Source organism: Miscanthus floridulus, chromosome 13 (genome assembly GCF_019320115.1).
Source record: "Miscanthus floridulus cultivar M001 chromosome 13, ASM1932011v1, whole genome shotgun sequence".
NCBI lineage: Eukaryota > Viridiplantae > Streptophyta > Magnoliopsida > Poales > Poaceae > Miscanthus > Miscanthus floridulus.
In genome coordinates, this window is record NC_089592.1 from 89,477,344 (window position 1) to 89,549,432 (window position 72,089).

General features: G+C 47.1%; 3 protein-coding genes and 3 pseudogenes across 3 annotated transcripts; 3 read left to right on the top strand and 3 right to left on the bottom strand.

Annotated features, from left to right (window-relative positions):
- Nucleotides 1-24,947: 24,947 nt before the first annotated feature.
- On the bottom strand, nucleotides 24,948-26,889 carry LOC136500279 (protein RAFTIN 1B-like; annotated as a pseudogene).
- LOC136502245 (uncharacterized) lies at nucleotides 26,864-27,942 on the top strand. Its single transcript, XM_066497704.1, has one exon. It carries the CDS (start codon nucleotides 27,046-27,048, stop codon nucleotides 27,757-27,759), a length of 714 nt encoding a protein of 237 aa, XP_066353801.1. The 5' UTR covers nucleotides 26,864-27,045; the 3' UTR covers nucleotides 27,760-27,942.
- A 424-nt stretch (nucleotides 27,943-28,366) lies between these two features.
- LOC136500280 (uncharacterized) lies at nucleotides 28,367-30,598 on the top strand (annotated as a pseudogene).
- Nucleotides 30,599-34,994: 4,396 nt separating this feature from the next.
- On the top strand, nucleotides 34,995-35,716 carry LOC136500281 (uncharacterized; annotated as a pseudogene).
- On the bottom strand, nucleotides 35,639-36,298 carry LOC136500282 (uncharacterized). The gene has a single exon (XM_066495632.1). It carries the CDS (start codon nucleotides 36,296-36,298, stop codon nucleotides 35,639-35,641), a length of 660 nt encoding a protein of 219 aa, XP_066351729.1.
- Nucleotides 36,299-63,091: 26,793 nt separating this feature from the next.
- On the bottom strand, nucleotides 63,092-64,240 carry LOC136498887 (uncharacterized). The gene is made up of 2 exons (XM_066494599.1): nucleotides 64,128-64,240; nucleotides 63,092-63,980 (listed from the first exon to the last, which is right to left on the bottom strand). The coding sequence occupies exon 2, from the start codon at nucleotides 63,970-63,972 to the stop codon at nucleotides 63,481-63,483; it is 492 nt and encodes a 163-aa protein (XP_066350696.1). The 5' UTR covers nucleotides 63,973-63,980; nucleotides 64,128-64,240; the 3' UTR covers nucleotides 63,092-63,480.
- Nucleotides 64,241-72,089: the final 7,849 nt, after the last annotated feature.

A 72,089-nucleotide genomic window follows, 5' to 3' on the forward strand; every position in this document is an offset into this window, starting at 1 on the left:
GCTCGGAGGTCGCGTCCGCGCTCTCCCAGCCGCTCGCTCGCCCGCCCGCGCTTTCCTGGCCGCCCGCTCGCCTGCCAGCACGCCGGAGCAGGCCTGTCGGCCGGCCGCGCCTCCCCTTCTTCCCATCGCTCGGTAGCGCGCAGGCGGCGGGCTGGATCTCGGCCGCGTGCTCGCCCCGGACGGCTGCGCGCCGGAGCTGGGGGCGGAGCACGCCCGCTCGGCCGTGCCCGTAGCCTGGAGCATCACCTCGCCCCCGCGTTTGGAGCGTCGCCCCGCTCTTGCACCCGCCCGCCAGGCCTGGCCACTGCGCCCGCCTGCCGGAGACTACTCTTCTTCCTTCCCTCGCGCGCACAGGAAGCGGCCGTGCCACCTTGGCTGCACCCTGTCCCCTCTATTTGCTGGGATGGGAGTCATGCGGATATACGTGGAATATTCGACGTCCGTGTCTCTCCATGACTCCAAACTAAACAGGCAAAAAATGGGCACATCCCATCCCATCCCTGCATCCAAACACTACCTATGAGAATGTGAACACTGTTCATTTACTAAAATTTGGCTTATGTTGATGTTTATGATGAAATATTGTGAGAAAAAAATAATGTTCACTTGCTGAAAAGTAGTGCTGAAATAGTGCAGTAGAACAGGACGAAGAGTTCCCGGCAACAAAATTTATATGCACAAAAAAGTATCCACTCCGTGACGTGCTGGCACCTGTACTTAGTAAGCGCCATTGTGAACTCCTGCGTTTAACTTCAACATATATCTTCCTATTACAGTAGTTTCTTGCATTTTCTTATGCTCTGTGTGCAGCACTGCTCCTATTCTTTTCAACCGGGTGTCACGTAGCAATTGTTTTTATTCCTCTGCCTTTTCTATCCTACTCTTATTCTAAACATGCCCTAAAAGTAACCTTTTGCAATTTACGAGTTTCACACACAGCAAACTGACTTGTGCATGTAACGACTACTAGTCCACACTGTGAGCGAACGTTGACCTAGCAAGGCGGCCCCTGGCCAGCAGATGAGCAGAGCGCCATGCAAGAGGCAAAGATCGGTCTAAGAGCGAAATGACTGTGATTGATTAGACATTTTGAATAGGTTGGGTGGAGTGGTGGACCTGTATATAAAACCTGGTCCAAGTGCCCATCGGTCAGCCGGTCAGGCGGCGGACCAAATGAACGCTGGTTACCCCACGACGCAACGCATGCACGATGACTAAACACGCGTGAGACAGCAGCAGCAGCTTGCATTGGGAGGTTCCTTTCGTTCGTGGCTGTGGTTTGTCAGTTTGGCCGTGGCTGGACTGTATTTTTTCTATTTTTCTCTCACACAAATTAACCAATAGTATTTCTTCATGAACCAGCAACGATCCAAACCAGTCAACCGAACAAGCTGTGTGTGAACCGGAAACACGGAGTCGTAGGCTTGTGCCCGTGCGTGGCAACTATGTGGCATACATACGCACAAATCTGGCGCAGGAGATGGGGGCAACACAACAGAAGAGATTGACACGGACGGATGTGTCCACGGGCGGGCGCGTCCACCGCGCCGTTTCGTTCTCGCGCGCGTTGCTTCCGCTTGTCTTCTCCGCTCACGACGGGGCACGGGTGGTGGGGTTGCTTGCTCCTCTCTGCCTGCAGTTGCACGGACGGATCGTCGCACGAGCCTCGCCGGTGGCCGTCTCGCAGCGTCAGCGTCAGTGGTAGGTCCATTGGCAATGGCATCGCCATTGCGCGTTGGTTCCGGTGTGCGCTTTGGTCAGGGTGCTCCATGGATCGACGGACCGATCGATGCGTCTGCTCATTCTCTTTCCTGCACGCACACACACATAATAGAGAGCTCTCGTGTCCACAGTGAGCACACAGCACGTACGGGACCCACCCCTGTACCCATCTCTCTCTCTCTCTCCTTTCTTTCGATGCAAGGCAGCAGCGTCGCGTTCCGGTCACCTACACCGACGCACGCCACAGTCTCGTACAACACCATGCTCACGTACTCTCCGCATGCAGAGAGGGAGGCAGCCGCGCGCAGCGCAGGGGCAAGCGGCAAGCGGCAAGGGGAACCGGACGACGATGTCCGTGCTGTGCCCAACAGGGCAACTCCTCCGTCGTCCATCCCATCCCATGCCGCTTGGCTGGGGGTCGCTCACCGCTCGAGCATCGGGAATGCAACGCGAGACGGCGCGGCTCTCGATGCCCCTTTTGCCGCCAGCTCCGCTGCCAAAAAGGGCGCGCGCGCGCCGGGGACCCGCCTCCCCGGAGGAGTCCCCGCGCGTGCCGGCTGCCGCTGCCAAACCAGGTGTAAATTCGATGAGCCGGGGGCCGGGGCGAAGTCCTAGATATACGGATCTCGGAGGACCAGCGCGCGCGGCAACGACAACTGTGGCGTACTGTATGTATTGGCGCCGAGTGCCACGTTCCTCTCCACCAAGGGATGCCAGAATTTTTGGTAAAATGACACTGTAGTATTTTCGTTGTTATTTAATAATTAGTGTTCAATCATAGTCTAATTAGGCTTAAAAGATTCGTCTCGTGGATTTTGTCTAAACTGTGTAATTAGTTTTATTTATATTTAATACTTTATACATGCGTCCAAAGATTTGATGTGATAAGAAATCTTGAAAAATTTGACATTTTGGGAGGGAAGTAAACTGGACCCAACTTTTCAGTTTGCATCAGACGAGACGAGCAAGCAAAAACCGTTGGTGGCTGGTGGTACGCCCAGACGGGACGGGACGCGACGCAAGGCTCAACCGCTCAAGGCTGCACCACCGCCTGTTCCGTCTACTTGGGTTATATGTCAGGAAAAGTAGTTCATCACCAAATTTCTAGCAAATACTATTCATATTTACGGCTCTAAAATAATTTATTATAAAATACATTTCATAATTAATCTAATAATATTTATTTAATATTATAAGTATTGATTTTTTTAATTTATAATTGATTCAACTTAATATAAAAACTATGACACTGTGCTATAATTGCACTGCATGCTGGGCAGGGGGCTCGATCGTAGGAGCCTCGGATGCCCCGTCGGTCGGCGCGGCGCTCCAATCCTGGCCCTGTTTCATTCTCCGAGCCGAGCCTAAGTGCCTGACGACGAGGCCAGCAAAGAGCAGCTCATCGAGGCCGACGGGGGTGCAAGCAAGTGGCCGTGGCGGTAGCTGCATCTGCATGCGGGGCTCGCGATGCGACAGCACGCCGCGCGGCCTGGGTGTGGGTGATGGATGGCCTCATGTTCATGGGCACAGCCGCACAGGGCGATCGAGCGGCTGGCCGGCCAGCAAAAGCAGCGGAAGGGCCGAGGGCGGGACCGATTTTTTTTCTTAGCCTTTTTTTTTTTAGTTTTTCATAAATATACCTTAGTTTTCCGTCATTGTTGGTGGCGCTGGGCTTACACGTCTCGGGCCTTGTTTAGATACACTCAAAATTCCAAGTTTTTTCACTCTCTCTCCATCACATCAATTTTTAGCTGTTTGCATGGAGCATTAAATGTAGGTAAAAAAAATAACTAATTGCACAGTTTAGTTGGAAATCACGAGATGAATCTTTTGAGCTTAGTTGGTCCACAATTGGACAATATTTATCAAATAAGACGAAAGTGCTACTATTCATCGGGTTGAAATCTTTTCACGATCTAAACGAGGCCTCGGCGTCATAGATTTTGATGCATAGGTCTTGAGCTCGATATAAACGTGACGGTGACTTAGTAGGCACCTTGGCGCCGTACATTTTGGCGCTAAGACCTGTCTTACGTATGGGCCCTCTCTTTCTTTCTCTCTTCCTCTCTCTCTCTCTATTGCTCTCGAGTGTCGATGTTTGACCACCGATAGCCTACCAGGGGGTCCCCGGGGCAATATGTTCGGGCTTCAGCGTATACGGAACTCGACGGTTAACGCAAGAGACAGTCGATTTATCCTGGTTCGGACCCTCAATCTTTGATCGAGTAATAACCCTACGTCCAGTTCAGCGTTAGTCTTTGCGTTGGATTGATCCTAAAGTGTTGTGTTGTACAATTGTCCTCTGAACCCCCGATCCAAGGAGCCCTGCTCTCATTTATATAGTCAGGAGGTCAGAGTCCTAGTTGGTTTACAATGAGAGTTCCTAGTAGGATTACAGAGTAATACTACTACTAAGATTACAGGAGAAGAATCCTAGTTAGACTAGTTCTCCCTTCGGTGCAGGGTATCTCGTGGATCCCGCACCGACAAGCCCCCGAGTACTTCATGGTTGAGTTCTGGAAGCCTCGTCTTGTTCCTTCAGGTCTTGTCGAGCAGGAACAAGCGTCGTCCGAGTGCTTTTTTGAGCGAAACCGTGTAGCGCTTCGTGAGATCTTCGCGTGGTGTGTACCTTTTTGAAGAAAAAAATACTCCCATTTGGATGCAGCCCCCGAGCCTCATGCTGTTTGGCACAAGGAGGTTGAAGGTCTTTTCTTGAAATCGCCTTGATTCTTCGTCGAAGGGCTCCCGAGCGTGTATCCGGGTTCTTTGTCGAGAAGAGCTCGGATATAGCTATTTTTGGGTTTTTTTCGTCGTGTGGCCTTGAAGTCGTCTGTCTTGAAGAAGTCTTCTGAGTGATGTGTGCTTTTTTTGAATAAAAAGTGCACTCACTGAGTGTAGCCCCTGAGCCTCTTGCTATTTAGAATAAAAAGTTGGAGGGTCTTGAATCTTTATGCTGTTTGAAAATTCCTGTTTGAGTGTAGCCCAAAAGTTGGAGGATCTTGAATTTGAGTTGTTCAACGAATTAAAAACTTTCCTTGTTGCAGCCCCCGAGCATTGTTCAAAAAGAGCTCAGATACATAATCTTGGCATATTCTCTGGTAGTCTGTTGTTGTCAGGTGTAGTTGTATGGTGGTGGTTGAGTGTAAATGCCTTTTGTTGATGGGTTGTACTGTGTTGGTATATTCTTCCGAATATGCTTGTGTTTGAGTACTGTTCCTTCACGCCTGAGTTCCCTTTCATTATTGAGTTGTGTCTTTTCACTATGTCCTTTGTTAGGCTTGTTTCGTTGGTGCTCCTGGTCCATGTGCACCGCTCCTTCGGTCTATAAATACCCTCTTAGAGTGTTGTTTTGATTCATTGAGCGTTTTATTGCTTGTTCTGAAGTCTCTGTAGTCATGAATATGTTAGTTTGTGAAGTAGAGCAGCCCCCGGGTGTATTTTGCAGTTGTTGTGAGTCTTGCTGTATCTGGATGGAGTCTTGTGATAGGGATTAGAGATAGGCTAATCCCGCAACAGCATTGTACTTGGAAGTACGTGGCGGTAGTTGGAGGGAGTCTTGTGATGTGGGATGCGATCCTTCATCTGGCAGTTCTAGGTTGGTCCTCGTCGCCTGCCCTGAGACTGTCCGATGCAGATCAACACTATATCCAGCATCACATCAGACTTAGGTAGACAGATGCCTGCCGGCCTTCTCTGCTCCATGTTGTCCTGCCGTGCTGTTGATTTCCACCTTGGATGCGCTGCGCCCGTCCTTTGAAGAAAACAGTGTAGTCGAGGGTGGTTTGTCCTGCCGAGTAGCAATTTAGAACACGTAGTCGTTCCAGAGCATAGTTGTTTCTAGGTTCCTTTTTGCTACTTGCCTATCGTAGTTCCGAGTTTGTTGGGTTTTGTAAGATGTGTAATCTTGTATCTTTTGAAGTCATTTGTAATAGAGAGAATCTTGTCTTCTGAGTTATCATTCTTTATTCTGCTGATGTCCTAGTTGTCTATAAGATTTCTGAGTTCTTTATGTTAGAACCGGGTTGTTATATTCCTTGTGAGGTAACCTCCCGTTGCTTCATGGCTGATGAGTTCTTTTTGCTGCCATATGGTAACTCTGCTGTTATGCTGGATGGATAAGTCTAAAATCTGCCCGTTGAACTATACCATTGTGTGGATTTGTGCCTTCTGTCATTTTAGCTGTGTCAGTAAATGGACCGTTGCGTTCTCACACCGTGTTTTAACAGGCCTGGTGGGCTGTATTTTTACCGGTGTAAAATCTATTTAAAGGCCTTTCTCCTCCTTTTCTTTGGTACCTTGCCTTTGCCTTGAAAAACCCTAACCTTCGCGACTTCGCCGTCGCCATTGCTGCCACCATCTAAGCGCCGCCATCCATGCCTTCTCTTTCCCTAGTGCCTTTTTGCCTCCGTTAGTACATGGGTAGGAAGAAAGTTGTGAGCAAGTCCCAGACAACCTTCATGGACGAGGAGTCATCCCTCTCCGTGATCAAGAACCAAGAGTTCATGGCCATGAGGGCTGCCCAGAAGTTTTGGTCGGCTCCAACAATGACTGAAGACCAGCTTCACGAGCTTGTCAGCGATGGCTTGATCCAGAGCAAGGACATTGCTGAATGGAGAGCTCTAGGTGAGCTTCAGGTCCCTACTCTAGGTCCTGGTGAGATCATTCTTTTCGTCTCCTTTATCCATGCTGGACTTTGCCTTCCTACTTCCGCCTTTCTTTGTCGATTTCTCAATTATTTTGGGGTTAGCTTGAATCATCTTGCTCCCAATGCCGTCCTCCATCTTTCTATTTTTGTACATTTCTGTGAAGCTTTCCTTGGAATTCCTCCTTCTCTTTCTCTCTTCCGTCACTTCTTTCGTCTGAAGCCTCAACCCCACCGTGAAGACACCAATGTTCTTGGTGGCTGTGGGATTTAGTTTCACCAGGGTCTTAAAATCAAGTTCTTTGACTATGACCTGGTTGATTCTATGAGGGATTGGTATGCTGACTGGTTCTATGTCGTCAATTTGATTCCTTCTCTCGCCGTTCATTCTGGATCTGGTCCCTCGGTTAATGACCGGTGGGAAAAGAACTCCCTAATGTCGGACGAGCTCCAGGCGATCCAGCCGTTCCTTGAGCGGATAAGCACTCTGAAGCAGCAGGGCTTGACTGGTTTCAGAATCGTCTCGAGTTTTCTTCGCCGTCGTGTTCAGCCTCTGAAGGAGCGAGAGAACTACTTTGGCTTCGAGTACTCTGGGGCTGAGGATCCTTCACGCATGGTCCCTGCCCTTGAGTTGACCGATGAGGAGGTACTCGAGCGCCTTCAGAAGATGCTAAAAGGAGCAAGCGTTGTCCCGCTTACCATCTTCGAGTACTGTGCAAAGAACCTGCCTCCATCTGTAAGTTGTTTTTCTCTTTGTGTGGGTACTTTTTGTATTTCTTTTTGCTGTATCTATTTTCGCTTAAACTTCCTTGTCTTATTCTTTTCATAGGAATTGGGGCATAACTTCGTTGACCCGATTCCCCTTCACGACCTCCCTACCATTGTGGGGGCTGGGGGTAGTCTTGCTGGGGCTTCTTTAACCAATAAGTCACAAACTGCCGTAATGCTTCCTGGTGTTTCTTCCGTGAACCCTGATGTATATGTAGAGTACATTCCTCGTTTAGTTCCCTGAGCTACTCGTAGCATCGGCAAGAGGGGGCGAGTGGCTGGTTCTTCTTCTGGTGCGCCCGTTGCCAAGAAAGCTCGCTAGTCGAGTACTTCTCCAAGTACTCAAGTTATAGCTAGCATGCTCTTAGGTGAGCACATTAATACGCTCTGTCCTTCTGTTGATTGTTTTTGTCTTTAACCGAGTACTTTTGTCCTTTTTAGCTAGTGCTATGGTGGCCTTAGTCGAGACTAAGGAAGAAGAGGATGATGATGCACCCCTTATCATGCGGCAGTGAGTTGTTTTCTTATTTTTCTATAGTTGAAACCTTCTTTTTGTTTTGACATTGGTCTCGATCTCTTTGTAGTAGGCGGTCGTCGGGTATCAGTTCTTCTGAGGCTCCTGCACCGGGTTCTTCCGTAGCTCCGGTACCGAGTTCTTCCGTAGCTCTGGTACTGAGTTCTTCCGGGGCTCCGGTACTAGCTATGCCGCTCCTACCACCGAGTGACGGGGACATTTTTGCTGCCGTGGTTCCCCTAACGAGGTCTTCTTTTGGTTTAATGAGGAAGAAGATAGCTGAGTGAGTGAATTCTGGTTTTATTTCTCTGCTTCTATTCTTCCTTTTTCTTATTCTTTTTTGATGGGTTTCCTTGTAATCTTTCAGGCCTTCATCTTCCCCGAGCCTCCAGTCGACTTCTTGTCAAACCTCTAGTGCGCCCTTGCGTACTGAGTCTCAGGACTCGGAATGCACGGGCACCGAGGTGGCTATGAGGGGGATAGAATCTGCAACTACTGATTTGCCAGCTCCCGAAGTGACCGTGGCCATGGTGGTGGGTCCATCTGAGGGATTGGCCTTGGCTTCCCAGGAGATAGCTCTGGTCATGCCTTCTTCGCCTTGGTCGGCTTCTCCTTCTCCTTCTCTCGCCTCCAGTGGTCCGCCCTTTGCTGATGACGTGGTGTAGCATTTTGATGCCACTCATCGACTGTCGGAGTTGACTGCCGCCTGGGGAAGCTTATCGACCCTTGCGACTTCTATTAGGGAAAAGCTCTACGTAAGTTTTTCTGCCGTTCCTTCTTTGGATGTTTATTTTTCCTCTGCCCTTATGTCTTGTTTTTCTTTGTCTCTTTTTGCTCAGTCCTTCTCATGATCATACTGGCTTCTTTTTCTCATCTGAAAATGAGAAAAAGTTGTCTTCTGAGGTGAGCGCCCTGAAGGCCGATCTTGACCTCCTCCAGGCCGAGTTGGAGACTGAGCGCCAAACGCACCAAAAGGAGGAGAAGGCTCTTCATGCCCGGGTGGTGGAGGCGGAGAAGCAAAAGGATGTTGCGGTGGAATCCATGAAGAACGAGTGCAAAGGTATCATGGGTTCCGCTTGTTTCCTTTTGTATTCTGACTTCCTTTTTTGCTAACTTGTTTTTGTTGCTTCTCCTAGCTCTCCGAGTTGAAAAGCTGAAGCTCTCAGAGGGTATTGAAGAGATAAAGACACTCGTCTGCACTAACCACAACAAAGCTGAGGAGGTAATTACTCGAGCTGAAGAAGAACTCGCGCTTGCTAAGTTGATTAGGCATGGAGCTGATAGGGATCTTATGCAGGCCCAAAAGATTATTCAAGACTTGACTGGTACATTGGCAACGGCTACTGATAACTGGAATGCTTTGTGGAAGTCTTTTCGGTCAGTAGCCGACCTTCTCTGGACTCCAGTGGATGACGGTCAATCTTAGGCTCAATTTATTCCCCAAGTGCTGACTCATTTCTAGGGGTTCATGAAGAGGTGTGCCCATCTGTGTACCAGGAACGTCCTTGCCCAGGTCTGGGTTCTTTCTCCTGACTTTCCTTTGTCCAAGGTTGTCGATGAAGCCGAGAGCCAAGAGTACTTAGATGCTGTTGAGAGGTTGGAGCCTAAAGTCAATGACTTGGCCAGGAAGATTGTAGATAATCTTGACATTGATGTTTCTTCTCCTAATGCCTGATGTAATCGACTCTTGTATTCTAGCTTCTGTAACAAAACACTATACTTGAAAACTAAAATGAGATTTTTTGTTCTTTGTTGATGTCTTCTTTGTTTGTATTTCTTTGTCTCATAAACAACCCGGGTTGGGTAGATCATTGTCTTGACCAGCCCTATTGATCTATCGTGTTCTTCCCTGGCTTTAGTTTGCACCTTGTAAATAACTCGGTATATGTAGGTTGATGTTTTGGTAGGCTTCCTTGATCTGTTGAGTGCTTGTCTGTGATTTGTAAACAACTCGGTGTAGACCGTTGTCTCGATAAACTTCGTGTTCTTGTTAGTACTGAAAAGACTTAGGATATCTCTGGCTTCTTCTTCTTGGCTTAGCTCGTAGTGTGGTTAGCATTTGGTCCTATCTCTCGTTGCAAAAATATCCTAGTACCGGCAAGCCCCTGAGCGCTTCATGGTAGAGCTCTAGAAGCCTCATCTTGTTTTCTCCAAGTCTTGTTGAGCAGGAATCAAGCGTCGTCTGAGTGCTTTCTTGAGCAAAACCGTGTAGCGCTTCTTGGGATCTTCTGAGTGTAGCCCCCGAGCCTCTTGCTATTTGGAATAAGGAAATGGAGGGTCTTGTTTTTGAAATTGCTCTGATTTATGTTCAGGCTTATTTTTAGTCGTTTTGCTTTTTTGTTCAGGTGTTAGCTTATTAGCTACCCTTATCGGTGGGCTCAAGCATGTTTTCAGCTCTTTTGCTCTCGGTTGGTATGCTCAGGCGTCTTTTCAGCCATTTTGCTTTTTAATTCGGGTGTTAGCTTATTAGCTACCCTCATCGGTGGGCTCAAGCGTCTTTTCAGCTTTTTTGCTCTCGGCCGGTATGCTCAGACGTCTTTTCAGCCATTTTGCTTTTTAATTCAGGTGTTAGCTTATTAGCTACCCTCATCGGCGGGCTCAAGCGTCTTTTTAGCTATTTTGCTCTCGGTCGGTATGCTCAGGCGTCTTTTCAGCCATTTTGCTTTTTAATTCGGGTGTTAGCTTATTAGCTATCCTCATCGGCGGGCTCAAGCGTCTTTTTAGCTATTTTGCTCTCGGCCGGTATGCTCAGGCTTCTTTTCAGCCATTTTGCTTTTGGTTCGGGTGTTAGCTTGTTAGCTTCCCTCATCGGCGGGCTCAAGCATCTTTTTAGCTATTTTACTCTCGGCCGATATGCTCAGGCATGTTTCAGCCATTTTGCTTAGTGAAGACAACTTCGGAGAAAGTCATAACAAGACATATGTTTTGTGGAAAGACCATCTTTATTGATCATGAATTGTTGATAAGCCATAATAATACATATGTTGTTGATGAGCGCTATCTTTGTTGGTCATGATCGTTGATCTCTTGTGTCTTGTATACATATTTTCCCTTGAGTTTTTTTTATGCGTAGAATCTTCGTAGCTGACTGATGTGCCATGTATTATTGACTTCTTTTCTGTCTTTAGTTATCAGCTTGTATGTGCCTAGTCCGATGACTTTTGTGACAATAAAAGGACCTTCCCATGGACTAAGTAGTTTATGGCGTCCATCGGTTTTTTGTATTCTTCTTAGTACTAGGTCTCTGACTTGTAATGATCGAGACCGGGTATTCTTGTTGTAGTGGCATCTTAGTCCTTGAAGGTATCTTGCTGATTGAAGGGTAGCGTTCACTCTGACTTCTTCTGTACTATCGAGTTCTAATCTTCAGGTGTGTTTTGCTTCTCCTTCGTCGTATTGTTCTATCCTTGGTGACATTCAGATCAAGTCTGCGGGTAGTACTGCTTTTGATTCGCACACTAGGAAGAAATGTGAGTATCCGGTAGCTCTGCTTATTTGAGTCCGTAGCCCCCATACAACCTTGGGTAATTCTTCAATCTATTTTGATCCATAGTCTATTAGTTCTTTATACAATCTTGGTTTTAATCCAGCTAGTATGAGTTCGTTTGCCCTTTCGACCTGTCCGTTGGCCTCTGGATGTGCGACTGATGCGTAATCTATTATGAAGCCACAGTCTTGTGCCCAACTTTAGAATTCTATGGCTATGAAGGGAGAACCCAAATCCATGATGATTCGATTGGGCATGCCGAAGCGGTGCATAATGTCTTGGATGAACTCGACTGCTTTGGTTGCGCTGTATTTTGCGAGTGGCTTGAATTCAATCCACTTGGTGAACTTGTCAATTGCTACGAAGATGTACTCGAAGCCGCCTTTTGCTTTCTTGAGGGGTCCTACTTGATCTAGCCCCCAGCAAGAGAAAGGCCAAGCAGGTGGGATGCAGATGAGGTTGTGAGCTGGCATATGAGCCTCTCTTGCGAACATTTGACAATCTTTGCATCTTCTGACGAGTTCTTCTACATCTTTCAAAGCGGTTGGCCAGTAGTAACCGGTGCGAAATGCTTTTCCAACTAGTGTTCTTGAAGCGACGTGATTTCCATATCAACCTGAGTGTATTTTGTCTAGGATCTCTTTGCCCTCTTCAAATGAGATGCATTTTAGGAGTACTCCTGATGATGCGGCTCTTCTGTAGAACTTGTCTCCTACTAGGACGTAGTTCTTGCTTCTGCGAACAACTCGGGTAGCTTCTTCTTTTTCCACTAGCAACTTATTTTCTTTGATGTAATCGATAAAAACCTAGGTCCATGAAGTGGTGATTACCAAGATCTAGGTGTTTTTGGCTGAGATTTCAGGGGTTATCTCACCGGGTTGTTTGATAGAAGGAGCTGATAACTCCTCTATGAATACACCGGGTGAGACCTTCGCCCTATCTGATCTAAGCTTGGCGAGGATGTCTGCCGCAATATTAGAATCATGTAGGACATGTAGAATTTCTAATCCTTAGAAATGTTTTTTGAGTTTCGTATTTCAGCACAGTAAGCGCCCATGTTTTCCTTGGTGCAGTCCCAATCTTTGTTGACTTGATTGATTACTACTGCTGAATCTCCGTAAACGAGTAAATGTTTGATTCCGAGGGTAATTGCCACTCGTAGCCTGTGGATGAGGGCTTCATATTCTGCCTCAATGTTTGTAGCTTGCCATAATATTTGAAGGACGTACTTGAGTTGCTTTTCATCTAGAGAAATTAGGAGGACACCTGCACCGGCTCCGCCTAGCTTGAGTGATCCATCAAAGTACATCTTCCAATGATGAAGGATGGTACTTGACATAGGTTGTTGAATTTCTATCCATTCGGCAACAAAATCAGCCAGGGCTTGAGATTTAATTGCCTCCCGTGGTGTGAAATTGATATTGAGAGCGCCAAGTTCAACTACCCACTTAGATATGCGCCCTGTTGCATCTCTATTGTGTAGGATGTCTCCGAGTGGGAAATCTATCACCACGGTAATCCTATGGCTTTCAAAATAGTGGCAAAGCTTGCGTGAAGTGATCAGGAGAGCGTAGAGTAGTTTTTGCACATGCGAGTACCGAATTTTTGATTCTGACAGTACTTCGCTGACATAGTATACAGGACGTTGTACTTTATATACACGCCCTTCTTCTTCTCTTTCTACGACAATCGTAGTGCTGATCACCGTAGAAGTTGCTGCAATATATAGCATCATGTCTTCGTATTTCTTTGGAGGTGTGAGAACTGGTGAGGAGGTGAGGTATGCCTTGAGCTTCTTGAAAGCTTCGTTGGCTTCTTCTGTCCACTCAAACTTGTCTGTCTCCTTCAGCAATTTAAAGAAAGGTAACCCTTTTCTGCCCAGTCTTGATATGAAACGATTGAGGGCTGCCATGCAGCCTGTTAGTTTCTACACATCTTTGACACTTCGGGGAGGACCCATCTATGTTATGGCTCAAATCTGCTTGACGCTTGCTTCGATTCCACGATGACTGATTAGGAATCCGAGTAGTTATCCTGAAGGAACTTCGAATACATATTTGTTTGGATTCAATTTCTACCTCCATCTTTTCAGGTTTTCGAAGGTTTGCTTTAGGTCTTTAATTAGTGCATCCGGGTTCTTTGTCTTTACCACTACATCTTCCACATATGCTTCTACATTTTTGCCGATCTAATCACCAAGGCATGTTTGAATAGCTCTTTGGTAGGTGGCTCCAGCATTCTTGAGTCCAAACGACATGGTCTTGTAGAAGTAGGCATCGAATGGAGTGATGAAAAATATCTTGCTCTAGTCTTGTTCTTTTAATGCAATCTGGTGATATCCTAAATAGCAATCAAGAAAGGATAATAGGGCGGATCCTGCCTTTGAGTCAACTATCTGATCAATGTGTGGTAGCCTAAATGGGTCATTCGGGCAGTGTTTGTTGAGATCTGTGTAGTCGACGCACATGCGCCACTCGTCTGTATTCTTTTTCTATACTAGAACTGGGTTTGCTAGCCAATCTGGATGATGGATCTCTCTGATGAACCCGGCTGCCAATAGCTTCGTGATTTCTTTTTTAATTGCCGCTTTTTTGTCAGGTGAGAATCGTCGTAGCCGTTGCTTTACGGGCTTGGAGCCTTCATTGATATCAATTCTGTGCTCAGCCAACTCTCTTAGGACACCTGGCATGTCAGCTGGCTTCTAAGCAAAGATATCTTTGTTGTCCCGAAGAAAGTTGGTGAGCGTGAGTTCCTATTTCACCGAGAGGTGGGCGCTGATGGTTGCTATTTTGGAGGGATCGCTAGCGCCCAGGTCGATTTGCTTGATGTCAGCTTCTTTTGGTGGTGCGAGTTTGCTGGGCTTTTTAGCCGGTATCTCTAATTCTTCTTGGCTTATTTCTGCAGCAATAGTGGCTATTTCTTTTCTACCATTGTTGGCTTGTGCTTTTGCTGCAATTTGGATTGCCTAAACGTCATAGTCAAATGCGCGCTTCAAATCACTCCGAAGAGAAAGAACACCGTTAGGCCCTAGCATTATAAGCAATAGGTATGGATAATGCGGTATTGCCATGAATTTTGCTAGTGCTGGGCGCCCGAGGATTACGTGATATGATGAATTAAAGTCCGCGACTTCAAACTTGATGAACTCTATACGGTAGTTCGAGGGAGTCCCAAAATTAACCGGTAGAGTGATTTGTCCAAGTGGCATTGCTGCCTTGCCAGGTACTATGCCATAAAAAGGCGTGCTTGTTGGTGTGATCATCCTAACGAGTTGTAGTCCCATCTTCTTTAGAGTTTCTGAAAAAATGATGTTGAGTTCGGCTCCTCCGTCGATTAGTACTTTCGTAACAGTCATACCGGCAATGGTTGGATCTAGAATCAGTGGGTAATGGCCTGTGTTTCCTACGCTGGTCCATTGGTCTTCTCTTGAAAATTGGATTAGATACTCTGACCAATTGAGATATCTTGGTGATGGTTCGTAACGCTAGCTTTTCTTGATGTTTGCTTCTGGAATCTAGAACCTCGGCAAAGATTACTACCACTGTCCCTCTGGATTTTTGGAATCCCTTGTCTTCATGGTTGTCTCCTTTTTTTGATTGTCTTCTTTATTATTCCCCTTACTATCTTTTATAGTGTATCTTTCATTGAAGGTGTAGCAATTTCCGATGGTGTGCTTTCCATTAGGGTGCAAGGGGAAATGTATGTTCTCAATGTCGTCATATCTTCTGGGCTTGGTAAATTTCTTTGATTTGTCAGCCATTGCTACTATGTTGTCTGGTCCACGTTTTCTTTCCTGTTGTCTATTGTTTCGATGATTTTGTCTGTCCGAGTTGTCTCTGTTGTTTCTATCCGAGAATCTTTCTTGTGTCTTTTCCTCTGTGGTAATCATCTTTTCCACTGTTTGTCTGAATTCTTTATTGTTTCTTGGGTTTTCTTTGTAGAAATCTTAAAATTGCCACCTAGCCATGATTCCGTGAGAGAAAGCTTCGATTACTTCTCGTTGTGTGATGTCATGTACTTGAGCTCGTAGTGTGCCAAATCATCGATAGTAATTTCTAAGACTTTCACCTCCTTTCTTTTTGAGTCCTTTTAACTCTGTGTGGGTGATTGGGTGTGTAATGATACCCGCAAAATTTTCACAGAAAGCTCTTTGCAAGCCCTCCTAATTTTTGATTGATCCTAGATTCAATTTGTCAAACCATTGCAGTGGCATGGTTTATAAGGCCATGGGAAAGAACAAGGTCTTGATGTCATCGTCTCCTCTGGCCAATTCAATCGATTACGAGTAAATCCTGAGCCATTGCTTTGGTTCTGTCTTGCCGTCATACTTGGAGTGGTTGGATGGCTTGAACTTATGGGGCAGTCGTATTAAAGCAAGTCTGTTTGTAAAACAGGGGAATCTATCGTGCGTTCCGGCTTCTGTGTATTCTGATTTGGCGCCCCCTTCTTGCCAACTGTTGTCTTGGTGAGAGTAGTTTTGCGTGGCTGTCCGAGTAGGTGCTTTGCTTATGGCCTTTCTTGGTTGTTCAACTCGGTCATTTTGACTATGATTTCTTTAACTTTCTCTGTTGCGACTTCCACTTGGTCCAAGTCTTTCGAAAGCGGACTTCCTTTGATTTTGATCTTCCTGTTTATAAGATGTTGCCCTTCTGTCGTGTGTCCTAAGGACTATTGATCGGAGGAAGTCCTAGAGCTGTTTTTTTTCATTAGGATATGAAGTCACCCTGAGTTCTTCTAGTGCTTCTCGGATCTTATCGTAGGGTGTATTCACTGCTCGTCCTTCTTCGATCTCTCGCTCTGATTTTCTTCTATTGTACTCAGCTAGGTCTGACTCACATTTGATCCAAGTGTCCTTTCGCTACTTAGCACGGTGTTGACGTCCTTGTTTCAATTTATTCTTTCTCTCTCTAGCTTGCCTCTGACTCTCTGTCTCACCATCGTGCCCTTGGATAAATGGTGATATGTTGGATTCGGATTCATCTAAAGACCTGACATCGAGTGCGTCTAGGGGGACCAATGGTGATTGAGGACAGCGAATCATGAATACTTCTCTAGCGTGAGTTGTTCTGTCATCGTCTATGGTTTCTGTTCTGCCAGAGTTGTTCATAACTTTAGTAGAGGCTTCAAGGTTACAGATCGAGTCTCCTTCTTGGTAGGGTAGAGCTATTGTTGTCACGTTGTCGACTAGTTGGGTGTCGCTATCCTTAGGAACGGAACCCGGCTAGTGGATGATGTAGTCCTGAGATGTTATAGTTAAAATGAGACCTTCCTAGGCTCCTTTCAGTGGCATTCTAAGCATTGGATTGGTGGATCCTTTGGTCCGTGTCTAATAAGATGTTGTCATGTTGTGGAGTCTGAACGGAAGAGGACCCGACTTCTTTAAAGTACTCCGAGTGTACTCTATCTTAGAAGTAGAACCTAAGTTTGAATTAGATGCGTGAAGTCACGGAATCTGAGTCGGATTATACATCACGAGCTGCTCGAATCTTCCGGCAAGCTAATCTGTCGTTATCGCCGAAATGAAAAAGTCCTGATGATGATCTGAATCTTCGAGGAGACGGTTTTGGAGCTTGCCATCGTCGCCTGTCTCACAGATCCACGAACCAAAGATGAAGGTTGATCCCTTTGAGAAGATCATGTTGTCGAGATCCATCAAGCTCTCGGATGCGAATTCGCCAAAAGCCCCTACCTGGCGCGCCAGCTGTCGATGTTTGACCACCGATAGCCTACCACGGGGATCCCCGAGGCAGTATGTTTAGGCTTCAGCATATGCAGAACTCGACGATTAACGCAAGAGACAGTCGATTTATCATGGTTCGGACCCTCGATCTTTGATCGAGTAATAGCCCTACGTCTAGTTCGGCGTTAGCCTTTGCGTTGGATTGATCGTAAAGTGTTGTGTTGTACAATTGTCCTCTGAACCCCCAATCCAAGGAGCCCTGCCCTCCTTTATATAGTCAGGAGGCTAGAGTCCTAGTCAGTTTACAATGAGAGTTCCTAATAGGATTATAGAGTAATACTACTACTAAGATTATAGGGGAAGAATCCTAGTTAGACTAGTTCTCCCTTCTGTGTGAGGTATCCCGTCGATCCCGCACTGACACCGAGCTAGGGCACCGCCAGCGCTGGAGCACCGCCATGCCCACCGCTACGCATAGCCCCAGCCATCCATGGCCCTCGCTCGGGCCCGCACCAGCCCGCATCGTGTTGGCCACCCACGGCCCCAGCCTAGCCCACGCTGCCTCATCTGTGCCGGCTCGCCGCGTCCACCGCACGCATAGGCGCTCCCTCCGGTGACCCTGACCGCGACATGGTCCTTGCTCCCAACACGCCATGACCTCACCGTCGATCTCGTCCTCCGTGTCCCCGACCTTCTTCGGTCCCAATGTCTGCGTCCGCGTCGCATCGTTGTATTGACTTGGACAGGTAAAATTTTTGAATATGCAATGCAGGTACTTAGTTACCTTGAATTATAGTGCTACTTTGATTATTTGGTAGTTTATAGTAAATTTGATGATGTAGGTAGTTGTGGGGGTATTAACCCCTATACCCTTATGGCTGGACTTGGGCCAGCCCAGACCAGGGGGTCTGGCCCACTAGAAGATGACGTGCGGCCCGGCCAATCTGTTCGGAGTCCCGCGCAAGGAATCAAGACGGATTTGGAGATCAAGCAAGATCCTAGTCGGTTAGAATAGGAATCCTTATCCGGCCACCTATGGCAATTATAACTGGTTAGGATTAGTTTCCAGATCTGTAACCCTGCCCCCCGGACTATATAAGCCAGGCAGGGGATCCCTCTAGAAAACATCTCTCATTGACATACAGCAATACAATCAGACACAGGACGTAGGTATTACGCCTTCACGGGGGCCGAACCTGGATAAAACTTTGTGTCTGTCTTGCGTCACCATCTTGTTTATAGCTTATGCATCTGTCTGCCAATAATCTACTACCTTGGACATACCCCTAGGTAGACTACCGACCATATTTCATCGACAGTGGCACGCTAGGTAGGGGGTGTGCGTACTGCTCTCCAGGCGAACAAGATGGTCATCATCCCTGGTTCCATGGCTACGCCGAATGGCCTCACGTTCACCATCGGCCAGATCACCTGGATCATGGGTTCCGACGACTTCATCGCCATGACCCCGGAGGAGGCGCGGATTCTATCTACGTCGACCACTGCTTCACCTGCATTAGCTATGGCTCCGACCATGGTGGATCTGGCTCTGGCCACGCCAGCATCATCTTCAGCCATGCCGACAACCCATCGTCCACTTCCTCGCTACAAAGAGAGGCAGATCAACAACACTGACCTGCTCGACTCTATCGATCGGGTTGGCACCAAACTTGCTGAAACCCTAGCTCTAGTAAGTTTGATTCAAAGTCAACCTAATGAGCAGGTAACCACTACCACAACAGATCTACCCGACTAGCTCAGGCCAGTCATCCTGCACGACTCGGTATGGATCTCGTGGTCACATCTACTCCTAAAGGGTGCTCCATTCGTCGCCGACCAGCCCCCACGATGGGTCTCTAGCTCTCCGAGTATGAAGCCTCGATGGAGAACCACCAGGCCCAGCCCTATGGCCTATGCAACTTCATCAACATGGTCCGAATTGAGGATTATCAAGAAGGATCGGTCCACACAGTTCAAGAGGGTGGCTCAAGCTCCTCATCCGGCATCGCATCTAATGCCTCTGTCCACACCGAGCTCCAGCATCATGACAATGAAGGCGTTGAATACGATCTGGATATCCCAGACCATGCCCCAGGATTCCCAAGATTCCCATCCTTCCCACCAAGGCGAGGAGACTTGATTAATGTTGTTAGTAATGACAAACCACCGGCAGTTGGTGAAATAGAACAAGAAAGGCTAGCACGCGAAGTACGCAATATTGACCGGTTTAATCGCCAACAAATCGAAGCCAAGGCAGAAGAGGAGGCCCGATGCATAAGGGTCTAGCGATGCAACCTTAATAATGCCTTTGACAGGGTGGGGGACAAGCAGGTCTTCAGGACTCCAAGCGCCAACATAACTGTTGCTATGGCGATAATGCAACGACTACCCAATACCCTAGAAACTCAGGCAGTTCGTGATGATATATAAGCTTACCTGACGGCTGCTATGGCCCAGACCATAGAGATTGTAAATCAAGCCCGAGCTCCATCCGTCTCAGTTGAATCAAGCCACAGCCGTCAGTACTCAAGTCGCTCACAGCCACCCAACCAACGTGGCTCACGCAACAACAACCCATTAGACAACCGTCAAGGCAAAAATGGTGGCCATGATGGTGGTCAGGACGACAACCGCCATCAGGATGACAACCGCCATGACTACCGGGACGACCACTGCTGAGACAACCGTGATAATTGTCGTGATAACCGCAGTCGCAGGGTTAACTAGGGTGGCAACTGGGATCGCCGTGATGGCAATAACGATCTCTGCCATTACCTCGGAGAACGCAATCTGCGTGATGGCATTAACCAAAGAGCCAACGATCGTGCATCCCACGAAAGCTATCATCGTATGGAATATGATATTGCCCACGGCCCTTTGGGTTTGAAGCAGTTTACTCCACACCTTTGCCAAGTCATATGGCCCAAGAACTTCAAGCTCGAAAAACTTCAGAAGTATGACGGCAAGGAGAACCCTGAATTATGGGTCATGCTCTACGAAACCGCATGTAGATCGGCCATGGCTGACGAGCACGTCATGTCTAACTACTTCCTAGTCATCGTCGGCCATGCAAGCCACCAATGGCTGGTCAGCTTGTCGGCGAACTACTTTGATTCTTGGCAAGAGCTCAAGCAAGCATTCATTGACAACTTCATTGCTACTTGCAAGCAACCTGACAACAAATATGATCTGCAGTAGATCCGAGATCGCAAAGATGAGCCACTGCGCGAGTACGTCCGACGCTTCTCAGAGATGCGCATCAAGGTCCTATCAATCTCTAACAATGAGGCAATCGAGGCTTTCATCACTGGTCTCTGCTTCCACGATGCCCTAAGGGACAAGCTCCTCCACAAGAGACCTAAATCAGTCACAGCACTCCTAGCTACTGCTAAAAAATATGCGGATGCCGATGATGCTAAAAAGATAATCATCGAAGAAGCAGCAAGGGTTCCACGCTCCGAACACCCCCACACCACGACGACTACCGTGGCAACCGTGGTCAGAACAACAATTTTGATCGCCGCAACCAGCGCAACGATTCCCGCAACCACCGTGACCAGCGTAATCAGCGGCGTAATTGCCGTGATGATTACAGGGGCAAGCGTGCTCGGGAAGACGACGGCGAGGTCAACACCGTTAGAAAAGGTGGCGGACGTCGCAACTATGAAGAAGACTACACCAAAGCATTGAAAGGACCCTGCCAGCTCCATCCCAAGTCCAACCACACCATGGAGAATTGCCATGTTCTCAAATCTATCTACACGCACCAACAGGCTCTAGATACATCCGATAAGCCTAACGACGTAGGGGAGCAACGTAACGAGGACAATGACGATGAAGACATAGATCCCCGTCACAAGTACGTCAAGCCAACCGATCACGTCCACACCATCATTGGAGGCAAAGTGTCCATCGAGACCAAACGAGAACGCAAGCTGCTCGCCCGTGCTTGCTTGAACGTGGCCAACGCCGACAACCTCATCGCTGATCCACGGCTCCCTCCTTGGTCTCACCGTGAGATCTCCTTCAGCAGAAAGGACCAATAGGCTACGATACCTGAGCCAGGATGTTTTCCTCTGGTTCTTGATCCTCGTATCAACAAGGTTCAGTTCGGTAGAGTGCTGATTGACGGTGGCAGTTCCATCGATATACTGTTCAAGAACAGTTTGCTAGCCCTGAAGATAACCTAGGCTGATCTCAAGCCATACGAGGCACAGTTCTGGGGTGTTCTCCCCGGACAGAGCTCCATACTTCTCGGGCAGATCACGCTACCTGTGCAATTTGGTACTCCGGACCACTTCCGCACCGACTACATCAACTTTGTGGTCGCTGACTTCGACGGCACCTACCATGCTATCCTTAGTCGACCAACGCTCACCAAGTTCATGGCCATACCTCACTACAGGTATTTGGTGCTCAAGATGCCTACTGAGAAAGGGGTTCTAACTATCAGGGGCAATGTATACGCAGCTTATACCTGCAAAGACGATAGTTTCAAAATAGCAGAGGCTCACGACCTCTCTATTCGCATGGTCGAGACCACGCTCGATGCTAAGAAGACCCCAGCCGACCACCTGGAGATTCTAGAGCTCGAGGCCCCACGCAAGAACATCAAGTCCAAAGAGCACAAAGCGATCCAGCTGGTCGACGGTGATCCTAGCAAAATGGTCCTTATCAGGGCCAACCTGGATCCTAAATAGGAAGACACGCTCGTCAGGTTCTTGAGGAGCAACGTGAGTGTGTTCACATGGAAACCTACTAACATGCCTGGTGTACCTCGAAACTTGATCGAGCACTCCTTAAATGTTGACGACAAGGCCAAACCTATCAAGCATAAGCTACGATGGTTCGCTCATGACAAAAAGGAGGCTATTAGGGTAGAAGTTACATGGCTTTTGATAGCCAGATTTATCAAAAAAGTGTATCATCCGGAGTGGTTAGCCAACCCGGTTCTTATACGCAAAAATAATAATGAATGGAGAATATGCGTTGATTACACTGATCTCAACAAACACTGCCCTAAAGACCCCTTTGGCTTACCTCGCATAGACGAGGTCGTAGATTCAACTGCCGGTTGTGAGCTGCTTTCCTTTCTCGATTGCTACTCTGGTTATCACCAGATCGCTCTAAAAAAGGACGACCAGATCAAGACATCCTTCATCATGCCTTTCAGCACCTACTACTACACAACCATGTCGTTCGGGCTCAAGAACGTTGGGGCTACCTACCAACGCGCCATACAGGCCTGTCTCAAAGACGAGATAAAAGACGACCTTGTTAAGGCTTATGTTGATGATGTAGTTGTCCAAACCAAGGAAGCACATACCCTTGTTGACAACCTGGAACGCACCTTTGCAGCCCTTAATACATTCCAATAGAAATTAAACCCAAAGAAGTGCATCTTTGGTGTTCCTTCTGGTATACTGTTTGGCAACGTCGTCAGTCACAATAGCATACGCCCTAACCCAGAGAAAGTCAAAGCTATCTTGGACATGAAGCTGCCCAAAAAGATGAAGGATGTTTAGAAGCTTACCGGATGCATGGCTGCCCTCAGTCGTTTCATATCAAGATTAGGCAAAAAAGGACTACCATTTTAAGCTGCTCAAAGCATCCGAGAAGTTTGAGTGGTCGAAGGAAGCAGACGCTGCCTTCACACAGCTAAAACAATTCCTTACATCACCTCCGGTCCTCACTGCTCCCAGAGAAGACGAAACCCTCCTGCTTTACATTGTGGCAACTAATCGAGTGGTCTCCACTGCCATGGTGGTCGAGCGCGACGAGCCCGACCACGTCTACAAGGTACAACGACCAATCTATTTCATCAGTGAGGTACTCAACGAATCCAAGACCAGGTACCCATAGATTCAGAAACTGATCTACGCTATACTGATAACATCCCGAAAGTAGAAACATTACTTCAACGAATATCGTGTGGTGGTCATGACCGAGTACTCTCTAGGAGACATCATTTGCAACAAGGATGCGAATGGGCGCATCGTCAAATGGGCAATGGAGCTATGCCCCTTTTCCTTGGAATTTGCAAGCCGTACTACAATCAAGTCTCAGGCACTTGTCGATTTCTTCGTCGAGTGGACAGACTTAAGCACACCTACGTCTCAGGGGCTCGACGAGTATTGGAAGATGTACTTCAATGGCTCTCTCAACATCGATAGCGCAGGAGCAGGAGTCCTCTTCATGTCACCATCCAAGGAGCAGCTCCGATATATCCTCATGATTTATTTCCCGGTGTTTAATAACGCTGCCGAGTACGAAGCATGCCTACATGGTCTGTGCATTGCGGTCGAGCTCGGTGTCAAACGTCTCTATGTCTACGAAGACTCAGCTTTGTCATTAACCAACTCAACAAGGACTGGGATACGACCAGCGAAAAGATGGATGCATACTGCAAATCGATCAGAAAGCTGGAAGGCAAGTTCTATGGCATCGAGTACACATATGTGGTCTGGGACAAAAATCAAACAGCAGATGCGCTGTCAAAGTTAGGATCATCCTGAGCCAAAGTCCCACATGGCGTATTTGTTCAAGACCTGCTCACGCTTTCCATCGAAGAGGAAGATCCCACGGTCGATAAGCCTCCAGACCAGCTATTGGTGGCTACGGTTCCAGCGTTAAACACCATCGAACCACCTCCGACCACTAAGGAGCCTGACTGGAGAGTACCTTTCATCAAGTACCTGACAGATAGTAGCGGTTACACCGATCAGACAGAAAACGAACGCCTGATGCGTCGCAGCAAGCAGTATCTGCTTATCGATGGTAAATTATGGCGCAAGAACGCAAATGAGGAAATCTTGATGAAGTGTATAACCCAGGAGGATGGCGAACATCTTCTGGACCAAATCCACTCTGGTTCCTGCGGCAACCACGCGGCCTCGAGAACGCTGGTTGGCAAGGCTTTCCGAGCAGGGTTCTATTGGCCGTCAGCCGTAGCCAATGCAGAGAAGCTAGTCCGCTATTGTGAAGGTTGTCAGTTCTTCGCCAAGAGAATCCATGTGCCAGCACACGAGATTCAGACAATACTGGCCTCTTGGCCCTTCGCATGCTGGGGACTGGATGTGATCGGGCCTTTCAAACCGGCCCCTGGGAAATTTACATGCGTCTTTGTGCTGATCGACAAATTTTCTAAGTGGATAGAGTATATGCCCCTGGTCCAGGCATCTTCAGAAAAGGCTGTCACATTCATCGACCAGGTCATCCACCGCTTTGGCATACCCAATAGCATCATCACTGATCTGGGTACTCAGTTCACTGGGAACGCTTTTTGGGACTTATGCGATGAAAGGAGCATAGTAGTAAAATACGTCTCGGTGGCACACCCTAGAGCTAATGGACAGGTTGAGCGAGCAAATGGTATGATCTTGGACGCACTTAAAAAGAGGATGTACAGAGAAAATGACAAGGCTCCTAGAAGATGGCTCAAAGAGTTATCAGCCGTGGTCTGTGGTCTCAGAACCCAGCCCAGTCGCAATACCGGCGTATCACCATACTTTATGGTTTATGGCGCTGAGACAGTGCTCCCAGCAGATATAGCTTTCAGATCAGCATGAGTAGAAAACTTCGACGAAGAGAAGGCCAATGAAGTATGGGAGCTAGAAGTGAATAGTGCAGAAGAGAAGCGGCTCGATTTTTGTGTATGTACAGCCAAATACCTTGCTGTTTTGCGCAGGTACTACAACAAGAACATCAAGGAGCGGTTCTTCGTGGTTGGGGACCTGGTCCTGAAGTGAAAGACGAATCAGGCTATTATGTACTCCTCTTCGTTGCTTAACTACTAAGATATGTACTCCTCTTGTATTTTCGATTTAATTCAATAAAGCTATTATGATTTCTCCGACCACTCTAATGTGTCACTTCGAAGTCCATTGTTAATCTAACTCAACTAGTTAAAACTGACCACCATCCTTTCTCGGATTTTTGAAGCAAACCCTGTCTCCGGTTCCTCCCAGCGCGTGCATGGGATCTGCTCTCTACGCTACGGGTGATCGGCAGGTGCTCTCTGGTTGACTTGTGTGTGTCTATGTGTGCACAGGCTGCGCACCTCACACTTCGACTACAAGACAAATCAGGGCCATACAAACCTTTCAGGATGACGTGTCGATTAAACTGGTACAACTAAACAGAACGCTAACATGTTCTCACTTAGTTACACCAACACGATATTCAAGCTTAAATATACAAAACAAACAAGCTTATGCTGATATACAGTTATGTTATTACAAGCTTGCCTGAAAGGGTCCAAGTTTACAATAACACAACTGCATCTTCTTCCACAGCTATAGCCTATACTATTGGCTGGTCGGGGCACGCGGCACCTGCTGCTCGCTGGGTCTGACATCGTGGAAGGGTCTCGGGGACTCTGGTATTGTTCGAGCTAAAGAAGATGGCCCCGCCGATGCCTGGCTGGTCGAGACCGCAGGCTTCGTCGGTTGGCTTAAAAATGACGACGCTTCCAGATGATGTGGCCCACATGATGTGGCCGTACGGCATCAGGTGGCAGACGGGCGCGCCGCCGGGCTTGGTGCCGAGGAGCTTGGACGAGACGTGCTCCGGGTTCCACCGGGACGTGTCGGTGTGGCAGATAAAGGCCACGGTGACGGCGCCGCCGTCGCGGGCGCCCTCCATCTCTACCAGGTACGCCCTGGCGGGGCCCGTGCCGTGGCAAAAGTACACGGTGTACGGGTACGCCTCGTCGTGGCACGCCACGAAGCTGGCGCCGCCGCCGACGACGCGCCGCACGGCGCGGGGCAGCGCGGAGGTGACCGCCCGGACGTCGCGCGTGCCCAGCGCCGCCACGGCGCGCTCCACCACGGCCTCCAGCGACGTGGCACAGAACCTGGCCTCGGTCTCCCCGGCGGGACGCCCAAGAGCGCGAGGACGGCCGGAAGCGCCGCCGTCGTGAACGGGATGGAGTCGGCGACGCCGCGCGGTAGGAGACCCAGCGCGGCTGGCGCCGCGGCCCGGAAGTGGAGCGGCAGGCGCTCGCCCACGCGCACCGCCTTCTCGTGGAAGAACACCGCCGCCGTCGGGGCCGTCGGCGTCGGCGTGGCCGCCCCACCGCCTCGCGTCGTCGCGCTGGGCGCGTCGTAGCTGAACTCGTAGCCTTTGAACGAATGGTCGTCGTCGTCGTCGTCTCTCACGCCGCCGCTGGCCGGTACCCCTTGGCTAGCTGAACGTTCCATTCACGCGTGCAAGTGCATTGGTCGCTGTTCAAATCGTACATTCTCCAAGATAGAACGAGCAAAGGGAGAGGAGAACCGACCTGGGCGTAGGAGCTGGAGGACGGCGTCCGGCACGGCGGAGCCCGTCAGGAGTGCGCGCCAGAACACCTCCTCGGCCGTCGTCGATGGCCCCGCATGCGTCAGCCGTCCAGCCTGCACAAGTGAAGCCCAGGGGGAGGGGACGGAGGCAAACAGAAATTCGTGAATGCGTCTTCCTCTACCTTACGTGCACTGACCAGCGGGTTGTTCGATCGATCAAGCTGACCAGGAAGTCGGATACTTATAGATGCGACATGCTGTCGAGCGCCATGGAAATGGAGTGCTCGCAGAAGCCAGCAGCGGTGTCAACCGGCCGGGGGTGACGGCGAAAGGTAACGGAAGAGATACGACACGCCCGGTGTGATGAGCCATGCGGTCGAACGCCCGGGGAATATAATCTTCGGCGTGACATCCGCGGTGCTCGCCGTATCGCGTCGTCGGCTCAGCTCGTCGCCGGCGTTGTCCGCACACGCCTACCGCATCGGATAGTGGTGACGCTGCTCTCAATCTCCCGCGCGTCACACTTTCTCGTGGGTACGAGTTTCAGTTGGGCCTCCGGTCTATGACTTTGGGCCCAATTTCTCCCACAACATAACAGCCATCAAGGTCTATGGGTCTCATGTGGCCCACGGAAACACTACAAGGCCCACCCAAGATGTGACCGTTGCGTGCCTCCCCCAGATCGCTCGGCCACCCGACCGTTGGACGCAGCGCCATCCCCTCGGCCTTAAGCCGCGCCGCGCCCAACCCACGGCGGCCGGCAGATCGATCACCGTGCTTCCACTCTCGCCTTTCCATCTGCGCGTCCCCTACCGGACTTCCATCTCACATCAACTCGGATCTTTCCCTGAGAGATCGCCGCTTTCCCTGTTTCCTCCCCCAGTCCGGTCCCGACAAAGATCCGTTCTTCCTAGATAGACAAGGAAAGAAAGAAACCAAGAACCAACCTTTGCCATGGCGGAGCCGGCCAAGAACGAGTCCCACGTCGTGGAGATCCCGGTGGCCGTCGACGGCGGCGAAGCCTCCGGAGGCGAGGAGGCCTTTCTTGACAAGTCGACGGCGGCGGCGGCGGGCGAGGGCCACCCGCTCGGGGAGATCGCGGCGAGCGCGGGGCACCTGCTGCTGCTCAAGCTGTGGCAGCGGGAGGAGGACCGCCTGGGCCGCCGCGCGTGCGCGCTCGAGGCGCGCATGGACGCGGCGCGCCGGGACGCCTTCTACCTCTGCGCAGCCTTCCTCGCCTTCCACGGCCTCTCCCTCGCGCTCCTCTTCGCCGCGTCCGTGGCCGCCTCCGCCCCTTCCCCTTCCCCTTCCGCCGCGTGCAGGAGGTGGTGGGCGCCGTCGTCCCTGTCCCTGGCGGCGTCGCTCGCGCTCGCCGCGGCCGTGCAGCTACGGGTGTGCGCCTACTGGCGCGCCGCGGCGCGGCTGCGCCGGGACCGCGGCGACGCGCGCGCGCTCGCGCGGGCCGTGCAGGAGCTCCGTTTGAAGGGCGCCGCGTTCGACCTGTCCAAGGAGCCGCAGTACGGGGTGACGAGGGCCAAGTGCGCCAGCGTGGAGGGCGCGGGCGCGTGGGCACCGCTCCGGTGGTGTCGGCAGAACGTCGTCACACTCTGCCTCCTCGCCGTGGCCGCCGCCGCCTTGCCCTCCGGCAAGTTCATCCTCTGCACCTAGGATGGATGGAGGTTATATAGCGTTGTGTGAGTTCTGAATCTTGAAGGGCGCCGCTTTAGGCTTCTTGTTTGAGCCTCCGTAGCTTGAGAAATTTATGCAATTTCAGAAAGACAAGTTTTGTTTAGCTCTTCAGCAACTTGTATACATAGTCGAAGTGATATTCTGTGCGCAATTTCTCTCTTATTCAGGTTTCTAACAATTTGGACAATAAACCAAAATCAACTCAAAATCATTATGTTAAACGACCGTGTGCAGGTGTCATCTTTCTGTGAGCCCTGAGCTGATGACGAGCATGCCCTAATGACTTGAACTTCATGTGGTTATGATCTTTTCTTAGATGCAGAATGGCATCAGCACATTTTTGTCATCCTTCAGATTCCAGTGTATTCATGTATACGAATGTTGACTGCAAACTAGCATTCCAGCAGCATCTTAATTCATACAGCAAACGGTGGGGCAGCAACACCCGATTCATCGTTCAGGCTTGGAAGCGGCCCACGGTTGCATGCGACCCATTGGCACGGCTTGACCTGATGCTCAGGAACTGGTGCGCCAACTGCAGAGCTGGTCGCAGACCAGAATTGGCCAGATTAAAACACAGCTCCTAATGGCCAGGGAGCTGGTGCTTCGGCTAGACTGCGCGCAGGAGTGGCGACATCTATCAGAGGCAGAGAACGCCTTCAGGAAACACCTAAAGATGAGGTGCTTGGGTCGATTGCGGTCAGCGTTCAACGGCGATCGGCGAAACGGCATGGACTCCCTCTTCGCCCTCGTCTCCTGGCAACTATGGAAGGAACGGAACGCAAGATGTTTCCGGGAGTCGACGTCGACCGTCGGCGACCTACTGCACATCGTCAAGGCTGAAGCCAACCACTGGAGGCCGGAGCAGGCGGGCTACATGCGCTGGCGCAGGGCTGGGACGTCGTCGATAGCCATGGATCATGGATCAGGAACGTTTTATTTCATAATGTAGCGTGCACAAAAACTAACGGCCATAACCGGAACTCTTGTATTGTATTATAAACTCTTTCTTCTAATACAATGATATGCACACTCGTGCGTATTCAAGAGAAATTTTTTTTTACCTGTTCTTTAGTTTTGATTCCGATCTTCTGGTAATTGTTCAGAGTTCCCGGCAGCTCAAAGTACAGTCAATTAGATTTCAGATCTGAAAGTGAGAGGTGCCATGTTAACTGTCCAATGCAAGTGCTAATCATGATTAATCCGTAAAGCAGCAACTAAGAGCATTATGTATGGTTGCAGCCTTTACTCAGCTTAAGATGCTCACACACACACACAAAAAGGAGAAGACGCTCACACTTTAAACCAGCTTGAGGAAATTTTTAAAAAAATGACAAAAGATGCCTCCCATTAAAGCACATCAAGTCTGGTATAGCAATATATACTTACAGTAATATGTCAGGACAGAGTAAATCATGGATACTTAGACTTTGGAGTATAATCTGAAAAAAAATGTCTTGAGAAGAAGCGGCTACTGGGCACACAAGAAACCGTTAACCAAATGCCAATAATCATTTGTTCAGACAGGCCATCGTTAACCAAATGTACATCAGAGGCCACTAGTCATTCGTTCAGAGAGGTCACTATTTCATCCAAATGCCCTCCAAAAAATATGGAGCTACCAACTTGAAGAAAATAAACATGAACATCAATGGCCATAGAGCAGCAGAAAATGTATGGAAGTTTGCATAGCAAACGCCAGATCTTTGCATAACTGCCATTGCAAGGAGGAATTTTTTAAATAATATTTTTTAATGATTAATTGCAAATATGAAAGCTGTTATAAAAAATAGCAGAGACCTTGTCGGCAACCCAGAGGCCGACAGGAATCGTGTCGGTATCTCAGAGGCCGATAGGACTACGTGGCGAGCGCGGGGCACCTGCTGCTGCTCAAGCTGTGGCAGCGGGAGGAGGACCGCCTGGGCCGCCGCGCGTGCGCGCTGGGACGCCTTCTACCTCTGCGCAGCCTTCCACGGCCTCTCCCTCGCGATCCCCTTCGCCACGTCCGTGGCCGCCTCCGCCGCTTCCCCTTCCCCTTCCGCCGCGTGCAGGAGGTGGTGGGCGCCGTCGTCCCTGTCCCTGGCGGCGTCGCTCGCGCTCGCCGCGGCCGTGCAGCTACGGGTGTGCGTCTACTGGCGCGCCGCGGCGCGGCTGCGCCGGGACCGCGGCGACGCGCGCGCGCTCGCGCGGGCCGTGCAGGAACTCCGCTTGAAGGGCGCCGCGTTCGACCTGTCCAAGGAGCCGCAGTACGGGCTGACGAGGGCCAAGTGCGCCAGCGTGGAGGGCGCGGGCGCATGGGCACCGCTCCGGTGGTGTCGGCAGAACGTCGTCACACTCTGCCTCCTCGCCGTCGCCGCCGCCGCCGCCGCCTTGCCCTCCGGCAAGTTCATCCTCTGCACCTAGGATGGATGGAGGTTATATAGCGTTGTGTGAGTTCTGAATCAACTCAATTTCTCGTTGTTTTTCCGCCTTGCTCTTGGCTTATTTCGGGTCATGTTTTCATCGAACTCTAACGAAATTCCACGATGTTTTCCCACCTTGCTGTGGTTTCTTGCAATTGGTAGTACAACACATTTGGAATTCAAACGTTGTTGTTGTCGCAGGTTTATTCCTGCTTGCTTGCAGGGCGCCAGCTTCTTTAGCTGATCTGCAGAACCAAAAATGGGGGACTGTTCGCCGCGCAGGGGACAGAGACACTACTTGTGCTCCCTTGGCAAGACCCTCTGAAATGGCAGAAATGCGCATTCTTTCTTGTAATTTTTACGGTAGCTGGAGCTTCAGTTGATATTCTGTAATGGAAACGCTTTAGGCTTCTTGTTTGAGCCTCTGTAGCATGCGAAATTTATGGAATTTCAGAAAGACAAGTTTTGTTTAGCTCTTCAGCAACTTGTATACATAGTCGAAGTGATATTCCGTGCGCAATTTCTCTCTTATTCGGGTTTCTAACAATTTGGACAATAAACTAAAATCAACTCAAAATCATTATGTTAAACGACCGTGTCAGGTGTCATCTTTCTGTGAGGCCTGAGCTGATGACGAGCATGCCCTAATGACTTGAACTTCATGTGGTTATGATCTTTTCTTAGATGCAGAATGGCATCAGCACATTTTTGTCATCCTTCAGATTCCAGTGTATTCATGTATACGAATGTTTGCTGCAAACCAGCATTCCAGCAGCATCTTAATTCATACAGCAAACGGTGGGGCAGCAACACCCGATTCATCGTTCAGGCTTGGAAGCGGCCCACGGTTGCATGCGACCCATTGGCACGGCTTGACCTGATGCTCAGGAACCTGGTGCGCCAACTGCAGAGCTGGCCGGAGACCAGAATTGGCCAGATCAAAACACAGCTCCTAATGGCCAGGGAGCTGGTGCTTCGGGTAGACTGCGCGCTTGAGCGGCGACATCTATCAGAGGCAGAGAACGCCCTCAGGAAACACCTAAAGATGAGGTGCTTGGGCCGATTGCGGTCAGCGTTCAACGATGATCGGCGAAACGGCATGGACTCCCTCTTCGCCCTCGTCTCCTGGCAACTATGGAAGGAACGGAACGCAAGATGTTTTCGGGAGTCGACAGGACCGTCGGCGGCCTACTGCACATCATCAAGGCCGAAGCCGACCACTAGATTCAGGCCGGAGCAGGCGGGCTACGTGCGCTGGCGCAGGGCTGGGACGTCGTCAAGATAGCCATGGATCATGGACCAGGAACGTTTTATTTCATAATGTAGCGTGCACAAAAACTAACGGCCAGGACCGGAACTCTTGTATTGTATTATAAACTCTTTCTTCTAATACAATGATATGCACACTCGTGCGTATTCGAGAAAAAAAAAGTTTACCTGTACTTTAGTTTTGATTCCGATCTTCTGGTAATTGTTCAGAGTTCCCGGCAGCACTAGTACAGTCAATTAGATTTCAGATCTGAAAGCGAGAGGTGCCATGTTAACTGTCCAATGCAAGTGCTAATCATGATTACTCCATAAAGCAGCAACTAAGAGAATTGCGTATGTTTGCAGCCGTTACTCAACTTAAGATGCTCACACACACACACAAAAAAAAAAAGAGAAGACGCTCACACTTTAAACCAGCTTGAGGAAGTTTTAAAAAATAATGACAAAAGATGCCTCCCATTAAAGCACATCAAGTCCGGTATAGCAATATATACTTACAGTAATATGTCAGGACAGAGTAAATCATGGATACTAAGACTTCGGAGTATAATCTGGAAAAAAAATGTCTTGAGAAGAAGCGGCTACTGGGCACACAAGAAACCGTTAACCAAATGCCAATAATCATTTGTTCAGACATGCCATCGTTAACCAAATGTACATCAGAGACCACTAGTCATTTGTTCACAGAGGACACTAATTCATCCAAATGCCCTCCAAGAAACATGAAGCTACCAACTTGAAGAAAATAAACATGAACATCAATGACCACAAAGCAGCAGAAAATGTATGAAAGTTGGCATAGCAAACGCAAATTCCGGATCTTTGCATAACTGCCATTGCAAGGAGGAATTTTTTAAATAATATTTTTAATGATTAATTGCAAATATAGAAGCTGTAATAAAAAAATTGCAAATATAGCACCTTGTCGGCAACCCAGAGACCGACAGGATGCATATCGCCGATAGTACTACGTGGCGAGCGCGGGGCACCTGCTGCAGCTCAAGCTGTGGCAGCGGGAGGAGGACCGCCTGGGCCGCCGCGCGTGCGCGCTCGAGGCGCGCTGGGACGCCTTCTACCTCTACGCAGCCTTCCTCGCCTTCCACGGCCTCTCCCTCGTGATCCTCTTCGCCGCGTCCGTGGCCGCCTCCGCCGCTTCCCCTTCCCCTTCCGCCGCGTGCAGGAGGTGGTCGGCGCCGTCGCTCGCGCTCGCGCGGGCCGTGCAGGAGCTCCGCTTGAAGGGCGCCACGTTCGATCTGTCCAAGGAGCCACAGTACGGGGTGACGAGGGCCAAGTGCGCCAGCGTGGAGGGCGCGGGCGCGTGGGCACCGCTCCGGTGGTGTCGGCAGAACGTCGTCACACTCTGCCTCCTCGCCGTCGCCGCCGCCGCCGCCGCCGCCTCGCCCTCCGGCAAGTTCATCCTCTGCACCTAGGATGGATGGAGGTTATATAGCGTTGTGTGAGTTCTGAATCAACTCAATTTCTCGTTGTTTTTCCACCTTGCTCTTGGCTTATTTCGGGTCATGTTTTCATCGAACTCTAACGAAATTCCACGATGTTTTCCCACCTTGCTGTGGTTTCTTGCAATTGGTAGTACAACACATTTGGAATTCAAACGTTGTTGTTGTCGCAGGTTTATTCCTGCTTGCTTGCAGGGCGCCAGCTTCTTTAGCTGATCTGCAGAACCAAAAATGGGGGACTGTTCGCCGCGCAGGGGACAGAGAAACTACTTGTGCTCCCTTGGCAAGACCCTCTGAAATGGCAGAAATGCGCATTCTTTCTTGTAATTTTTACGGTAGCTGGAGCTTCAGTTGATATTCTGTAATGGAAACACTTTAGGCTTCTTGTTTGAGCCTCTATAGCATGAGAAATTTATGCAATTTCAGAAAGACAAGTTTTGTTTAGCTCTTCAGCAACTTGTATACATAGTCGAAGTGATATTCCGTGCGCAATTTCTCTCTTATTCGGGTTTCTAACAATTTGGACAATAAACTAAAATCAACTCAAAATCATTATGTTAAACGACCGTGTCAGGTGTCATCTTTCTGTGAGGCCTGAGCTGATGACGAGCATGCCCTAATGACTTGAACTTCATGTGGTTATGATCTTTTCTTAGATGCAGAATGGCATCAGCACATTTTTGTCATCCTTCAGATTCCAGTGTATTCATGTATACGAATGTTTGCTGCAAACCAGCATTCCAGCAGCATCTTAATTCATACAGCAAACGGTGGGGCAGCAACACCCGATTCATCGTTCAGGCTTGGAAGCGGCCCACGGTCGCATGCGACCCATTGGCACGGCTTGACCTGATGCTCAGGAACCTGGTGCGCCAACTGCAGAGCTGGCCGGAGACTAGAATTGGCCAGATCAAAACACAGCTCCTAATGGCCAGGGTGCTGGTGCTTCGGGTAGACTACGCGCATGAGCGGCGACATCTATCAGAGGCAGAGAACGCCCTCAGGAAACACCTAAAGATGAGGTGCTTGGGCTGATTGTGGTCAGCGGTTCAACGACGATCGGCGAAACGGCATGGACTCCTTCTTTGCCCTCGTCTCCTAGCAACTATGGAAGGAACGGAACGCAAGATGTTTTCGGGAGTCCACAGGACCGTCGGCGACCTACTGCACATCATCAAGGCCGAAGCCGACCACTAGATTCAGGCCGGAGCAGGCGGGCTACGTGCGCTGGCGCAGGGCTAGGACGTCATCAAGATAGCCATGGATCTTGGACCAGGAACGTTTTATTTCATAATGTAGCGTGCACGAAAACTAACAGCCGGGACCGGAACTCTTGTATTGTATTATAAACTCTTTCTTCTAATACAATGATATGCACACTCGTGCGTATTCGAGAAAAATGTTTACCTGTACTTTAGTTTTGATTCCGATCTTCTGGTAATTGTTCAGAGTTCCCGGCAGCTCTAAGTACAGTCAATTAGGTGCCATGTTAACTGTCCAATGCAAGTGCTAATCATGATTACTCCGTAAAGCAGCAACTAAGAGAATTGCTTATGTTTGCAGCCGTTACTCAGCTTAAGATGCTCACACAGACACACACAAAAAAAAGAGAAGACGCTCACTCGTTAAACTAGCTTGAGGAAGTTTTAAAAAATAATGACAAAAGATGCCCCCATTAAAGCACATCAAGTCTGGTATAGCAATATATACTTACAGTAATATGTCAGGACAGAGTAAATCATGGATACTTAGAATTTGGAGTATAATCTGAAAAAAATATCTTGAGAAGAAGCGGCTACTGGGCACACAAGAAATCGTTAACCAAATGCCAATAATCATTTGTTCAGACAGGCCATCGTTAACCAAATGTACATCAGAATCCACTAGTCATTTGTTCAGAGAGGCCACTATTTCATCCAAATGCCCTCTAAGAAACATGGAGCTACCAACTTGAAGAAAATAAATATGAACATCAATGGCCACAAAGCAGCAGAAAATGTATGGTAGTTTGCATAGCAAACGCAAATTCCGGATCTTTGCATAACTGCCATTGCAAGGAGGAATTTTTTAATGATTAATTGCAAATATGGAAACTGTTATTAATAAAATAGCAGATATAGTACCTTGTCGGCAACCCGAAGGCCGACAGAGTTATGTCGGCATATCAGAGGCCGATAGGCACCTGCTGCTGCTCAAGCTGTGGCAGCGGGAGGAGGACCGCCAGGGCCGCCGCGCGTGCGCGCTCGAGGCGAGCCGGGACGCCTTCTACCTCTGCGCAGCCTTCCTCGCCTTCCACGGCCTCTCCCTCGCGATCCTCTTCGCCGCGTCCGTGGCCGCGTCCGCCGCTTCCCCTTCCCCTTCCGCCGCGTGCAGGAGGTGGTGGGCGCCGTCGTCCCTGCCCTGGCGGCGTCGCTCGCGCTCGCCGCGGCCGTGCAGCTACGGGTGTGCGTCTACTGGCGCGCCGCGGCGCGGCCGCGCCGGGACCGCGGCGACTCGCGCGCGCTCGCGCGGGCCGTGCAGGAGCTCCGCTTGAAGGGCGCCGCGTTCGACCTGTCCAAGGAGCCGCAGTACGGGGTGACGAGGGCCAAGTGCGCCAGCGTGGAGGGCGTGGGCGCGTGGGCACCGCTCCGGTGGTGTCGGCAGAACGTCGTCACACTCTGCCTCCTCGCCGTCGCCGCCGCCGCCTTGCCCTCCGGCAAGTTCATCCTCTGCACCTAGGATGGATGGAGGTTATATAGCGTTGACGTCGCGCCACCCCGCCGCGTCCCCCAGCGTGAACACCTGCAGCACGTTGAAGCCGCCGGTCCGGTCGAGGTAGCACGGCACGTGCACGACCATGTAACGATCCGTCGCCAAGTCGTACGCGAAGCTGTACGCCTCGTGCCAGCCGCCGATCTCCGTCAGCAGCCACTGCGCGGAGCCCGGGAGCGGCGGGACGGCCACCGTCTCGCGGCTCACGGTGCTCACCAGGGTGATGGCGCCGCCGGGCTTGGCGTCGTCGCACAGGCACAGGAGCCCGTTGCAGGCGCCTTCCACGTACTCGTCCGCGCGCCAGATCCTGTTGTAGCGCCTCGCCGGGGGGATGACCTCGCTTCTCCACAGCTCCCGGCACCGGCCTTCCGCTAGGTCGTCGACGACGTAGGCCGAGGCCCACACTCTCCTGTGCTCGGAGGAGTTCACGACGAACGCGAGCGCCACGGGACGCTCGTCGGGTGCCGGCGGCATCCGCTCGCGGATGACGTCGCGCCAGCGCCGGCAGACGAAACGGAGCCGCCACCGGTTGCCTTGCGGGACGCGTAGAAGGATCTCCACGAAGGCGTCCGTGGGGAGGTTCGTCCAGCACTCGTCCATTGCGGCTGTATCCTCGCTCTCCATGGTCGCCGTCGCCATTGGCTATGCAATTTTGGTCCTTCTCCCTCGTTGATATCTAGGTCTTTTTTCTGGTATATATTATGTATATATACACCGTAAACGAACGAAGGCTCTGCATGACCGAGAGATTTACAGATGCCGGGCCCATGCACAGCAAAACTTGAGCGCCAAGGGGCACGTAACGATAAGAATCAAATCCACAAAAATCCAGTTTCCTTTCAGAAAAAAAGATCTCCAGATTATTTTGCCAAGGAGGAACGTAAGGGTATCGAACGTAGTGATCACGGACTCACTCAACACCTAGACGGACAAAGATGACAAAAGCATGCGGTTAGACAGAACCGCAGGACGTGTCCGGACACTTCTCCCGTTCAGGCGTACCACCACGCCCCGTCCCATCCCCATGTAAAGGAGAGCGCCCACCGCGCCCCGCATCACCTGCGACGTTCTTGTCCTAGCTGCCATCGCGTCCAGCCACGTCCCTTTTCTCGCCGTGCTCTGTTGCCGAGCTCGAACTGCCGTGGCGAGACGGAGGGAAGTGAAGGGAGAGGAGGGAGAGGAGGCAGAGGGTGATGCGCGCCTCGTGAGGTAGGAGCTGAAGCTCTGTGCTAGGCCATTGTTCGTCAGCCACCGACGCCATTACAATATGTGCAATTTTCGATATACTTTTAAAATATCCAGATGAAACATTTGCAACGTACGTCTGAAGACAAATAAAACACTTGAAACATGCGTCTGAAACATTTGCAAAAACACCTGAAAACACTTGAAAAACCATTGCAAAGCATATGCAATGTCCACTTAAAACACTTGCAACATATGTGTGAAACATATGCAACATCCAAATAAACATGATTACAACGTACGTCTGAAAAAAATAAATAAAACTTTTGGAACAGACACTTGCAACATATGCGTATAACCATTGCAACATATGCAAAATCCTGATCTACTTTTACAACATCCATATCAAACAATTGCAACATACCTCCGAAACATTTAAAACACTTGAAACATACGCTTGCAATCTACGCTTTCAGCAAAAACCTAGCAGGCGGGTGGGTGGGCGGGCGGGGGTGAGGAGTGAGCGGCGCGGGATGGGTCCCACGGTAGGGGGGGGGGGGGGGGGGGGGGGCGTCCGAACGAGACGGATGTCCGTGGCCTATCATTATCATTTTTTCATCCATCCTCCGTTCCACTGAATGCAATATGTGCTTTTATATTCTTCCGCCTATTGATAATAGAAATAGAGAATTTGAAACAAAAATCTCCTCTAAGCAGAGTGCAAGCCATCTTTTGAACAAATAACCCCATCCTAGCTAGCAACAGAACTAAACTGACGAATTTTTGTATTTTTGTATTTTCTTTGTTTAGAAAGTGTCAAACTAAATCAAACGTTCATCTAAAACCTCTCCAAATTTTGGGCGAAAAAAGAGGTTTTTGTGTGAAAATTGGCTGGAAATCATGAATATTGGTAAAAAATTACAGATACATCGAACCAAGAGATTTTTTTTACCTTTTTCTTGACCAATTTAGAGTCAAACTCAAGCATTCGAATAGTCCTAGCTTTGAAAATCAATAACTAGCATAATTACACACCTAGCCTTGCTCAGCTTGCTCTAATTGGATTGATCACCCTTTGTCCATCTCTTTGCCTTGCTCATCGTGTGGACTTTACCTAGCTTTAAACAACACCTAGCAAATGGAGTCCACTAGTTCTCTTAATTACGATAACTAAACATAGGGCTTTCAATCGTGTCCCAATTGAATGTCATGTATAGTCCACTACAATAACCACACCCTCCTTGTCGTGTGCACCTACGGAAGGTGCAACTCTCTGCACATGCTCTTTTACCACACCAGACGTGTCCTATCATAGTAGTTCACCACCACACCAAAAAAATTCCAATCTTATAAGTACAATATTACAACTACAAAATGGAAGCGCCTCTAAACAGAGTGAAGTTCACCTGTGTGCCATCACGTTCAACCCGCTTGCCCATCTCATTCTGGGCAATCTACGAAAAGAAACAATTTAAGATCCAGTTAGTCCCAAAATGCCTGATTGGAACAGGTGGTGATGTCACCAGATTGTATGGATCATGTCGAAATGTGCCTCTCGCGGTCACTGCGAGCACCGAGATCACAGAGCATTTTCATCAAGGACGCGCAGCCGCGAAACAACTACAATTGGGACTGAAGAAGGGGGAGATGGGCGAGCCGCTGTAGAGGAGCTTGTTCGGCTGGCTTATTCTGACACTCACAAAAGCACTGTTCACGTCCTGCCAGAACAGTATTTCTCTCTCACAGCAATCAGCCGGAACAGTATTTTTCAGTCCTGCCGAACAGGCCCGAGAGCGAGGGGTGCGAGCACCGAGACGAGGAGCTGCGCCAGCACCGCGTCCTGGGGCCGACGCCGCGCCGTGGCCGACGCCATGACCGTCGTAGTCGTAGCGCCGTGGACCGGTGCTCGCCAGGGACGTCCCACGCGACGCGGTGCAATCCACCGCCTCCGCGAGCCTTTCCGTGTTCAGATGGAGAGAGAGCCTTCCACGTGTGATTAGAATGGGCCCAGTCTATGTGTCATTGAGTTTTGGTTTATAAGAATTTTTTAAGGAACTTTTGTCTTTAATTTTATTTACTATAGAGAACAATGGCGATTTTGCTTTTTTTTTAATCATTTTACCTCTATGTTTTCATATGAAGACTTAGGTCCCTTTGGAAAGAAGGATTTTTTTTCATGTTTCCTGTGTTTTTCAAGACTTAGGTTCCATTTGGATCGAAGGATTTTTTTTTTCATATTTCTTGTGTTTTTCATGTAAAAATGAACTAATTCTGGTAAAATTCCTATAAACTCCTATGTTCCCACGTCCCAAAGCCGGCCTTATTTTGTCCCTGGGATGTTACAATATTTAATAGTATCAATTTAACTACAAAAGACAAGTATAACCATACGGATTTGCCCCTACTTTTGTAAGTACTACGATGATTTTACCTCTATTCTAAAATCAAACATTTGGACTAAATTAGGGGTAGATGCATAGTTATAATACTAACAGTGGTGATTAGATCATTAGTGGAAATCCAATAGGTGATCATAGTATATCGCTCTTTAGGGAGTGGACTTAGCCATTATCTGAGGAGCACCATGAACACCGAGACGAAGAGCAGTGCCAGCGCAATGTCCTAAGACCGACACTACCACTTTTGCCACCGCCGTGCCATGGCTTTTCGTGAACAAGTGCGCACTAGGAACTGTCTCACGCCATGATTTTTTTGAGGGGGAAGCAGGGAAGGTCCCTACCTTTTTTTTTTTGCATTAATATACGCAGAAAAAGAGTATTTACAAAGAAGGCACAAGCCTAAAGAGAGAGAGGAAAGTACATTAAGAGTAATTCTCTAGCCACAAATTGAGCGGACCCTTGATCGTCTGCTTAGCCTTGATGGCTTGATGCACACCAGGGCAAGGTGCTCCTTGAAATGGGTTTCCATCTTTTCATCAAGGGGCTTGCATTGTAAAAAAATATGTTATTTTTGGTTTTCCAGATGATCCAACAGTCTGATATGACCACTTCTCTAAATATCGTGCTCCCAAAAAGATTTCTTGCATCAAGGATCATGTCTAGGGCCCGTAGAGTCAGATTCCAAATGATCGACACTGAGATCCAGCACGCCTGGATACAAGTGCACTCAAAAAAGAGATGCATGAGTGCCTCCTCCAAGCCACTGTTGTAAAACACACAACTGTAATCATCAAAATGTCAATTTTCCTCCATAAAAGGTTTATAGTGTTTAGTTTGTCTCTAAGGAGGAGCCAAAAGAAGAACTTATGTTTGCCCAAATTGCTAGCTAATCACATCCATTTGAAGAGTGGAAAACCCAGCTGAATCCCTTACAACTGAGTGTATGCTTTGTTTGGTCTAAAGGTGTTGGTTCCCCAAATGTATTCCCACTTGTCATGAACCATGGGATCCCAAGTTCTCTCTTGGATTAGGTAAAGGAGATCGTTAAGTTGCTAAGAAGCTTGAGCTGACAAAGGGACGCTAAAAATTCGGCTAGTTGTGTTATCCAAGAAGTATCTGCCTGAGCAGTTCAGCTTCTTTGCAAATGAGAAGAGTTGTGGAAAGCACTCCTAGAGAGTATTGATGGGCCACAGGTCTTCCTAGAATAGGGATGTGTCGCCTTTACTTTGGGAGAACATGTTGTGATGAGGACCTAACACCTTCGGATACAACCATTGATTATAAGGCTCGTTCTTACATTTGCATAATGATAAAACTAAGAATTGGTAGCTACCTAATATTGATATTTCAACTATGCTTAGAAACAATGGTGATGATGATAGAGAAGGGATATGCCATGAACAAAACCAATCTCAAAGTGTAAGCCCATCAAAATTGAACTTTCAGTTCGTCGGCGGTCCGACAGTACTTCATTAAGAAGGTCATAACTCCATCCGGAGTGAGTTTGAAGTCCATGAGCACTTGATGGAATGGATCTAGTTTGACCTCAAGATCACGTCGGTGAGGCCTCCGAACCATCATGACAAGTTGTCGTTGTTTCTACCAAGAGCTACGTCGTTGTCATGTGCTTGTTATTCACCCTTGGGACCCTGGCCCAAGTTGGAGCACGCTCCAACCATGTCAAGAACATCTAAGAGATGCCCAAGGATGTCCTCCTCCTTGCCACCACCTTAGGAGGCAAGCAAAGGCGTCCAAGCCAAGTTGGAAGCCTAATCCATGTCAATTTCGAGTCCATCTCAGCCTCCAGGAGCAGTAAAATGGACGCCCAAGTCATATACGGACTCCATTTTCGACAATCCACATATGGATGGAAAGATATATTGATAAGCTAACCAATGGAGGTGGTCCCACATCAAATTTCCTTCGCAATCAATGGAAAAGATAATTTGATAATCTAACCAATGAAGGTGGTCCCCCACATCAAAAAAAATTTCGCAATCAATGGGAATCGTCGAACAAGTTGATGTCCCGAATTTGTCAAGGTGCCGTGTCACCATCTTTTGGGCCATTTGGGCCATGTAACATGTCGGAACTCCTTAGGGACACGAATAGGGGTCCTTGGATGCCCCTTAGACTATATAATCAGTAGCCACCGCCTAGGGTTTGGGTTTTGCTTTAGATTAATTTATTTTTGAACACTCGTCGATATCGGTTTGTGAAACCCATGTTGAGATCTTAATCATACATCTGCAAATTATCACTTTACTTGAGTTGCTTTTTATTTTGTTCTTGCTTGTGTTCTTCGATTCACAGTAGGGATTAGCCTTCTTGGTAAGGTCAACTAGATTGTGACACGGTTGATAACCAAAGGAGACGTGGTGCTAAGGTTGCAAGGTTCGGGTATTTTGATCTGAAGCCAAATCAGTGTGTCGCTCTCCACCAAATTGACAATTATCTTGAACCTGATGGAAGATTGGGAACCCCACGTCCCCATCACATTGCTAACTTTCTGAAGTCAAATATGAGCTTGAGGATCTCTTTCCACTAGAAAGTACCCCGTGGGATTCTTTGCTTGAAGTGGTGAGGTGTTGGATCTGCAGAGGTTAATCTAGGCCAGCGTCGTCCAAGGGATGTCAGCATGGTTATAGAATTTATCAAGGAATTTTAGGAGTGTTGTGTTCTGGGTTCTTAGATCTATTATTGAAAGTCCTTCCTGGTCTTTAAATTTGCAAGTTGTGTCCTAGGTAGCTAGGCAAGAATCTTTTTTGTGGATTTCTCCTCCACTCCAAAGTCAATGTTGTTGTGTCACTATTCAATCCCCCGCCTAAGGGATTGGGGTGGGTAGGGAAGGAGACGATGAGCATTGGTGGTTTTGGTTCTGAGAGAATCAAGCATGACATCCTTACCATGTCTAAGGATATTCTAATATCTACGTATTTTTTCTGATATTGACAACTTTTATTTAGTTCCAAATTCTCCTTAGGCATTGTCCGTTAGGTGTGTTCCCGTAGACTGTCCATTACAACACAGACGTCCTCAGAATCTTTGTTCCTCCCTGCTCCTTAAATGCTATTCATAATTGTGGCATTTTCTTGCCTAGTTCATAAAAGTGGCAAGCAGTGCCAGTTTGGTTGCCTGGTTCATCTAGCCAGCCAGGCTACGAACGTGCAAAACGCCCCGTGGCTAGGCTCCAGGGAAATGTGACAATCGGCTGTTTCTGCCGGGCCTGGCTCACGTGGTGTGAACAAGCGATGGAGCAGCGCATGGCACATGAGATAGGGAGATGTGGACGTGGTCATATTGAAAGGTCCTAATATGGCTAGAGCATGGTGAATAGGCTATTAAAAAATTTATAAATCAACTAGAGCAATTGATTAATACAACAAATAGCGTAATGTAATTTTGCTCTAGCTCTATAAGGGTTGCAAGCCACCTATTCCAACAATTCTAGTTGCTATGATCACTAGGCACACACGAGTTAAGTTGCTACTCACTAAAAGCTCTCAAATTTGCTACACTAAAATGCTCTACTATATGATCTTAAGCTATTAAGCAAGCTCTCAATTCTAGCTACACTAAAGAGCTTGCTACAACTAGTTTGTGGGAAAGCAATGGAGAAAGTGAGATGATTATACCGCCGCGTCGAGGAGTGAACCAATCACAAGATGAATATCAATTCAATCACTGGGAGAATACCAAAGAGCAAGATAACCAATTTTCTCTCGAGGTTCACGTGCTTGCCGGCACGCTATGTTCCTGTTGTGTTGACCAACACTTGATGGTTCGGTGGCTAATAGGTATCACACACCTAGCCCGCCACAATAGGCGCCGCAAGAACCTACCCACAAGTGAGGTAGCTCAATGACACGAGCAATTTACTAGAGCTACCTCGAGTCTCTTCACTGGAAAAGGTGCAAGACCCCTCATAATCACTGGAGCTAGCCACGAACAATCACCAACTCATACCGAAGCTCCTTCGCTATTCCAAACCGTCTAGGTGGCGGCAAACACCAAGAGAAATTAGAAATCCGTAGCCACAACAATCGTCAAGTGCCACTAGATGCAATCACTCAAGTAAATGCACTTGGAATCACTCCCAATCTCACTATGATGATGAATCGATGATAAAGATAAGTGGGAGGTGTTTTCTTAGACTCACAAGGATGTCAAGTATGTCAAAGTGCCAACAGTGTGAGCCCCAAGCTAGCTAACTACTATTTATAGACGTCCCCTCAAAATAGAGTCATTGCTTTGCTCGCGGGCTGACCAGACGCACCCCAGCATACGGTCGGCCAGTGTCCGGTCACCCTTGGCCATCCACGTGTCCTATTTTAAACCTCACTCATTCATCTCCAACGGTTAAGTTCCCGATTGCTCGTGCATTAAGTGATGACCAGACGCGCTCCTCCAATGACCTGACGCCACGCGAGGCCGAGTCCGGTCAGTTCCAATGAGCTCCCAGAGCATGATTTTTGTGACCGAACGCGTCCACTCGAGGCTAACCAAACTTAGGCTGGAGTCTGGTCCTCTCTGCCTCACTCTCCAATCCTACGTGTTGCCAACATCAGCGCACGTCAACGTGACCGGACGCACTCCCTGCGCATTCGGTAGCGTTGCCTCTACAGCATCTGACCATGAGGCTGAATGTCTCCTCTTCTATGCTCCCTGACCGAACGTGCCCGAGGTGAGTCCGGTCACCCCGGCCCCAAAGTCCGGTCACTGTTGTCTCCTCCATTTTCTTTTTCTATCTCCACAACCACTTCACCCTTGCTTTTAGGTTGCTAACCACAAAGTGTAGAACTTGTGTGCATGTCTGTTAGCATTTTTAAAGCATTTCACAAGGGTCAAATTTAGCACACTAGGTTTCTAAATTCAATGCATGAATCATATCACCTAATGACACTCGATAAACTGTTTAGCAAAAGATTTACCCTCTTTATAGTACGGCTATCGATCCTATATATACTCACACCCTCTATGGTGTTCTGAGTGCCATAACAAAATCCCTAATTATACCTTTGCCTTGATCTCCATAGGATTTTGTTTTTCTTTTTTTCTTTTCTAAGTTGAGCACTTGATCATCTTCAAAACATGTCCATCTCCATCTCCATGGACTTCATCACCATGCTCCATCACTTGGTATATACCAACCTTGCTCACATGACACTCATGACAAAGGTTAGTGCTTAGGTTTCATCAATTAGCCAAAACCAAACTAGGGCTTTCAATCTCCCCCTTTTTGGTAATTGATGACAGCCTTTTCACAAAGATATTCAATAAAATCTTTTTGGATTCATGTTGCTTGCCCAAGCATTTTACCATATGTAAAGATTATGGACAAGTTTCATCAATCCAATTTAGAAGTATTAGCTCCCCCTACATATGTGCTAAGAGTTTGGATTTGAAAGCTTACACATATGCATGGACTAGAAGTTTGGGAGAGTAATAGCTACCAAATGATGATAAGGTGTAAAGAATAGACCTTTGAAGCGTGATATCAATCGGAGTTACCATTTGAACAACATCCTTAGCACCATGGTTAGTTAGATAGCACTTGCAAAACACAAACACTAGATACCTCGTGAGATCAACATTATAAGCAAGGCTCTAGTACCACTTGTAAAACATGCAAGGCACATCTAATTACCATCCTATGCATGCTAGTTTTTTATTTCATCAATCAATCCTACATCTAGCATACATCACTCAAGCATGGATATGGAATTTAAAAACTTGTGCCATGCAAGCAAACATATGTAATACACATACAAATGCAACATACAAGTTTATGAGCTTGCCCCCTCTACTTATGTGCTTTAAATTTTAATTGCCTTACAATGTCATTGATCCCCTTACAATGTTATTTCATTTGTCCCCCTATCTTTCTATATTTGTGAATCTCTATCCCCCTTTGTCATCAATGACCACAAAAGGTGAGCTTAAATTTTAGATAAGTTAGGGTGAAATCATGATAAGTGAGGACTATTTTCCTAATGTTGTTCAATCTAGATCATTTGCAAAAGATATTTAACTTGGTTTGATCCAAGGGCAAGCTTCTTCACACCTCCAAATAAGGGTTATCATGCACCATGTTGAATTAAACACTTATAGCTCATTTTCGAGATCACCAACACTAGGATCACAAGCCCACAAACATGTCATATGCTACCACTAGATCATTTCAAGCATACAAGCAATAGTGGTACCATACAAGCATCAAATTCATTTAATTTTCATGAATGAGCCTAAGACATGATAGGAATGACTAGATGCACTAAACAAGTCCTTAGCAATGGATGAATGACATGTCAATCAACTTTACCTTGCTTTTGCTCGAAGGAGAGGCATGTCATATATTAGGGCGCATCAACACACATTGGAGAAGTCAAGTATGTTTAATTTATTTCTTAGCTTGTAAAACCTCTTCTCATCAAGTGGCTTGGTGAAGATATCGGCAAGTTGATCATCGGTGCCCACACTCTCAATGCAAATGTCCCCTTTTTATTGGTGATCTCTTATGAAATGATGACGAACATCTATGTGCTTTGTTCTTGAATGTTGAACCGGGTTGTTGGTAAGCTTCACGGCACTCTCATTGTCACATAGCAATGACACTTGTTTGAATTTGATTCCAAAGTCACTCAAAGTAGCCTTCATCCAAAGTAATTGAGCACAACAACTATCGGCCAAAATATACTCCACTTCGGTGGTTGAAAGTGCTATACTATTTTGCTTCTTTGATGACCAAGACACAAGTGATCTTTCTAATAGTTGACATGTGCCTAATATGCTCTTTCTCTCAACTTTGTATCCCGCATAATCAGAGTCCGAATATCCAATCAACTTAAATCTTGCTCTTTTGGGATACCATAATCCAATATTTTGTGTATGCTTCAAGTATCTCAATATTCTCTTTGTTGCCTTCAAATGGCTCTCTCTTGGTGAGGCTTGAATCTAGCATACATACATGCACTAAACAATACACCGGTGTTGATGCGATCACATAGAGTAGGCTTTCAATCATAGACTGATACATCTTTTGATCCACCATATTGCCACTAGCATCACTATCCAAGTTTCCATTTGTCCCTATTGGTGTACTAATTGCTTTACTTTCATCCATGCCAAACTTCTTGAGCATGTCTTTGATGTACTTGCTTTGACTCACAAATATACCATTCTTCATTTGCTTGATTTGAAGACCAAGGAAGTAACTAAGCTCTCCAATCATGAACATCTCAAATTCACTTGCCATCATCTTTCCAAACTCCTCACAAAAATATTGATTGGTTGATCTAAATATGATATTGTTTACACCAGAATTTGGAAGGAGGATCTTAGAAGCTGGAGAGCTTCCAAAATCATGTCAGCAAGGAATCGATTGCGTGCGGATTGAAACCAGCTGATTCGGATGCAGCATTAGAATCGGCTTTCTTCAAATAGCGCCAGCAGATAACGACAGAGGCTATAATCAGCGCTGGGACGAGACATGCTGGACTCTATAAGAAGAGAAAGATTAGAGTCCAAGTTATCTTAAATTAGAAATGTTTTTATTATGCCAAAGATTGCATTGAGTCATACTCGAATAGGGTTCGTTTTAGGCTCTGGGTATAAATACAAAACCCCAGCTATTGTAAAAGGATAACAATCAATCAAATACAAGTCAATTACTTTTTTGGCTCCGGCCACCCCTTAGGAGTAGGAGTAGAGTAGATCTCGGTGAGTTCTTCAGCGAGTACGACTGCATTGATTCGGTCGACCTCCACTGCTTGTCTATAAGTACCATCATGGTTTATACCTCTATTCGTATGGCTGCATCGATCCGGTCGACCTCCACTGCGACTCTGATATAGGCTAGTTATCGACTCTTGTCTAATTCAAGTATGGCCTGTGTGATTCTGCCTCACACCCCACTGCTTAAATTAGATCAAGGTCAAGTTATTGGCTCTACCTTAGTATGGCAGTCTTTGGTAGATTTATTAAGTTACCGATATTGCTTATTGCTTTCATCGTTTATCTAATTACAGCAATATCACTCTGCCCGATTGAGATTGATCTGGATTGGCCTTATATCTTGTTTAACTCATCGTTTGCTAATTTAAAGTTGATCTAATCTACACCTTAAATGATAAATTATGCTTTTATCGGCTTTTTTACATCAATCTTAATCGTGCATAGCGTGCGGTTAAGGCATGTCCAATCTCGAGTAGATCTATTGGTTAATGAAAACCGTTCTATGGCCCATCATCACGGCCTGTGGGATTCTGCCTCTCACCCCACTATTGGCACCATGGAATGGGGATCGTTAGTTGGTAGACCCGTTCCTGAGGAGGCATGACCTTCACTATACGCTATGACTGAATTGGCTGTTTAGCCGACATCGAGTGCTTTCATGAATAGTTCACATTACGAGATCATTGAAGTAGAGATAAGTTGAAAGATATGTTAGCCCCATGATCTTATTATTGTATTACGGCCTGCATGATTCTGCCTCATGCCCCACTGATATTAGTAATGAGTTAGGGTCGTCGAGTCTATTGTTGTTACTACGGCCTGCATGATTCTGCCTCATGCCCCACTGGTCATGGCGATGGATGAGATCTAACATGTTCATTAGATTTATCTTTATTAAATGGTTAAGTGGTGTTGAATTGTCTCTTTATATAAAAAAGGAGTTCGATTACTTGTAATCATTGGCTCAGTATAAACCGATCATCATTGATATCTTATTGTCATTGATTAATATTTGCTTAAATAATATTTATCCTGAATGATAACTGATTCTTCTTATATGACCCCATGAGCTTTAATCGATTTATTCTTATGAATATGCTAGAATCGACTATTTAGTCGATCTCCTCTTATATCGGCTCTCAGAGCCGCACATTCGAAACTGTCTAGCAACATCGATACGTTCCGCCCTTAATTACTGATGAGCTTTCTCTACTTGTCAATTGCAGGGTCAAATTGACTAGCACGTCTCGAGAGAATTGCGCAGGATCGACCACCCTTGCACTGAAGCTAGGCGGATCTGCTTCATCGAGCGGACCCTTCTGGCTTGCTGCGTGTGTCCTTAGCACGGAGACGAAAATTCTATGTCGACACACGTTTTTGGCATGCTTGGTGGGACCCCACAATCATCATGGTGGCTCATAACAATGACAACATCCTTATAGTACATTATGAAAACCTACCTGATGAAGATAAGGATACCATCAGCAAAGCTATAGAAGAATTTTAGAAGAAGTGTTTGTTGTCTACACCAAAACACGTGACAGCACAATTATTCAGAAATTTCCACTACTAAGAGTTCTACTACACGGGCAGATAGATACAGTCGAAGCTAAAGACAGGCGTTTCTTTACGAAAGCCATAAACAAATCTATTCGTGATGCCATATCAAGCCACAATGAAGCTTTCATTGACGCATTTCACAACACCATAAAAGAGGCGATTCATGGAATTCCAGTTGGTCAGGTTGGATTGACTTGTTACAATATTCCAGATCCATCGACTCAAGGGACTAATCAAGTCAGTACCAGCCATCAAGAAGAAGCACCAGCTGATAATGGTGATGTCCAGACACTTCAAGATTCATCTGAATAAACTCCAGGTACTACTACGAATTAGATACAGTACAATCCTAGACCATTAATACAACATGTGCAACAGCCAACGGGGCAAGGTCAGAATCAGGTGGTCAATTTTAGCACATTAGGCCACATACCGTCATCGGCTCAAAAAATAGCACCATCAATTCAAAAGATCCGTGGAGATATAGATCCTTATGTCTATAATCAGAGACTTCAAGCAGCGAGCCCACAAAGGACCCAACAGATTGAGATTCCACAAGGCTATCACTATGGCACGGATTATAACACCCTCCATATAATGCCAAATCCAGGATATCAAGGTACGCAGGATTTCAATCCACAGATGGGTCAGCAAGTACCGAGAAACCCAAATCTGCAAGCTGATGAGTTGCTGCTAAAGGTGATTGAGATGATGAAGAATCAGTTCAGTCTGAAGCCAAAGGGGCTGACCTTTTCGTACAAACACCCATATCCAGAATGGTATGATTTAGTCACTCTTCCTATAAATTACAGGCTCCCAGAGTTCGTCAAGTTCATCGGTTAAGACAGTACAAGCACAATAAAACATGTCAGTCAGTATCTTACATAATTAGGCGAAGCATCAGTTGAGGATGCCCATCGAGTTTATTTCTTCTCCTTATCCCTATCAGGGCTAGCCTTCACTTGGTTTTCATCACTACCAGTCAACTCCATTGCCAATTGGGCTGATCTAGAAAAGAAGTTTCATACATATTTTTACACTGGGACTAGAGAAAAGAAGATAACCAATTTGACAACCATGAGACAGAGGACTAATGAATCGGGCATTGAGTTTCTTCAGAGATTCCGAGAGACTAGGAACTTATGCTTCTCATTAAACTTGGCCGATGATCAGCTAGCTGCTTTAGCTGTCTAAGGAATGTTGCCAATATGAAAAGAAAAGCTGCTAGGACAAGAATTTGATAACTTGGGTCAATTGGCTCAACGAGTAGCAGCGCTCAATAGCCAATTCTAGAGTATGCGCAGAGATACCCGATTCTAGAAGAGTACTACCATAGCTGAAGCTTATGATCTATACTTAGCAGATGATGGCTATGAAGATGAAGAAGAGGAGGTTGCTACAGCTAAATGGAATTGGGGCAAGAAGATAGTAATGGTGTCAAATCCTTGGGGAAGAGAAGTCGATAAGAGCTATGACTTTGATGTCACAAAATCAGACAAGCTCTTTGACTTCTTACTTGAGAAGGGCCAGATCAAATTGTCGGACAATCATGTTATGTTGCCCCCCCCAAACAGTTGAAGAATAAGAAGTTCTACAAGTTTCATAATGCTACTTCTCATTCCACCGATAAATGCAGAATTTTTTGGCAGCATATACAGAGGGCTATTCAGCAAGGGAGGCTCAAGTTTGATACACCTTGGAAGATGAAGGTGGATGATAATCCTTTCCTAGGAGATCAAAATATGGTTGATGTTGGGCTATTCAAAGGAAAAACTAAGGTCCTAACATCAACCAAATTGAGAGAAGTTGGAACAGTTGATCCCAAGATGCAAATATCGGCTGATGAATACAGAGAGATTAGAAAATATCGTAATCAACAGAGGAGCCGATATGAACAGGGGGAAACGTCAAAGGATGGAGCGACAAAGCCGCGAGTCACATCTCGGATCCTATTAAACAAGTGGCAGCGGCAGAAGGAAACAGATTATCAGTGATGGTTAGAGGATCAAGAATACCAGCATCAACTAGAAGAAGAGAGGTATGAAAGGAAGCAAGCCGAATTGCATTGGAATTGTCCTTTCTTCAGATACTGCTGGAACGAAGGTTTGAAATTGCCTACCAAACATAATTGTCCAAAATGCAACAATCAATATTGGGAGTTTAGGTAATCTCAAGTCAACCACCGGTCTATCCATGTCCAGGATGCATATCATCATAATAACATGGATCGGCGCTTAAAAAATAAAAGTATTCATGATCGGCTAGGAAAAAGAGTTGTTGACCAAGACTGGGCTAATCATGAAGAAAGAAGCAACCAGAGGGAACATGTTTGGTAGGAAGGCCAATGGAGCCCCAGAGGTTTAACAAGAAGCTAGAAAAGAAGAGTGCAACGCCTAAGAAATAAGGAGATAGAACAGGCTCAGCCATCCGGTAAAACTCAAGTATGGCGTACCAAGCAAATAGTTGATAAGAAGCAACCATCGGCTAATATCCAAATGGCTTTTCTGTTGCCATCAGAATTCAGAGCTCTGGCAGATCAGTAAGTTTACTCAGACTTCGATGAATCAGAGTATGAAGAGATGGTTGCCAAGTTGATGGTTACACACCAAGCGATATTTGATAAGCCAGTCAAACATCGGTACTTGAAGGCTTTATACATGAAAGGTTTTGTTGATCGAAAGCCGATGAACAAAATGTTAGTGGACGGAGGTGCTTCTATCAATCTTATGCCATACACTACTTTTCGTAAGCTTGGCAAGGGACGAGGAGATTTGCTTGAGACCGACATGATGCTTAGAGACTTCGAAGGGAATACATCTAAGACCCGGGGGGCAATAAACGTCGAGTTGGCAATCGGGAGTAAAACTCTCCTCACCACGTTCTTTGTCATCGATGGAAAAGGCTCATATAGTTTACTCCTCGGTTGTGACTGGGTTCATGCAAACTGTTGCGTGCCATCAACCGTGCACCAATGTTTGATTCAATGGCATGGGGATGATGTCGAGGTGGTTCGCGCTGATGAGTCTATGAGCATCGCAACAGCCGATCCAGTGTTTTGAGAATTAGGAGACTTCGAATGCCTTTTTGGCAAAACATGGGAAGGAGGCTTCATCAGGATTAATAATGAAGGCCAACAGCCAGTTCAAGCAATCGGCTTTGAAAGTTTGTTTTAATCGATAATCATGGCATCGCGTCGGCCATTGAGTTAAGAAAAAATAAACATTGAGTCTTGGAAATGGGTTTAGGTCGATGTATGTGAATGCTGAATTAAAGTGTAAGTACGATTCAGAGCTATTGGATTTCTTAAGAGAAGTTCTGTTTCGCTTAATAGGATGCTTGACTTGGATTGATTGATTGTTTGATCTTTGGAATGAAAAATGCATGAAGAGATGTTATCCTGACATCTGAATTTGATAGCCGATTCATTCTCGGCTCTAATAGTCGGTACCAGGAGGGTATCGCCTCTAACTCAAAAAGTAAAAATCTTCAAAGATAATAAAAGCCGATACGATATGTATCGCCTACAAAGCAAAAACAAAAAGCAAAAATAGTCATACGCAAGGATGTCACACTGAAGCACAATCATAAAGGAACAAGAGTATTCATTCATCGGTTTATCCTAAATACAAACTAGTCGAAGACCTTGTTCACCACATCCTGAGCGGGTGTGATGTCCACGATGGCCTCTGCCGCTGTGGTGAAATCTTCTATCAGATCTTCATGTCCCTCAGGGCCATCGTCGGTTGGGAAGCCAACCTCCATGGTGTGGAGATCATGCCCGGTTTGGACCTACGCCACAGCTAGCGCCACCGACACGCCGTGACGAACGTCGTGAAGGGCAATCTCCTAGACACTGACCTGGATGTCTTGGAGACGAGCATCAATAAGGGAACCCTTGGCATTGACGGCGTCCGCATCCGCGGCCATGTTTGCCACCAATTGAAGAGACTCTAGTTGCACCGTTTGGGCTGGCAATTGCAGAAGAATATTAAGATGAAGGCAATGGAAACCAGAATGGAAACATTCATGGAGCTCATCTTACCTGCTACCGTGGTGTCAGACTCAGCCAGCCGCGCTCGGACGGTGTTGGTCTCCTCCTCTGCCGCATTAAGACCAGCCTAGAGGACTCCTAGACAAATCTCCAGTTGGCCGTTGTTCCGAATCGCCTTGGAATAGCGGTCCTCAGCCGCCCTCCATTCTCGGAAGAAGTGTCGGGCATCATCACCGTCATACGAGCTGGAAGAACCCGACGATGAAGCCAGTGCGGAAGATGCAGCGTCAGCGGGATTGTCAGTCCTGGGAAAAGGGTGAAGGATGTCATTCACAATGAGCTTATAGGCAAGTTAGAATAGATCAACATCATGAATAGGGGTTGCCAATCTTACCTTATGCATCGGAGACACTGGTTCATCGGCATGTCTTCTACCGGGATCTCCTCTGCCACGTGCTTACCTCGATTACCTTCGTCGGCCATGAGGAATGATTGAATCTACAGAAAAGAGGAATGGAACCATTGCAAGGTTTTGGCAGACGAAAGAAAGTGAAGGAATAGTTGCAGATAGAGAGGCGTTTGAAGCCGAAGCCCTCGGTTGGTATTTGAAGACATAAAGCGAATAGGCGGACGCCTCGGGACGCTCAAAAGGCAACAACAATTGATAGAAGGCGAATCGCCACTCCACAAATGTCGAAATACGGTGCCATATAAATGAGGATAGGAGATCGAAGGGCTCTCTTGATAAAAGGCATATTTTCAGACCTAAGTGGGATTGAGATCGGGAGTCTGGAATCAGTTATTTGCAAAAGAATCGGCTCTTTAGCCGAAGCGGAGGTGATCAGTCGACTGTAGTGATTCTTTAAACCTCCCACCTATTTGAATGGTTTATACCTCTGTTCGTACGGTTGCATTGATCCGGTCGACCCCCACTGTGACTCTGGTATAGGCTAGTTATCGACTCTTGTCTAATTCAAATATGGCCTGTGTGATTCTGCCTCACACCCCACTGCTTGAATTAGATCAAGGTCAAGTTATCGACTCTACCTTAGTATGTCAGTCTTTGGTAGATTCATTAAGTTATCGATATTGCTTATTACTTTCATCGTTTATCTAATTACAGCAATATCATTCTGCCCGATTGAGATTGATCTGGATTGGCCTTATATCTTGTTTAACTCATCATTTGCTAATTTAAAGTTGATCTAATCTACACCTTAAATGATGAATTATGCTTTTATCGGTTGTTTTACATCAATCTTAATCGTGCATAGCGTGCGGTTAAGGCATGTTCGATCTCGAGTAGATCTATTGGTTAATGAAAACCGTTCCATGGCCCATCATCACGGCTTATGGGATTCTGCCTCTCACCCCAGTATTGGCACCATGGAGTGGGGATCGTTAGTTGGTAGACCCATTCCTGAGGAGGCATGACCTTAACTGTGCACTATGCCTGAATTGGTTGTTTAGCCGACATCGAGTGCTTTCACAAATAGTTCACATTATGAGATCATTGAAGTAGAGATAAGTTGAAAGATATGTTAGCCCATGATCTTATTATTGTATTACAACCTGCATGATTCTGTCTCATGCCCCACTAATATTAGTAATGAGTTAGGGTCATCGAGTCTATTGTTGTTACTACGACCTGCATGATTCTGCCTCATGCCCCACTGGTCATGGCAATGGATGAGATCTAACATGTTCATTAGATTTATCTTTATTAAATGGTTAAGTGGTGTTGAATTGTCTCTTTATATAAAAAAGGAGTTCAGTTACTTGTAATCATTGGCTTAGTATAAACCGATCATCATTGATATCTTATTACCATTGATTAATATTTGCTTAAATAATATTTATCCTAAATCATAACCAATTCTTCTTATACGACCCTATGAGCTTTAATCGATTTATTCTTATGAATATGCTAGAATCGACTATTTAGTCGATCTCCTCTCATATCGGCTCTCAGAGCCACACATTTGGAACTGTCAGGCAACACCGGCATGTTTCGCCCTTAATTACTGATGAGCTTTCTCTCCTTGTCAATTGTAGGGTCAAATTGACTGGCATATCTCAGGAGGATTGCGTAGGATCAACCACCCTTGCGCTGAAGCTAGGCGGATCTGCTCCATCGAGCGGACCCTTTCGGCTTGCTGCGTGTGTCCTCGGCACGGACACAAAAATTCTATGTCGATAGATATCATCAACATAGATTTGCAACACAAACAAGTTCTTGCCAATCTTCTTGGTGAAGAGAGTGGTGTCAACCTTTTCTATAATGAACCCCTTAGAGAGTAGAAAATCCCTCAACCTCTCATACCATGCTTTAGGTGGTTGCTTAAATCTATACAAAGCCTTTCTCAACTTGTAGATATGGTTGGGTTTCTTCTCGTCTTCAAAACCAAGAGGTTATTCAACATACATAAGATCATTGATGTACCTATTGAGAAATGCACTCTTCACATCTATTTGGTATAACTTGATATTGTGAGCAGAAGCATAGGCTAACAAGATCCTAATTGCTTCCAATCTTATAACTGGGGCATATGTTTCTCTAAAGTCAAGACCTTTAACTTGAGTGTAACCTTAAGCCACTAATCTTGCTTTGTTCCTTACAACTATCCCATCTTGATCTTGCTTATTGCGAAAGACCCATTTGGTTCCTATCACATTATGATCCTTAGGCCTCTCAACCAACTCCCATACTTGATTTCTTATGAAGTTGTTTAACTCTTCATGCATAGCATTCACCCAATCAACATCCAATAAGGCTTCATCTACCTTCTTAGGTTCAATGAAAGACACAAATAAGAAGTGTTCATAAAATGATACCAATCTTGATCTTGTTTGTACACCTCTTGAGATATCATCAATGATAGAATCCAATGGATGATCTCTTGCAACATTGGTTGGTTGGAGCACTTGCTCTTGATTGCTTGCATTTGATTGATCACTTGGTTGAGATGATGAACGAGCTACTTGTTGTTGACCTTGCACTTTGTCATCACTAGCACTTGCTTCATCATGATCATGAGAACCACTTGCTTGCACATTTGAGTTAGAGAGCACTTGATTCTTGTCATCTTCAACATCAATCATCTCTCTAGGCCTTATGTCACCAATATCCATGTTCTTCATTGCATTGACCAATTGAGTGTCTCTTACATCATCTAGATTCTTATCTTCCTCTTGAGAGCCATTGGTTTCATCAAATTCCACATCATGAACCTCCTCAAGAGTACCACTAGCCAAATTCCAAACTCTATAAGCCTTGCTAGTTGTGGAGTAACCAAGCAAAAAACCCTCATCATATTTCTTCTCAAACTTGCTCAATCTTGTGTCTTTCTTCAATATATAGCATTTGAAATCAAAAACCTAAAAATATGCAATGTTAGGCTTTCTTCCATTCAAGATCTCATATGGTGTCTTCTCCATCATGGGGTGACAATAGAGTCGGTTGCTATAGTAGCAAGCCATGTTGATTGCTTTAGTCCAAAATGAATGACTCACATTATATTCACTCAACATTGATCTTGCTATGTCAATCAAAGTTCTATTTTTTCTATCAACTAGGTCATTTGATTGTGGACTGTACTTGGCTGAGAATTGATGTCTAATCCCAAACTCATCACTCAAATCATCAACTCTTGTATTCTTGAATTCATTTCCATTGTCACTTCTTACTTTCTTGATGGTTGTTTCAAACTCATTGTAAATTCTCTTGATGAATTTCTTGAAGGTTGCAAATATATCACTCTTGTCAATAGGAAAGAACACCCAAGTGTATCTAGTGAAATCATCCACAATCACAAATCCATATTTGTTTCCACCAATGCTAGTGTAAGTGGTTGGTTCAAACAAATCCATGTACAACAACTCAAATACCTTAGATGTACTCATTATGCTCTTCTTAGGATGTGTGTTGCCAACTTACTTTCTGGCTTGACATGCACTACAAAGCTTATCCTTCTCAAATGTGACATTTTTCAAGCCTCTAACTAGATCATGCTTAATCAACTTGTTCAATTGTTTCATTGCAACATTACCAAGCCTTCTATGCCATAACTAACTCATGCTAGACTTAGTGAGCAAACATATTGACAATTGAGCTTCTCTAGCATTGAAATCAACCAAGTATAGATTCTCATATCTAAATCCTTTGAATATCAAGTTAGAGCTATCTATACTTATGATCTCTACATCATCCACACCAAATATACACTTGAAACCAAGATCACAAAGTTGAACTACCAACAATAGGTTGAAGTTCAAGCTTTCTACTAGTAGCACATTGGAAATGCTCAAGTCATTGGATATTGCAATCTTACCAAGACCTTTGACCTTGCCTTTGCCATTGTCACCAAATGTGATACTATCAATCACATTGCTCTTATTCTCATTAATTGAATTGAACATTCTTGAATCACCAGTCATATGTTGCGTGCATCTACTATCAAGCACCCAATGCCTTCCTCCAGCATTATAATTGACCTTCTTTTTTGAGCCCACAATTGGTGTACCAATGAACTTATCCTTCACACCATTGACACCCTTAACAAGCATGTAAAAAGAATCAAATTTAATTGAGGATACACTAGGTTGCTTGTTCTTGTTAGTCTTACAATATTGCTCTATATGCAAAATTGCTTGCATCTATTACAAAACCGACCATTGCCCTTCACAAAGCTAGCTTTGGGAGTAACAAAGGTCGCCTTGCCTTTCTTAGGTGTATAGCACAATCCTTCTTTGTTGAGAGAAAATCTTTGGCTACCCAAGCACTTTAGCAAGCGGGCTTCTCCTCCATAGGCATTGCCTAAGGCACGAGTGAGCTCATTCACCTTCTTTTTTAGGGTCTTATTTTCCACCATTAGTGAGGCATCACAAGTGAAACCATCACTCAAAGCTAAAGTGAAAGTAGTAGTGCTACAAGAAAGGTTAGTGAGAGCAATAACAATGGGCTTATAAAAGGATTCATCAATAATATCACATGTTAGTCCCACATCACATGACACAATCACTTGCTCCTTCTTGGCTTCTTCCTCCTTGACTTGCTTGAGGAGACAGGAGTGAGCCTTTTCAAGCTTAGAGTAAGCTTTGCCAAGCATCTCATGGTTCCCTTAGACTCTCATGAGAGGCATTTAACTCATCAAACGCAATTATTTGCACTCCTTTCTCTTTATCTCAAAACAAGTGTGCATTTTCTCACACATGTCCATGAGCTCCTCCTTTGTGTACTTCTCCTCATCATCACTCCTACAATCATCACTTTCACAATCATCATCACTCACATCATATTTTATCTTGGTAGGCTTTGCCATGAGACATGTCGATGGAGTGTTGAAGATGGAAGGCTTGTTGTTAAAGGCGATGCTTGCTAGTGCTTTCTTGATAGATTTCTTGCCATCATCACTAGAGCCATCACTATCCAAAAATCTATCACTATCCCAAGTGACCATATAGCCTCCACCCTTCTTCTTTTGGAAGGTCATCTTCTTCTCCTTCTTCTCCTTCTTTTCTTTCTTATCCTTCTTGTGCTTCTTCTTCTTATCCTCATCATTATCACTATTGTAGGGACAATCTGCTACAACATGATCAGGGCACATGCAATTATAGCATCTTCTCATATATTCTTTGCTCTTGTTGTTGTCTCTTCTCTTTCTTGAACCATAGCCCTTCTTCTTCATGAATCTTCCAAACTTGCACACAAAGAGAGTCATGGCTTCATCATCAATGTCACTAGCATCTTCATCATCACTTGATTCTTCATTCTTGGACCTGCCATTGTTCTTGGATGATGAGCTAGCCTTAAATGCCACACTCTTCTTCTTCTTGTCTTCATCTTCCTTCTTGTCATCCTTGTCAACCCTATCCCTTTCCACACGATATGTCTCTTGTGTCATGACATCACTTAGTACTTGGTTAGGGGTGAGTTGCTTCAATCCTCCTCTAATGATGATCAATCTCAATGTCTCAAATTTAGGAAGTAAGCACATCAAGAATTGATGAGAGACATCATCATCATTGATCTTCTCTTCCAAAGCCTTCAAGTCATTGATAATTACTTGCAATCTATGGAACATCTCCGGAATGCTCTCATCATCCTTCATCTTGAATCTTGTCAACTTGTCCTTGAGGATGTATAGCTTGGCACTCTTCATCGCCGGTGTGCCCTCATAGGTCTCCCCCAATCTCTTCCACACTTCACTAGCTTTCTCACAATCCTTGATTTGCTCAAACACCTTAGAATCAATGGCATTATAGATGGTGTTGAGAGCCATTGTATTACATTCCTTGTTGACCTTATCGGTGTTGGTGAGATTGTCCGGATCAAGAATCACATAGTCACTCTTGGTCACATCCCACACTTGGTCATTGATTGAATCAAGATACATCTTTATCTTTCTCTTCCAATAATCATAGCATGTGCCATCAAAGAATGGTGGTTTGCCCCCTATATGGTTGAACACAACTTGAGTCCTAATTTGACACCGAGGTTGTTAAGCCTTCAATCAAATGGTAACCAGGCTCCGATACCACTTGAAAGATCCTAATATGGCTAGAGGGGGTGAATAACCTATTAAAAATATACAAATCAACTAGAGCAATTGATTAGTACAACAAATAGCGTAATACAATTTTGCTCTAGCTCTACAAGGGTTGTAAGCCACCTATTCCAACAATTCTAGTTACTATGATCACTAGGCACACACGAGTTAAGTTGCTACTCACTAAAAGCTCTCAAACTTGCTACACTAAAGAGTTCCACTATATGATCTTAAGCTATTAAGCAAGCTCTCAATTCTAGCTACACTAAAGAGTTTGCTACAACTAGTTTGCGGGAAAGTAATAGAGAAAGTGAGGTGATTATACCGCCGCGTCGAGGAGTGAACCAATCACAAGATTAATATCAATTCAATCATTAGGAGAATACCAAAGGGCAAGAGACAACCAATTTTCTCCTGAGGTTCACATGTTTGCCGGCACGCTGCCTCCCCGTTGTGTCGACCAACACTTGATGGTTCGGCGGCTAATAGGTATCACAAACCTAGCCCACCACAAGAGGCGCCGTAAAAACCTACCCACAAGTGAGGTAACTCAATGACATGAGCAATTTACTAGAGCTACCTTGAGGCTCTTCGCCGGGGAAGGTGCAAGACCCCTCATAATCACCGGAGCCAGCCATGAACAATCATCAACTCATGCCGAAGCTCCTCCATTGCTCCAAGCCATCTAGGTGGCGGCAACCACCAAGAGAAATAAGAAATCTGCAGGCACAACGATCTCCAAGTGCCACTAGATGTAATCACTAAGCAAATGCACTTGGAATCACTCCCAATCTCACTATGATGATGAATCAATGATGGAGATGAGTGAGAGGTGTTTGCTTAGGTTCACAAGAATGTCAAGTATGTCAAAGTGCCAAGAGTGTGAGCCCCAAGCTGGCCAAATACTATTTATAAACGTCCCCTCGAAATAGAGTCGTTGCTCTACTCGTGGGCTGACCGGATGCACCCCAGCGTCTGGTCGGCCAGCGTCCGGTCACCCTTGGCCGTCCACATGTCCTCTTTCAAACCTCGCCCGTTCATCTCCAACGGTTAAGTTCCCGATCGCTCGTGCATTAAGTGACGACCGGACGCGCTACTCCAATGACCTGACGCCACGTGAGGCCGAGTCTGGTTAGTTCCAGTGAGCTCCTAGAGCATGATTTTTGTGACAGGACGCGTCCGCTCGAGGCTAACCGGACTCGGGCCAGAGTCCAGTCCTCCCTACCTCACTTTCCGATCCTACACGCTGCACACGTCAGTGTACGTCAACGTGACCGGATGCACTCCCTGCGCGTCTGGTCGCGCTGCCCCTGCAGCATCCGATCACGAGGCCGAACGACTCCTCTTCTGTGCTCCCTGACCGAACGTGCCCGGGGTGAGTCCGGTCACCCTAGCGCCAGAGTCCGGTCACTGCTGTCTCCTCCATTTTCTTTTTCTATCTCTACAACCACTTCACCCTTGCTTTTAGGTTGCTAACCACAAAGTGTAGAACTTGTGTGCACGTGTGTTAGCATTTTTGAAGCATTTCACAAGGGTCAAAGTTAGCACATTAGGTTCCTAAATGCAATGCATGAATCATGTCACCTAATGGCACTCGATAAACTGTTTAGCAAAATATTTCCCCTCTTTATAGTACGGCTATCGATCATATATACACTTACACCCTCTATGATGTCTTGAGTGCCAAAACAAAATCCCTAATTATACCTTTGCCTCGATCTCCATAGGGTTTTATTTTTCTCTTTCTTCTTTTTACAAGTTGAGCACTTGATCATCTTCAAGACATGTCCATCTCCATCTCCATGGACTTTATCACCATGCTTCATCACTTGGTATGTACCAACCTTGTTCACATGACACTCACGACAGAAGTTAGTACTTAGGTTTCATCAATTAGCCAAAACCAAACTAAGGCTTTCACATATACAGGTAACCAAACGGCAGCTCCATGTAGCTAGGCTAAAATGACTCAGTGAACCAAACAGGAGCTGTCTATCAGCATGGGCATTCGGTAATACCGAAACGATTGGTTCGGTACTTCGGTTTCCATAGAAATTCGATTCCTTGAGAAATAGGTACCGATTGGTTCCTTCCAAAAATCGGTACCGAGGAAATTCAGTTTCGGTACTTTTGGTTCGGTATTTACCGAACAGTACCGAATTGATCACAAAGACATGTAATAGCATGTTCAAAAGCTAATTTTGACATGATTTCATAGAGAATAATAGTGCAAAATAAATATACATATAAAAGTCCACAAGACTATAAGAGTGGTACTACAAAGACATAATATAATAGTCTACAATAATACAATCAATAATATAACAACACTCAAACTCAGCACATTTCAGGTAATCCGGTTCCCCAAGGTAAAGAACCGAATTTACCTCGGTAATTTCGGTTTCTAGGAATTACGAACCGAATAGGGTACCGAAAAACTCGGTTCTCGGTATTTTCAGTTCGGTTCTCGGTATTTTTTGCCTAGGGCTAGCTGTCTACATGCGCTGGGCCTGGCCCTAGGTAGCCTGACTTTGAGATACGAGCCTGGCTCTATCCATACGAGAACCAAACGTGTCTTGTAGGTATGGTCTAAAAATATACCTGAAGTGCACCATTTAACAAATTTAGGGGCATACGATGCTCTACTTACTAAAGTTTAAAAATTCAGAAATACGTTTTGAAAGCTACGTGGATCTAAACAGCATCCTCGACAAGTCCAACGAGCACAAGATCTTTCCTAGCTTTTTTCCCCGTGACCGGCCGGACGCAGGGGAGGCGTTGCATCCGTCCCACAAGCGGGAAGCAAAGCACGAAGCATGGCTTTACCCGGTGCGTGCACCGTGTAGGCTAAGCACCGGACGGAAGTGCATGCATGCCTTTCTCACTCGCGGTTTCAGTTCCTTCCCGAGAGCGACCTTGTGGATCGTCTCCTCGAGACCTGCATGAGAGAGCATGACGATAATATAAAGTCGAAATCGTTCCTTCCACACCGGCCAGCCAGCCATTGTGTTTGTGTGTGTTCTTTGCAGTAGCGACGATCCGCATCAGTTTTGAGCAAATTATGCTTAAAAATATACGGCTGGACAGTTACCGGAAACTGGTTTTTGGCATACATTTGCATCCACCTTGCCTTTGCGTGCACCACATGAAGCCTGAAGATTTATATATATATAGTTTATATACACATATATATAGCCAAGAAAAGTAGCGAGGTTTCAGTTGTCGATCATATGAACCTGCTGCATAAACTTTGGCTAAATCCAGAAGTTACTGATCAGACACCAAAGCGGCACGCATATCTCAAGAGGTCGTGCGTGCTTCATGTTCGTGCCCGCATTATATTGTTTTGATGCTGGACCTCACTCACAGTCTCCATGCATATACAAACAAGAAACAAAGTTCCCGAATAGAACAAACAGTTAGTTTCACTGAACTGGATATATGGTTAGTGCCAGCCCATGGCTAGTTCAACAAGTCAAGTGCATGCATCACTAAATCACGCTAACCAATTTACTCATGATGCATTTAAATTTATTTCGTTCCCTGGATATGAATGTGATCTAGTAGTCTTTGAAAACCCATTGACAGATGTACTGTGATTCAAAAAAAAAAAGTAATGACAGATGTACCGTGATTCAGAAAAAAAAAACTAATGACAGGTTGTCATCATCACACACAAACCGATCGTTTATGTACGAGTTGTTATGCAAAAGGGCATGTGGCCCAGTAGTTACAAGAGCCTCAGCAGTGACGAATATTTCAGGACGATTTAACGGCGTTGTGCTTTCAGTGGTAGACAACGTTCCCATCGACAGCGAAACGCCTGACAGCGAAATACCTGTCTCGAGAATTTACCGGTTCAGTCTTCGAATGTGCTCTAGGATAAGGTTTGCGTGCGTTGATAGGGGTGAACGTGTGTATGTTGTGACGGTGTTGTACTGTATAATTCGAAAAAAATAGTACTAGTTGTTAGATAAAGTGAAGCATGTATTGGAACGACATTCCATTCTTTAACTTCATCCAAGTTTCTTCATCAATAACTCGTCATCACACACACACACCCACGAACATGCATGCTCAAAGTCTTTTTGCCCTATGATATGATCCGGACCTGTAAGCTAAATTAAACCTGACGATAGTTTTTGAAGACGATAAGAACTAAGCATAACACTCGCGACGACCTAGCTACTTAAGAGACCAATGCAACCCTAGCAAACTAAACAGAAATTTGAAATTGGAATTCGTCTCCTTCAAATCCCTTCTCTCCTTTCCTTTCCTAGTATAGATAGACTGATAGAGATAGATTATCCTTGATGCCAGCGCACCGCTGCTGACGCGGCCGCCAGGTGGGGCCCCGGGGCACCTGGCGGTCGACTCGATCGGCACGTTGGCTGGTGTACGTCGTCACGCGGCGGGCCTGGGCCCCGCCTCCAGCACCGACCGCCAGAGAGGGTCCACCTCGCCGTCGCCGGCCGTGGCGAGCCACGCGTCCACGTCGTCGAACAGGGTGCGCTTGCTGGGCGGCGCGGAGAGGCGGTCGCCAGGCACCCCGATCGCCGCGGCGCGCCCGTCCACGAGCGAGCGGAAGAACACGTCCCGGAGCTCCCACCCGCCGCCGCCGCTAGCCACGCCCAGCCCGCCGCGGCACTTCTGCCACGGGAAATCGAACACCCCCTCAGGCCGCTGCCACGCCGCCCCGGGCCCGGCCTCGCCGCAGCTGGCAGCCGGAGCGGGTGCCTGAGCCACGGCCGCCGCCGGCGCCATCTCCTCGAAGGCCACCTCCGCCACCGCGTCCGCCGCCCGCTGCTGCTGCCGCCGCCTCCCCGTCGCCGCCGCCGCGGACTCCTCCTCCCCCAGCCGCGCGCGCTTCCTGTCGCCCTCCTGCTGCCGATCCATGCGCGCCGCTAATAACAGCACCATGCAACAACATTTCATCATCTCCAAGACAAGGAATCGCCCCCATGCCATGCATGGAAGAACGACGACGCGACACGAACGATGACAACACAAGGAGAGAAGAGAGCACGCAGCGCATGCATTCCATTACGCACCTGATCGATCCGAGCAAGGATGATGGCGTGGTTGTGCGGAGGCGGACGACGTCGTCGTCGTCACCTCGTCTTGGCCGGAGATGGAGAGGAGGCGCGGGCTGGTGGTTGGTGTATGTATGAGCTGTGTGTCCAAGGGTTGTGTGGATGGATATCTATATATACACGCCATGGACTGGCCGGGGCTGCGGGTAGGATGATGAGAGGCAGAGGCTGATGGGCGAGCGTTTAGCACGGCCTGCGCCCTAAGCACACTGGATCAGAACAATCTACCATACCATGTGGTCGATTTTTTTGTAATTAATAATCACGAATTTACTAGCCTTCCTAAATACTCTAGCTATAGTCTATAGTGTGTGTGGTATTGGAAGAAGATTTCGTGGTTTTGATTGCCAACTTTGAGAAAGATTTGGGAGTGCATATAGGGTGTGCATTGAATTCAATCTAAGGGGAGTGTGTGAGAGGCTTGATTTAGAGGAATGTAGCTAATGCAATCGATAATTTTTCTTCATTCTATCATGGTATTTGTGGATAGTTGCAATCTGGCACTGGCAAAAAAAAAACTATAAAGGATACTTTTTTTCTTAATTACAAAAGGATCTATAACTACCTGTTGGGCTGCTGGCGAAGGAAAACATTGGTTACCATATCTTTCCATGAGATCTACACTGAGATCTGTGTTGGTCAACGCATTGTAGCATGCACATGCTCGACTCCAACATCCCCTATGGCCACTGGCGTAATGGCGCTAGTGGAGATGACAAAGAGAACGTCACACTAAGGTAAGGAGGAGATAGAAGCCATAAGAGTAGAAGGATGGTGTGCTTTGATGACCGCAGGCGCTTGCAAGTAACCAGCTGGAGGCGTCGGTTATCGTATCTCGCCATGAGATCTACACTGAGATCTGTGTTGGTCAACGCATCGTAGCTAGACCTGAGCATTTTGCGGGGCGGGGCGGGGCGGGTTTGGGCCAGGCTAAAAAAAGCCCGGTTATTTTGGGCCAAAAACTCCCGCCCATGATTGTCCCACTGAACAAGTCGGGCCTAATTTTTCGGGCTAGGCCTTGGCTTGGGCGGGCCGCCCACGCATTTTACAATGTAAAATAGCTAAACATAGTATTTCAGGCCGGGCTTAGGTCAAGAAATTTTTTTCTGGGCAGCAGGATCTGTGCCCAGGCCCTGTCCAGTAAGGCTCGTGGGCGGGCCAGAACCCGTCGGGTTCAGGCCAGGCCCACGGGTCGGGCCAGATCGAGCTTAATTTGCTTAGGTCTAATCATATAGCATGTACATGCTCGACTCCAAGATCCCTATGGCCACTGGCATAATGGTGCTAGCGCAGATGATATAAAGAGATCGTCACACTGAGGTAAGGAGGAGATACAAGCCATAAGAGTCGAAGGTGTGGTGTGCTTCGATGATAGCAGACGCCTGCAAGTACCTGATGGAGACGTCGATTATTGTATCTTGCCATGAGATCTGCACTGAGATCTATGTTGGTCAACGCATCATAGCATGCACATGCTCGACTCCAAGATCCCTATGGCCACTGGCGTAACGGCGCTAGCGGAGATGACAAAGAGAAATCACACATTCACACTAAGGTAAGGAGGAGATACAAGCCATAATAGTAGAAGGGTGGTGTGCTTTGATGACCGCACGCACCTGCAACTACCTGCTAGAGACGTCGATTGTTGTATCTTGTCACCAAATCATGTGTTGGTCAATGCAATCGTAGCATTCATCACACTCGACTCCAAGATCCCATGGTTGCTGGCACAACGGCGCTAGCGGAAATGACAGAGACAAAATCACACCAAGGTAAGGAAGAGACACGAGCCATAAGAGTAGAATTGTGGTGTTGCTTTGATGACCGTAGGTGCCTGCAATTACCTGTTGGCAAAGAAAACATCAGTTACCGCTTATCATGAGATCTGCACTGAGATATGTGTTGCTCAACTCCGTCGCTAGCAGAGATGACAAAGAGAACATCACACCAAGGTAAGGGGAAGACGTACACAAGCCATACGAGTAGAAGGGCGGTGTTGTTGATGAACGTAGGCGCCCATGGAGATGGAGGGGACCGAAGACGAGCACTCCCCCATTACTATTGTGGCATGGGTAGCAAGATCAATCGAAGATGAGCCTACTAAAACTGTTGTAGTGTGGCTACAATAGGTGAATTGAAGCAAAATTGGAAGGAAGGTCGCTACCTACAAATCGATTGTACGGTTTATAGCACCAGTATACCAAGATTGGTCGACGCGATGAGATAGCTAAACTGTTGCGGTATGGCTATGAGAGGTGCTGGTTGAGGTAAACTTGGAAAGTATGGGAGGTCGATGCACTAGTGGCGTCGAGAGGTTGAAGGAGGGATATGCACTAGTGGCATCGAAAGGTTGAAGGAGGGATATGCTAGCTCCAATATATATTGCGGCCGTCGAGTACTGATTAGGATGTGAGGGAAGAAAATATGAGAGTAGGAAAGCGATTAAATAGAATGATAGACCAAATTAAGTAACAGTGGGAGGATCGTCATCACGGTTAATTCTAGAAACCTTTGTTGTTCATCTATGCACCTAAGTCATCATCATGGTTAATTCTAGAAATCTTTGTAACTCTATTTTTATCTTGTTTTTTTATTATATTTCTCATGAGGGAGAGGGACACTCTTCTAATCTAATTATAGAGTATTATAACTAGCTAGCTGGATTAGTTTTATAAGGGAAAAATAACAAAGGGCAACTTAGGTACTGAAAGACGAGTCTTCACGGGGTCATGCATTTTGCTCCATCTATATCTTTGGGCTCCCACAGACTAATATCTGAGCACCCTGCGCTAGGCGGCAGAAATCCGGAGCTACTAGCAAACTTGGCAGGTACCTACGCAAGGTATAGCCAACGTGACACCATTTCTGTCATCACCTCGTCTCCATGACATCCTCATCCTGCCCACCCACCTACCCACCCACCGGTGCATGCATGGGCTACGTGCGTCGGCTGTGGCGTCTGGGTCACGTACGCCAAGAAAAACGGCCACACACAAAGTCACAAACAGCGAGTGAAAGGTGAAAAAACTACAGGTAGTACGTTGCAGCGGTTTCCGCGATCATAGCAGGCGTGTTGCAGCTGTTCCGTGGGCTGTCACTCACACTCTCACATTTTAGTTACCAACGTCTCGGTGACATACTTCCTGAAAACCAGGACTCACCGGAACTACTCTTTGTAGCGATACAAAGTGGCTCGTTGACGAACCCGTAAATAGATTAATTTTTGAGATATATAAATTATGCAACGGATTGTGTGAGTCAATATAATAAGCAATATTGTAGATTATGATAATAATCTAGCCTGTTTGGGTCCTGAGATTATTATACAGGTGTAATATTCGTAGTTGGAGGACAAATGACTTATAATCTAAAAAAACATGTTTGAGATGGATTATAGGATTACAATAATCCATGGTTATATTATATATATTATTACAAATATACGGTACTCCCATTACTTTAGAGCACCTCTAATAGTTCTAAAAAACAATTGGTAAATCGATGAATTTTTCAAGTGGTTAAAAAAAACTTGGGAGCATATTTGTTGGCTTCCTCCAACAGTTTCTAATCATATCAAAAATTGTAAAAATACCACGTTCAATGGATCATATATGCATCAGTTAGATGTAAAAATCTTAATATGTGTAGTTTCATTAATTATCCTATTATTGAAAATTTAAAATTAAATAAGATATGCATTTCAGCTATTACCTTTTATAGGTGACAATAGATGATTCTAACCATCAAATCTAATTAAATAAACGACTTACCGTTATTTAGAAGTACCACATCAAAGCCTACATTATAAACCAACCTATAATAATCTAGGCTGTTTTGATCATACCTTCAGATTATTTTTATCTGATTACTGTAGTTTAAATTGGGGTCAAACAGACTCTTTATCATGTTTGGTGATGAAATGAACTGTCTGTTAATTGGTTCTAGAATCTGGGATCAAATAGTGCTCGTGCTCGCCCTTATACAATGTGGTAGTCATGGGCCGCTAGCCGCCCATCCAAAGTCAGCTCTGACACTCTCGTCTCGTGGAGTCGGGCTCCCCCCAACCCTAGGGGCCCCTAGCTCCCTCCCCGCCGCCACCACCACCGCCGGCCGCCACCCCGGCGCTGGCGCCGGCGGCATCCCACTCCACCCTCTCCCCTCATCTCCTCGTCTCCCCCTCCTCTCCTCCCCCACGCACGTCTGGGCCCGCGGGAGCACCCAAGCGCGTGGGATGCGGAGCTGCGCCGCGCGTCGAGCGAACACAGCAGCCCCCACCGAGGCCTTCCACGCCAGGCCCCATGGAGGATGCCTCCACCACCGGCGCCTCCTCGCCCTCCACGCTGCCGCTGGGTGATGCCTGCGGTGAAGCCGCCGCGGCCACCCCGCATCCCGGCAAGGGGGCTGGATCTGGCGCGCCGCCGCCACTAGAGCCAGCTGCCATTACCGCAGCAGCTTCTGGGCTGCCCCACCGGCCATCGACGCCGCCGGTCGGCGAGGAGGGAGCTGCCACCGCCGCCGTTGACGCCATGCCGTCTGGGCCCAAGTTTGGGCCTTTTGGCCCCGTGGATGCCCATCTACCAAGCCAGGCCGCCACAGCACCGCTGGCCTCCCCCAGCTCGTCCTCCCTCTCGCCGACGGCGGCTCCGTTCTTTCTGGCCTTCTCGGAAGGGCGCATGAATCACCGGCTGTGGGCCGACGACGACGGCGAGGAATCCGACGATGACCACCCCACAACCTACTTGGAAGCCGCTCATCTCCCGGCGAAGCCTATCATTGTGTCCTCCGTGCGTGGCCAGACTGTCCTGGTTCTGGGCCGTGGTGGAGCTGATGCTAGACGGCAGGGACCGGGGCCAAGGCAGCAAAAATGCAGCCAGCCACGCCCACAGCTGGTGCACGGCCTGCCTGCTCGAGCGGTGGAGGGCCATGTCCCTGCCCGCCAATGCCTCGAACACCGCAGATGGGTCTCCACCCCAAACACCGGTGGGTGGCGGGACATCCTCCCTCGGCAGGAGACGCGTTCGGCGGTCGCCTCAGTTCAGCCTTTTCCAAAGCAACTCCCGAAGGCCCAGAGGATCAGCGCAAAGTTTCGCGATAGATGTTCCAACTGTCTCTCCTACTCGCACCAAGTAGCGACTTGCCGGTTGCCATGACATTGTCTGCGCTACCGCGGCTTCGGACACGTCGCCATGGACTGCAGGCGGCCCTGGCCTGCTTTGACCTCAGTGGCGAAGGGTGCCAACCTACAACGGCACTCTGCTCGTGGCGACCACTCGGCCTCCTGAAAGGTCCTAATATGGCTAGAGGGGTTGAATAGCCTATTTAAAAACACTATAAGATCACTAGAGCAATTTGTTAGTATGCTTAACGGTGAAAAGCAATTTTGCTCTAGCTCTACAAGGGTTGCAAGCCACCTACCCAATAATTCTAGTTGCTATAATCTCTAGACATATAAGAGGCTAAGTCACTACTCACTAAGAGCTCTCAACAAGGCTACACTAAGGAGCTCCAGTAGGTGAAACTAAACTAGCAAGCAAGCTAGGAGAAGGAGAGGAGATGGAGATGCTCTTGAAGCTCACTAGATCAACACTTGGGGCTCTGGTTAGCACCAAGCTTAGGAGAGAGAGGAGAGAGGGAGCTTTTCTTCTTCAATTTTGGATCTCAAGATTTTCAAGAATGGGGAATGAAGGAGTGAGGAAGAAGGAGGGGAGGAGCCAGCCTTATCCTGTAGCCTGCCTCCCCCTCCTGACCGTTGCTGCTGAGCCTCCCATTCCCACACTAGAATATCCAGGCAATGGCCTAGAATTTCTCGGGCGACGCTCCTCTCCAAATCATTGGCCTCTTACACTAGAAATTTCAGTTCGAGCGGAACAAATTTCCAGGCGAACGTGCTTTTGACCGTTGGCGTGGGAGGACTTCCGCACTGGAAATTCTAGCTCGGGCGCAATGAATTTCTAGTTAATTATGCCAAACAAACAGAGCACCTTTAACTGGAATAAGTAGCACTATGAGCAAGAAATTCCAGTTAGACTTTACAACATGCCCAAAACAAGTGCTATCTCTTCCAAAAAGCACCAAACCAAATTTAGCACTTGAGATAGCTTTTCACAAAGAGAATTCCCACGCTTTCTCACGTATCTCACCACGTCACTAAGCGCAATGTATATGCAAATGAGACTCACACTTAGTGGCACTAGATAACAATTGCAATTAGATATTTTCCCTCTTTATAGTACGGTTATCTATTCTAAACCCGATCACGAACTCTATTGCGTCTTGACCGGCAAAACAAAATGGCCTTAGTTTTTATACCTTTGCATTGAACCCATTTTGTTTTTTTTCTTTCTTTCTTCTTTTCCAAGTTGGAGCATCATCACCATCTCCATCACCATGAGTGTCATCTAGCTCCACCTTGGTGTGAACCAACCTTACTTCAATCACAACACTTAGAGAGAAGGTTAATCCACAATAGTTTCATCAATTAGACAAAACCAAACTAGGGCTTTCACCTCCCAGCACGCGCCGCATGGCAGTGCGGAGGGTGCCGCACCGAAGGCCGTGGGGGCGCCGGCGGCACATGACTAAGCCGAAGGACATTAGCACGGGTGCGCCTACCGACCACGCCGACAACGCAGCTACTTCTGCTGCTACACTCTGCTTCTCCGAGTTAGATCTGCTGGCGTTGGCGATGTGCGCAAGCGCAAGGCCTCCTGCATGGATCTTCTCGGTCGATCCGATGCTAGAGGAGCTCGTCGCCTCACTCGTCGTGAGCCGACCAGCGTGTGAACCAGCCCCCGGGTGCCAGCCTACTCTGGAGGCTGCCTCTCTAGGGATTTAGGAATCATCGATGGATATCCGTTCTCTGGCAACGGCTGCTCACTCGTCTCAGTTGTCGCTGGTGCAGGAGCTGCCACAGCTCACGCCGCCTCAGGTGGGACAACTCGATGTTGACACGGTGGCCACGCGCTCCCCTAGTGACGCGATGCCCACGCCATGTGAGGCTGCTCGGCGTCTTGTAAGGTTCACCGAGGAGGTGTAGTGCAAGAGAAAGTCGCCATTGATCGCCAGTCCTCTAAGGCAGAAGGCGGTAACAAAGCACCCCCTGTCTATCAGGAGCAGAAGGATTGCCGCTCAGCCGTTTTTGCATGTAGCAACCTCCAAGCGGGCCGAGGTACTACTCATGAAGAGGATGGGCATTGCGCTGCCGGCGGCACCAGTTTCTTCTGCGTCCAAGGGAGCATATGAGGCCATTTCGCAGGGAACTTGACGTCGAGCCAAGTTGAAGCTCTGGACGAGTTATTCCCAGCGACTAACACTAGGGCAGGTAGAAAGCTCTTCTCGGACGCTGGAGTAGGATCGCGTAGCCAGCAGTAGAGGCACCCAGCTTTGTAGGTTGCAGCGCTGCTCTTAGCTCGGTTGTAGACCTTTTATGTAATATCGAAGCTTAGAGTTGTTCGCTAGGACGGTCCAGCCTATGGCTGTAAAACCTCCAAGGGCGCTCGTCAGAAGCACGCCATTTGTATGTTTAAATTTTTCTTCTTAATTACAATGATGGGTAAATCTTTTACGTATTCGAGAAAAAAAATCAGCTCTGAAGAATAGAAAGAGAGAGGTAGATAAACTGCAGGCACAGAGATAGATTATCGTCGTCTTCTGTACGCCTTGAGTACGTACTGGGTAGCTATGTGTGCACTATCTCGCTCAGTGGCACTCTGCACATACTAGAGGCATGCAGTCGCCATCTGACCGATTGGATTACTTGCTCTGCTCCAAGAGGATATATATGACACCTGTCAACGGGTGAACAAACAAAAAGATCGTCGTCGTCGTCAATGACCTAAACCTTTAACACTACATTCTTTAGTCTTTGGACTAAAGGTACGTCTTATATAAAAGGACAGAGAGAGTAGTTTGGTATTCAAC

Excerpts from the sequence above, each read along its gene's own strand:
- LOC136502245 (XM_066497704.1), top strand. The coding sequence starts at position 27,046 with ATGGCGGAGCCGGCCAAGAACGAGTCCCACGTCGTGGAGATCCCGGTG.
- LOC136498887 (XM_066494599.1), bottom strand. The coding sequence starts at position 63,972 with ATGGATCGGCAGCAGGAGGGCGACAGGAAGCGCGCGCGGCTGGGGGAG.
- LOC136500282 (XM_066495632.1), bottom strand. The coding sequence starts at position 36,298 with ATGGCGACGGCGACCATGGAGAGCGAGGATACAGCCGCAATGGACGAG.